This window comes from Diabrotica undecimpunctata, chromosome 1, assembly GCF_040954645.1.
Source record: "Diabrotica undecimpunctata isolate CICGRU chromosome 1, icDiaUnde3, whole genome shotgun sequence".
Lineage (NCBI taxonomy): Eukaryota > Metazoa > Arthropoda > Insecta > Coleoptera > Chrysomelidae > Diabrotica > Diabrotica undecimpunctata.
The window spans coordinates 133,053,533-133,125,621 of NC_092803.1; the positions used below are offsets into that span (position 1 = coordinate 133,053,533).

Sequence of the window (72,089 nt, forward strand, 5' to 3'; positions counted from 1 at the left end):
TTGTAGGTCCTCCTTCATTATTAACTACCGCCTGTAGTCGTCTGGCATTGATTCGACCAACTTTTTAGTGTACTTTGATGAAATTGTGTCCCAGGCTTCAGTAATTTATTTCTATTTGATATTGGAGGACTATTTACTTTATTTTTCAATGTCTACCAACATGTTCAATAACATTCAAATGTGGTGACAGGGCTGGTGTTTTAATGACATTTCGGCAACTATAAAGGAACCAAGTACGAACCCAATATGACGTGTGTTTTGGATCGTTGTCCTGATAAAACCGCTAATTGTTGCCTTTGGTAAACTGATACCTAATTTTTGAGCACTAGCGGCGAGATGCTGTCTTATTATATCCAAATTCATGTATTGGTTCATATTCCCTTCAATAAAATCCATGTTAGCTACTCCTCCAGATGACATACACCCCCACATCATCACTCCACCTCCACCGTGCTTTACCATAACTTTCATATCTTTTAATTTTAGTTCTTCATTCGGCTTTCTCCACACCGATATTTTTCATTTCATTAATTTGGTTTCATTAGCAAATATTACTGAATTCCAAAAGTTCAAATCCTTTTTAGTATGCTACCTGGCGAACAACAATCTTTGACTAATAAAAAAGGTTTATTTCTAACAGTTTGACCATGTAGATTATTCTTTCATACTATCCGTCTAATTATTGTTTCGGGTTTATATCCGTTTTTAAACTGTCTTTCCACCTCAAATCGCAAATTTTATGCAGTTTTTTTAGGATTACTTGCTATTTCCCTGACAATCCGTCATTCCTCTCGTTCGATAAAAATATTATTTACAGATAACCCTGTGCTAAACTATTGCTGCGGATTTATTTATCATTTTGGATGTGTCTCTTTGGCTATGTCCATTTCTATGGTAAGCAGCAATTAAATTTCTTTCACTAATCGTAGTTGGGCGACCCATTCTTAAATAATTTTGATATTTGCCGATTAAATACTTTAAAATGTCAAATCAAACATAAAAATAACTGCAATATAAATTTAATGCAACGCATACTTCGCAAATTTTAAATTGATAAGTTGTGTAATTCTTCATATTAACTGCATCATTTTAGCTGTGACATCAAAATCATACATAAAATAATTAAATATTTATTGTTATTTAACTATGGCATATTTTAAGACCAAAAAATAGCTTATGCTATTTTAGAAGACTTACAGTAATTTAATTTGAGTATGTAAATTTTTGCTATTAAATATTGAGTCACTGACACAAGCTAGTTTTATTGAGTAGCGACTGCATCATTTAAGCTGTGAGCCACTGTATCTATCTATTTACAAGATGCTCAGATACTCAGTGCACAGATTCTAAATGTGCCGGTGGGAGATGGCTTCTATGCGCTGTATTATAGTCGATGTATGAGAGAAAGTTTTCAAAATAATGAAATAACAAATAATAATATAAAATTTGTTATTTCATTATTTCGAAAACTTTTTCTCTCATACACCAACTATAATACAACGCATAGAAGCCATCTCCCACCGGCATGTTTAGAATCTGTGCACTGTATCTATCTATCTATCTATCTATCACTGACAGTCTAACAATCATATATTTTTCTTTACTTTTTTCTTAAAGTTATTTTTCCATTTCATCCTCCAAAATCATTTATTCTTAATTTTACTATAGCAAATAATAGATAATAATAGATTGCAACTTCTAAAAGTGAAGCCCTATTTGAATATAAATTATAATAGTGGAATATTGTTCATAAATTAAATGCCAATTATTTTATAAAACTTTTATTAGGTTTTATTTAAAGCAAATCGCCACACTATTAAAATATATTGGGACATTCATATTTCTTTAATTTTATATAAATATATATTGATCCGATTAGTTTAACTTAAGAACTAAATTCCTAATAAGTATCTTCTAGTATTTCCTCGTTATCTGTAAACTTAATAGGTATCTATAAATCCTCGTACGTTAACGGCGTCTAAAGCTTGTACGCTAAAACAAAATAAAGTATTACTTACATCATAATATTTAAAACATATCATTTAATAGTCGACAACAATTAATAATGCTAGTACAAAGCTAAATATAACAAAACTTTACTGAAAACATTCATAAAAGTGAGATTTCATAATAGAATAATTATATGAGAATGTGAATTGTGGCTAATAGACTATTGATAGATTTCTAAATACTAATAGTACTCTGATCAGAAGCTATCAAATTTTTACCGCCGGGTTGATACAAATTTTATTTAAAAAATTGATTTCGCACACGTATCACATTTAAAGCTACGGCACAGTTTAACCACAAACAGTTAGGACACTCGGAGTCGGCGCCTTTGAAGTATAAAAGTATCCAGACGCCATATTGAAAACAGACCAAATCAGTTACGGACTGGCACAAGTGGTTAGAACAGAGACGTGTTTATATCATAGTATAAAAATAAACTGTGTTTATATTATTTTAAAGTTAGTAAACAAGTTAATTTGAATTAATTACAATCGACAATATATTGTTTCAATTTTAATCCTCAGCTGGTATCGTTATTTTATAAACACACAACTGGTATCGTGGGGTGCGTAAATACTCCAAAATTACAGTGACCAGCATTTATCTCTGCATTGAAAAAAAGAAGACATGTCTCATACAATATTTATTATTAACTAAAAAATACAAAAGTTAAATATTATTATTAAAAATGTTTTATTTATTTTATATAAAAATAAAACTTTTCTACCATAACCAAATAAGAAACTGAAAAACTTCTATTCCTACTAAAGTAAAGACATTGACTATTTGTGCTTTTATAAAGAACATGCATTTTTTCTTGTTATATCTGAAATTACATAAAAGACAGCCAGAGGCCATCTTTTTTATTATAAGTTTTTTACCTGCCTTTTTAAATTGCATTCACTACAGTTTCTAGTAGAATAGTTGTGAATTTAAAATTTTTTTAGTAGCAATGGTGCTTATTTGTTTTTAAAGTATTTCGTACAGTTCTAGCAGTGATACCAGTTTCTGTTGAAATTAGGGTGTTGTTACAAGGAAAATTGATTTCAGTTAGACTACTTTCGGCAGTTTCACGCTGTTCCTGTTCTTGATTAATTGCACGAGCTGGTTAATATATCTCTATCACTATCCGTGCATTTTCTACAATTATTTTTTCACAGTCAGTTTTTTCAAATTTAAAAAAATGTTGCGAATTGCAGATTTTGATGGTACAGGGCCTTCGAATGAAAACGAAAACGTACCGATTATATCGTTGGCACTACTTCCAGAATAATATCATTTAATAATTTGAATTTTATGTTCAGTTGTAAAGGTTACCATTTTCCTAACTGGAAATATCAATTGCATTATTTTTTTTGCGAATAAAACCAGAATTATTATTTATTTATTTATTTATTAACGGGATGACCCCATTTTTTTACAAAATAATTAACAACGTAAAATATCCTAACTATAACACAAATACTAAAACTAAATAATTATTAAATATTGTTAAACAATTATTAAATTACATAAATTAAATTTTTCTGGGAATCGTTTTAAAATGAAATTAATACCCCCAAGTTCTTATAAAAATTATATGAAAACTCCCAAGTTGAAGGTCACTCATCTTCGATCCCTAATATACTCAGTCAAACAGTGCTTGAATCTTACAGATTTTATATACAGCAGATCCGACATCCTGATAAGGTAAAAGGAAGGGGAGAAAGAAAGAAATATCCAGCAGATCATAAGATTGACTAAAGTCATTTCCCAGTATCTGAATTCTGAAATGGGAATTTGGCATAGTTAGTGTGATAGTGTTTTATAGAGAACAAAGACATTTCTTTAAGAATTCTAGTGCTACATCTAAAGTTGGTAGGACCTAATAAATCAGAACAGTCAGTTGTATGATTAAGTAGTTTATAGAGAAAGACTAGATCGCATTTTAGTTCTATAGTTTTCTAAGGAACTGATATTTAGCCTTGACCTTAGTTCAACCAAAGACAAGTTCTTTAAGTTTAATCTATAAGCACAAATCCGGAAAAACTTATTTTGAATTTTTTCGAGGGTGTAAATATGGTTAAAATAGTACAAAACTACAATTCAATCTAATGGGTGTTAAAAATAAGCTCGTATGTCGGTACTAGTTTCATACTATATTCGGCTTCTCTTTGCTAGTAGAACAACCTCATACTGTTCTTTTCGCACTAATTATGCGTGCTATATACAGTTTTCAGATTACCACAACTGTATAGTATTTTTTTGCTACTAACATTTATATATTAGCTTATTTTAATGTAAGCTTAATTTATTCTAAACAAAAAAAATTGAAAGACAAACAATTATAAAAAAACTATTATTTGTAATATTTGGAACATGAACATGTATTTAACCAGACTTGGAACATGGAAATTTGGTTAAAATTATAATTAATTGGGCAATTGTTACAAACCATTATGTATTTCTGCATTTCCTGTAACAGAGTTCTCTGAGGGAATATTTACTTCACTATTGTGAACAGTGTCGGCAAAAGAAGTTAAAGGCATTGTAATACTTTTATTAGAAGTAAATCAACAAATCAAAACAACTACATGGCACTATACTAACACTTATTTTGCATTATTTACCTAGGTAAAAAAGTAAATACTGTTTACCTACAGAGAGAAAATTTACTTCTTGTAGTAATTAAATAAATAATAGTAATTTTTCATGTTAGTAGTAAAAAAATCTATTTATTGATCCAAACGATTCATTTATTTTTTATAGATTTATTTGAAATATTTTATAACTTGATTCTCAAGTTCATTTATTTTTTGGGACAAACGATAATTTTCATTTCTCAATTCCTTTACTTTTGATCTGAGAACTTCCTTCCTTGGAATATGGGAAGATAGAAGTAAAGGTGTTTGAGTGCTCAATGTTGGAAAAAATTCTGACAGTGGTGAAGTTGATTTATCTACATTATCTATAAACAGAAAAAAATGTATTATACATAAGTCAATACTCTTGTAATAATAGAAAAAAGTCCAATTTAGAAATGTTATAATGTATTGTATATTTCTTTTGGAAAAAGAGTGCTAATTCTATCACTTGTTATGAATGAATCCTCTGAATGTTTACTACTAGTATTAAAATTCATATAACTTTCAACAACTTTTATTTTTAACTGTTTTTTAAAAATAGGATTATACATAGAGTGGATCAAACAGACTAAATAACCATGTATAACCTGTAGAGCATTCTTAACTTTGATATATAATAACATAAGGAACACTATTTAAAATTGAAACATAGGTTTCAATAGTTTAGAAACCTCCTTTTAATTTTAATAACGTTTTGCACTTGATGTCTTATAATAAAACATTAATATCTGATATTAAAAATAAATATCTTTTTGGGATAACCAACATATTTAAAACTTCACTGTCCAATGAATCACATATGATTCAAATAGCGTGGTTATATGCTAAATGGATTATATATAATCCATTCATGATTCAAATGTGATTCAAGACAGTGAAGTTTTAAAAATAATAGATAAGTATTTACCAAAAAACACTAATAGAAAATGACTTACCTAAAAGTGAATATGAATGATCACAGTGATTGTCTGAGGATCCCTGCATACATAAAAAAATGGTAGGAACTGCAGTAGGCTTAAGCCTGTTACGGAGATAAATTTAAGAAACAATTGTCATCAAAATGTAGATGACAAAGTTGATAACTTTTATGAAAAGCTGGAAGCTTTACATATAAATCCTCCCATCCAGCAGCTCGTGCCCAGGTTTCTGCCCTGAAACAAATATATTTTAAGAATTTGAAAATTATTGAAAATATATACAAAAGTAAGTACACAAATATTATTTTAATAGTTGTAGAGGTACAGCAAAAAGTAGGGGTCTTCAAAAATGAACCTGTCTTAAATCATTTAAACTTGTAATTTACGTTTATTAGTTACGGATATTGACAAAAGAAATACATACCTTTGAGGATCCTTGGGAAACGTAAAAAACGTACCTCCCGTCTTCGAACGTGAATTTTTGCAAGTGTTCACAGCACAATGGTCTCCAGGCATAATGAAATTACAAATATCTCTTGGAAACCACAAAACTTATATTTACCTACGTATATAATATACGAAGTTGAAATTTGATAATACAATTTAGTTCTAAAAAGAATTATTTTTAGATTTAATTAAACGAAAAATAAAACGACACAGAAGTAAACAAACAAATCACGACAGATGACTACACGTCACATTAATACCAGTCTGATGTCACAAGATTTCGGTCTGTTTTCAATATGGCGATATGGCCTGCGCTAAATGATGCGCGTACTTTTTCCCGCCTGTCGAGTGTCCATACTACTACGGTTTGTTAGAACAGTGCGCAGCGCACGACATACACGTACAGCAGAATCTGTTGTACTCGACTCACGGCATTTTTGGACGAGTCTGTTTGTTAGAGTAGTTCGTATTCATTTATTCTGTCGCGCTCAAAACAATTTTAAAAATTAGTTTTACTTTAACAATTAGTTCTCTTAAAGATGGTACGTTTAAAAAAATGAATTCTTCCAAATTTAACGCAATAATTTACTTACTTCACTAATTACTCGAAGAAGGGCAGGACGAAGAAGAGTTGATAATGTCAAATTTAAATAAAAGAAATAAAAATGTAAACGAAATTTCTAAACTTTTAATACAGAAGGTGCTTTTAAATTAACAGTCGAAAAAGGATTGTTTCAAAACGAAGTAAAAATTTCGAGAATATTTTGGACTTTCCAGGGATTTATTTGGAACTGTCTTACAATTTGTAATACTACACTTCTTCTTCTTCTTAAAGTGCCTATCCGTTCCGGATGTTGGCGATCATCACGGCTATCTTTACTTTATTTATTGCAGCGCGGAACAGTTCAGTGGTAGTCGTGTTATACCACTTTCGTAAATTTTGAAGCCAGGAAATGCGTCTTCTTCCCGGTCCTCTCTTACCATTTACTTTCCCTTGGAGAATCAGCTGGAGAAGGCCGTTACGTTCTTGATTTCTCATTACATGTCCTAGATATTCCAACTTTTTAGTTTTGACGGTCATGAGAATTTCACATTCTTTCCCCATTCTATGCAGGACCTCCACATTAGTAACTCTGTCAACCCAGGATATACGTAAGATGCGCCTATAACACCACATTTCGAAAGCTTCGAGCCGATTCATAGATGCAACAGTCAGTGTCCATGCTTCCATTCCGTAGAGCAGAACTGTGAATATGTAGCAGTTCAATAGACGGCATTTTGTTTTTAATGATATGTCTCGACTGTTGAAAATCGTTCCCATTCTAACGAATGCTGCTGTTGTTTTTATTATTCGCTGTTTAATTTCTGTTGAGTGGTCCCATTGGCTATTTAAATTGGTGCCTAGATATGTATATTGCTCGACTCTTTCGATATTCTGTTGGTTGATTGTAAGTTAAGCGTTTAGTATTGGTTTTTTACTAATTGTCATAAATTTGGTTTTCTTTATGTTAAGAGCTAGTCCGTATCTGTTGCTGACTTCTGTTATGCGATTTGTTAATATCTGTAAGTCATTCAGATTATCGGCAAAAACTATAGTGTCATCTGCATATTTAATGTTATTCAACCATTCACCGTTTATTAGTATTCCTTTCGCACAACCGTCTAAAGCTTCCTTAAATACTCATTCAGAATAAATGTTGAACAACAATGGAGACAAAATACAGCCCTGTCGTACTCCACTTTCTATTACAATTTTATCAGTTAACTGGTCTTCTATTTTGATTTTGGCCGTTTGATTGTAGTAAATGTTTCTGATAATTCTAAGATCTTTGTTGTCAACTACAATACTACACTATACTACACTACACTAGTCTATATACTACACTAGTCTTTCATATTCCTCGGGAGAAAATTTATTAGACATGACTTAATTATTACAATATTAATAACTGTATAAAAATACAATTATAATTTCGGTATAGATGTGTACGCTGTGAGCTCAGCTGAACGTTTGCGTCCAAATCAAATCGCAATTGATTCCAGCGCACACCGTGAACGTACACGGCTATCGCTCTTAAGTGCGCGCAGCTCAGCAGAACCTAACAAACCGTTATCATAGAGAACCATTTCCTTGATTTTGACGAACGTGCGCGGCGTTCGACTGACTGTGAGTTATGCGTCGCTCACTGTTCTAACAAACCATAGCTTTAGCCGATCGCTGCAAGCATTGTTTCTCAGAGTGGTTCATTTTAAAGAAAAAGTGCTAATACACATTTTTGTTCAATGTTATCTTAGCTACACTTCTTGTTTGAAACATGTTTTTCTACATCATACAGATTATTGGTAAGTAAATCGATGAACGTCCCCCCCCCCTCTTAGTGGGAAGCTTGGGGTAGGAGTAGCAAACATTTTTTCTCAGCAAAACATTCTCAGCAAAATTCAGCTTGCTCGTGTAATGTTTATACGTTTAGTGGCATTTTCGTCTCTGACAACTAGGACTGGGGTATTCTTTTCTTGTACATTTAGATACACAGGGTGTCCAGAAACTCTCCTGACAAACAAAAACCGGAGATTCCTTAATGCTTCCTAAGGGAGCTACAGCTTTTTAAAGATGACGCCTTGTAAGTAGTTTTTTTATTAACTTTAAAACGTTTTTAATTTGGAAAAAAAATTGGTATGAGTATTTACTCTCCGAAGTTAAATCGATTCCATTAATTGCAAATTTTTAGTATCGTTGATAGGCGTCCGTTTTCAGTAGGTCAACGGGTATTTTACCGCATTACTTTTTTGTCTGTAACTTTTAAGCATTTGTGATACTAGATTATTAAATTTTCAGATATTCTAGTATTAAAAGGTACTCTTACTCCAAGTCGATAGGATACACCGTTGTCCAGAAAAATCGATTTGAAAATTTTTATTTTCTTAGTCATGAAAGTTTGGACTTTAAGTCTGTAGGATACACCGTTTTCTATAAAAATCTATTTAAAATTTTTTTAAGCAGAAAAATGTCCTTGTAGCAATGCTTGTACCTTAGTAAAATAAAAGGATATAAATTTTCGTTGTGTAAGATATTTCTTGCGGAAGATTTTGAAACTGTGGGATACATGACAGATAGTCTTCGAACGCATATTTCTAAATTTTCCTCAACTTCCATTAAAGTAACATTTTGATGAGCTGTTACATCATTATGTCGCTCTATTCTTTCACAATAAAATAAATGTATATCAGCGTATTCCTTATTAGTAAAAACCTTTTTTGTTGAATTGAAATTATTGTGTTTTAATGCCACAAATTAAAAACTTAAAGAGAAACTTCAAGAACTGACAGGAATTTTTGACAACGAAAAACGTATTTTATATTTCTGTTGACAGTTTCATTGATTATAAACCACCCATGATTTATAATCAATGACAGTTCAAAGCTTACAATCGCAAAAAATATTAATTTAACTTTCATGACGAAAAAACGAAAAATTTTCAAATCAATTTTTCCCGAAAACGGTATATCTTACCGACTTAAAATAAGAGTACCTTTTAGTAATAAACTACCTAAAAATCTAATAATCTATTATTACTAATGCTTAAAAGTTACAGACAAAACAGTTATGCGTTAAAATATCCATTGACCTACCCAAAATGGACGCCTATGAACGGTACTAGAAATTCGTAAATAATGGAAGCGATTCAGCTCTGGAGGATAAATAATCGTACCAGTTTTTATTTTTCTAAATAGAAACATTCTGAAGTTATTAAAAAAAACTACTTACAAGGCGCTATCTTTAAAGAGCTCTAGCTCCCTTAGGAAGCATTTTCAGACTAGATGAATTGGGTAAAATCATCTTAAATTATCTGAGGAGTCTTCGGTTTTCGTTGGTCAGGAGAGTTTCTGGACACCCTGTGCACAAATCGTTGCAAGTATCACAATTTGACGAAACATATCTTGTTTACCGTTAGTTCTAGAATATATTTTACAATAGAATATTTTAAAATACAGAAAACTCTCTTTTTTATTTGGGAATGCATATGCCTAAATGTACAAGAAAAAAGTTATAATGAGAAATTTTAAAAAAGCAGTAAAACTTCATTAGCAAAAAATCGTTAAAAGTAAAAAACCTTGAAGAACCGAATCTATATAAAATTATAATATATTAAATAGTAAGATATAGAACAAAAAGCATAATAACACAGTAAGAATTTATAAATAATTAATGATAATACAAAGAAGTAAATAGACTAATGACAAATAAAATTTAAAAGATAGATCCAAATTTAAAAATTGCGGCCAAGCAGAACTGTTAAGGCCGGTTTTCACGCTACGTCTTATTGTACGTTTTGTTGGATAGGACAAATCCTATACAATAAAACGTGGCATGTAAACAGCAAAACGTACGTCTTGTCGAATCGAAATGAAATCCAAGGTCAGATCGTAGAAATGATGGGAGAAGCATAGTTTTGCGAGAACTGATAGGATAAAACGTTACGTGAAAATACATGTTCAGACAAGTCGTCCGATCTTGACTTATTTGACGACTAGTTCCACTGCAGTTCGCTTCATTTTTCTTAAAAAAACCTAATAATGTCAGATTTGCGGCAATGCATCCACGATTTTCTCGGGGAATTTATTGAATTGTATAAAAGTTTTTAAGTAGTTCTGTTTTAAAACCAAGTAGATTGCATTACAGGTTTCAGGAATTATTTGGCTTAACGCGTGTTTGGATATTATGGTTGTGAACTCTAAGTCCTTGACGCTGCGTCCTGTTGTAAGATATCTGAGAGTTGCTGTGAGTCTTTCATGGAGTGTAATGGCTTTTCTTATGAGGTGTCTTATTTCAATATGTATGGTGTTACCAACTCTAGCAATTGACAATAGGCTGAGGTGTCCATTCGCAAATAATTGCGCCAGTCATCTGGTTCGCCTCTCAGTTCTTTTAGTAACGAGACGTGCGAATACTGGCTTCTTTTTAGAAGCCCACTCTCCTGACCATCTTGTCTTTTCCCTCCCCATCCCCTTTTTCCTCAGTCATAGTATCGTTATGGTTGAAAAAGTAAAAGAAAGCAGCCGTGTTTCGTCCATAATAAAAAAAATCACTAAACAAACTTCATACAACTCAAGACTCTGAATTAGAAATAAGGTAGAAAACGGAAGGAAAAACGTAGTGTGTATACACTGGACACAGCGTACATTTTGTCGTACGTTTTATATGACCCACAAAACGTACAAAAAGACGTAGTGTGAAAACGGGCCTTTACGTTCAAGATAGTTTTTATCTTTCATAAAAAACTTATAAATAACAAGCAACTTCAGGAAAACAAACTTTCTAAAAATCACACAACAAATAGCAAAGAATTATGCAAACTCTAAGAAATATATATACTAGATCATTTTTATGGCGATCTAATTTATACAGGGTATTAATAAATAAGTGGAACAAACTTCAGATGATAATTTGTTATATAAACATATACACACAACCAAACTTATATGGAATCACCCAGTATTTCTTACTAATAATAAGAAATGTATGACAACTTTTTTTGCAGATAAGAGATAAAGGTTTTTGTTGGACATACGATTCATAATTGATCAAATTTGATCAAGTACACATTGAAAAATTTTATTATTTGTGTCAAGTTGTAAAACCGAGACGTCAGAGTAAAGTTAAGTTTGTGTTCAAAAAAGGTAATATGCCCTACTTAGGTTTGTCAGATGTTCAGAGGGGAAGAATTTTTGTTCTTGTTGAGCAGGGAATGTCACAAAGGCAAATTTCAGCTACACTACACGTCTCGCAGAGCGTTGTTTCAAAAACATATGCAATATTTTTAGAATTGGGTACACTCAAGAACAGACCTAGAGAAAGTCGTCGTAGAGTAACTAGTGATCGACAAGGCCTCTTCTCATCCGGAGCTCCAAAGGCAACTTTTGCAGACTGCAGGTATTGACATTTCAGTTGAAACAGTACAAAAGAGACTTCGTTAAAATATTCGAAATATTTTTATTTTTATGCACGATAATGCCCCTCCACATACCAGCCGAGTTGCCACAGACTTTCTAGAAACAGAAGATGTCACTGTTCTGAGCTGGTCTGCCTGTTCACCTAATATTAATCCCGTTGAGCATGTGTGGAACCTCATTAAAAAAGGATAAGAGCTCGAAGGGATAATCCAGCTGATCAGCTCATTCAAGCCGCTCTAGAAGAATGGGCAAAGTTACCTCAAGAACAAGTTAACGATTTGATACGAAGCATTACCTGTCGGATTGAAGCTTGTATTAGAGCTAGAGGTGGCTATGACATAACACTAACTATTAAAATGAACAACAAGACTGTATCTTTCTTTAGTTAACCATTACAATGTTTTCATTTGTTCGTGTTTTTTTTTGCGTTTTTGTTAATTTCAAGCATTTGTAACATTTTCTGATTGTTTTTTTTTGATAGTAATTAAATTGATTTAGTATAAAACAAAGTTCACTTTCCATTAAAAAAATTTAGTAATACTTTATAAAATCGAAAATACGGGGTGATTCCATATAAGTTTGGTTGTGTGTATGTCTGAAAATTAGGTATAGATATTTTTCTTACGCAAACATATGCAAATATATGCTCTAGAGAGCTTTAGAACTTCTGTAAAAGTAGTTCTTATGAGTCGTGTTAAGAAATACGTATAGGCGAATATAGAGAGCCACTATACGTGAAATTAAATCTTAACTGTCTTTATTTGACTTCGATATACTCTTTATGACTACTAGAAACCAATTCACCAAGGATTTTTGCTTAGATGAGAAGATAATAATGTTTTGGAATGCAATTTTTAGATTCCTCATTTTCTTTCTTTACATCTTTAGTATCGTCTGTATTGCCTTGCAATTCTTAGAAGGCACAGATGGAAATCTTCAGATTTCTACTTTCGTGATTTGTTGTAATTTTGTTTATGTACCTCTGAATACATAAATTTATAATAATGATGACCGTAAATTTACATATTCACGACCCTTTTCTCTGCTATCTGCTACCCCTCTGCTATCCTAAAAATTGGGCAAAGCTATATAAAAATGCCAAATTTATATTACAAATTCTTATTAAGGAAATGACCTTTAGAAAAACTAAAATAGTTGATGCATTCGACCGTTACTTGATGGAAATTCATTTTATGTAACAATAAAACACTGAAAACTTTGTTTTTAAAACTTCCACAAAATTTATTTTAAACTCTTATCACTACAGCTGTTTCGGCTGATTGCCTTTCTCAAGTGATCTATTTTTGGCATGTGTTTACACTTTTTAGTCTCTAATGAAATAGGTCGAGGAGAGGAGAACTGTTTGTCTCTAGTTGGTCATTCAGAATTATATCTGTGTTTTTTTATTTGTTAATTTCCCTAGATTCTAACAAAGATAGCTTAACGCCTTTATTTTGAATGTGAAGAATTTTAAATTCGTCACTAAAAGAATGATTATGATCTCGAAGGTGAAGTGCGTATGTAGAATCTGTTTTTCTATTATTGAAAGCCCTTTTATGGTGTGCTATTTGTTTATTAAAATTTCTACAAGTTTGACCGATGTAAGTTTTTGGGCAGTCGCCACATTTAAGTTTGTACACAACACTGTGTATGTGTTTTTTTATTTTGGCTCTTGTTGTTTTTAATATATTTGCCTAGGTTGTTATTTGTTTTGAAAGCTGGTGTTATTCCTTTCTTTTTTATGTGTTTGGCTATTTTTGTTGATATTTCGCCTGTATATGTAATCGATCAGAAGGTACTGGGTTTTTTCTTTGGTGGTGTAAATAATAATTTCAAGGCTTTCTTGTGTAGTTTTTGATTTAACATTTTCTTAACAACGAACAGACAATTATTATTATAATTCTGAATGACCAACTTGAGACAAACAGTTCTCCCCTCCTCAACCTATTTTATTAGAGACTATAAAATGTAAACACATGCCAATAATAGATCACACGAGAGAGGCAATCAGCCGAAACAGCTGCAGTGATAAGAGTTTAAAATAAATTTTGTAGAAGTTTTGAAAACAAAGTTTTCAGTGATTTATTGTTACACAAACTAAAATAGAACTACACAAATAGCACACTACATACAATTCTCAAATATAAAGACGTAAAAACACTAGTTTTTCAGGGCTTTACAAAAACGAAGAAGATAATAAATTGTTCAAAGACTAAGTGTCAGACTTAATATATCTTTGTCTAATGTAAAACAAATAATTAAATACAAGAATACTTAAATAGTGTGAGCATCAAGTACCTGAATAATGGAAGACACCAGTACGAGAAAACCAGTGAACGACAGATGGAAACTGGTTGTATTATCTTTTCTTAAAGATAAGGCCAAACAAATTATCAAAAGAAGTAAAGAAAGCATAAGAGATGAAAACAGATCAATTTTATTACATAAACCCCATAGTTTGTTCATAAATAATGATATACCTAATCATACTGTAAACTTGATATCTAGATTAATTTGTGGATTAATAAAATATTATAAATAATAGTCCGTTAAAAATTTATAACAAAATTAAACATGAATACTTATAATAAATATTATAATAAAACTAAAAAAAAATTTTATTTGCTAGCAATAATTTATATGTTATTGTAAAAACTGCGAGAAAATCTATTATAAATATCAAGCAAACCCAAGCATAAAATACTTACAGGACACTCCTTGGAAAAAATTCTCGTACATTTACCAAATGTTAACTTTTGACACTTTCCACAAGCACGGACATTCTTTTTAATGTTGGTAAGTTCTCCATTTTTTTTTGGTTGCTATAGTTGTAAAAAGAATGTGATATATTTTTGACAGTGCAGTAGAAATTTAATTTTATTAATTTCAAACTCATAAAAATCCTGTTTACCATAATACATAAAATCTATAGAATATCAAATATAATAATATAGAGTTAACCTAATACTTCTAGAAGAAACTAAAAAATATTTCGCCGCGGTTTTCCTTGACGTATCGCAGGTTGTTGATATATTATATCATGAAAAAATTTGAAAAAATATTTTAACCAGAAAGTATTATTAAAAACGGATAATTTTAGATAAAGCTAATAGGATTAATCAGGAAAATATTACTGACAACTAAATAAATGGTTTAAGTGGTACCACAACGTAATGTATTAGGAGCAGTTAATTAAGTATATGAACAATTTTCACCTATAAATATCTGTAGTTGTTTTATTTCTTTTTTTAGAGCACCTTCCTCATTTAATAAAGGGTTCTAACAAAAATAATCTACATATAAAGTGATATAAAGTTGAATGCTCGAATAAATGAACTTTAATCACATGAAGGCAAATATCGAGCACAGTTTATTGATTAAATCTTGCCCAAGTACTTTCGCACCTAGAGCATCTTCAGGGGCATTTCTTCAAATTTGGCCTATCCAACAATATATTGAGAATGTCATAAAAAAAATTATAGATTATTACAACACGACACAAAGACAGTTTAACATTTTTAAAAAATGACGAATTAAAAAAAAATAAAAAAAAGTATTAAAAATAGCCAGTAGAAAACGGAGTATATGTCGTTAGGAAAAACAGAAATGGATGGGGACATCGAATTGCTTGAGGAAAAATTAGAACGAGTTGGAGAATTTATATACCTTGTCTTCTACATAACAAAAAGTGGGACTCTAGTTCGAGATATTGATGACGAGATATATTTCAACTGGAAGCAAATGAGCGGTGTACTGTGTAATTGAAATTCGAGAAAGTACTGAAAGGAAAGATATACAAGAGTGTAGTGAAGCCGACGTTGATATATGGCGATGAAATGTGGCCTGTAAAGAAGGTTCAGAAAAATAAGATGGAGATTGCTGATTTGAAAATATTACGGTGGATGTTTGGTAAAACTAGAAGGTACAAGATCAGGAAGACGTAATTATATAAAGAACTGGGGTAATCACAGTCTCAAAAAAGATCAGAAACAAAGACTGCAATGGTTTGGAAATCTACTAGAATTTGGGATCTTCCATTAACTGTTAAACAAGTCTTTGAGATTTCAGCAAATCTACTTTATGGAAGAAAGGGTCTTTTACAAAGACCCCCAAAAGACTAACTTTCTCAATAGCAACAATAAGTTCTGCTAAAGCTGCTTTACTAATCTGAAGGGTTTGTCCATACGACCTGTAGGGGTTATTTAAAACTTTTTGAGTAAAAGGAAGAGTGCACCTATCCGTCCTTTTTACTTGCCATTTCTTTTCCTTTTCGTATAATTTTATTCCCACAATGAAATGCTGTTAGACACGGCGCAACAGTGTGTACAGTCCCAACTATAGAATTTCACAGAGATCGCCAGTTCTCTGGTTCATTACTGTATAATAATCATCATCATTATTTTGGCTTTACAACCCTAGCCTCCCCAAGAATTTTTTTCCAGTCGTCCCTATCCATCGCCTTCCTCCGCCAAGCACGTATTTCGATATTCCTCATATCTTGATCTATGTTATCTAGGAATCTTGTTCTGGGGCTGTCTCTTCTTCTTTGACAAATAGGTCTATCAAGGAGCGTTTTTCTAGCTGGATTGATTTGCTCCATCCGCATTACATGGCCTACCCACCTCAGACGTCCTATCTTAATGTGTTTTACGATATCTGGTTTCTGGTATATTCTATAGAGTTCGAAGTTGTATCGTCTTCTTCAGACATCATTTTCATTTACCGCTCCATAGATTCGCCTTAGTATTTTTCTTTCGAAATATTCTAACATGTTTTCATTGCTTTTTGTTAAAGTCCAGGTTTCTGAACCATATGTTAGGACTGGGCATATTATTGTTTTGTAGAGTGTTACTTTTGTATGTTTTGATATAACTGTAGATTTAAAAAGGAGATTAAGCCCAAAATAGCATCTATTAGCCGTGCAAATTCTGCGGTTTACCTCTGCGGTAGTGTCATTTTCAGTATTGACGAGCGTTTCCAAGTATACAAATTCGTTAACTGCTTCGATGACGTCGTTTTCTATAACAAGTGGACGTAGTATTTGTGGTTGCGTACCTATTTTCATGTATTTGTTTTATTGGTGTTTATTATTAAACCCATTTTTGTAGCCGCTTCCTTTATTGCTACGTACGCCTCTCGTGCTGCGTTTTCCGTGCTGTATAATAATAGGTGGTATAAAAAATATACATACATGTTTTTCAAATTATGCTAATCAACGCATACTATATCTATAACAATTATAATACAAAAATGTCATTACACGACTTTCGATTTTCGGTGAATGATAGTCTTTTGGGACCAAACCCAAAAATCCTTCAAATCAAGAAAAATTTGACGTTTCATTTGCCATCCCATTGCCCTAAATCAGCTAATGGTATTACAAAACAACGACTGTGTAAGTATTGCTGGCAAACTAAAAAAGAAAGAAAGGACTCATTGTTTTATTGTGCGTTGTGCCCTGAACATCCGGGATTGCGCTTAGAAAATTGTTTTAGACGTTTTCATGAAGAAATTGAAAATTAGGTAATTAGTTTGTTTTCTTGATGTTTCTGCCATTTAATAATAACTTATGTTAGTTATCTAGGTTTATAATTATTATATTTTTTCTTAATCAGATTACTATTTTTTTTTAAGTTCAACCGACAAATTCTCTGCGCTGTGGCCATCAACGCGACTCAGTGAGTTTTTTTTGTGACCAAATTAATTTTTTTGTACTCATATTTATTATAAATGACTTTTTAGAGTGTACCTTAAAAATTAATTAGTTTACACGAATACATCTCAATGGGCCACTCTTTTCCCTTAAAAAAAGGGACGGAGCTGAACGTGTTAAGAAGGGCAGTCAAAATTATAAGATTTTGTCAACAGGAAAACCTAAGGGCCGATTGTTCGAACGCTAATCAAAACTTGATTGTAATTAAATATTTAATTAAAATAAAATATGTCACATTTTGCGGTTATCAATCATCAATAATAATAATCAGCAATAAGCAATAAGCAATCTTTAATAATTTTAACAGCTACTGTGATGTATTTAATTGTAATTAAATATTTGATTACAATCCAGTTTTGATTAGCATTCGAACAATCGGCCTTAAGAGTATTACTGAAAATAATACCCAATATCGTGTAACAATAAATATCTGGTTATTATTATTTAGACACAATATTATTGGACCATTATTCTCTGATGAATTAAGACATTTGGACAGGCTACAGGAAGAGATTTTACCGAGACTTACTCCAGCAAAGTTACTCCAGCTGAAGAAGAAATTTGGTTTGAAATAGATGGGTGCTCTGCACACTATAACCGAAAGGTTAAGTAATTCCTTAAAAATAGTTTTAATAATTGTTTGGTTGGACCCAACTGTAACATTAAGTGGCCTCTAAAATCTGGAGATCTAGCTCCAAGCGATTATTTTTAAGTGGAATTATTTACAAAAAAATTTAAAATCATTTAAATTGTTATATAAGCTACAATTGGGTTATGCGGATATCTTATGCTAAATAAAGATATGGCATTGCTCGCACTATTGCCTAAATAAAAACATTATTGTTGATTTTTCCCCAACCGGAAAAATTTTTATTAACTTTATTGCTTTTTAAATATTAAATTATAAAATAAAAATAATAACAGTTCAAATTGAGACCAAACGCAAACCAATACACATTCTGCATTATGTGTGTCCTAACTTTTAAAACAATACTCTGGTAAATATATACTTTTTCGCAAAATTTTGAAATGTGTTTAACATTTAGATCAATTTTCCTTTTAATACAGATTTCAGTACTCTACTAATAGTTTCTCATGATTTTTGATATAAAATACTTCCTAGGAACGCAGGGAAGCAGTTTAGAATATCCTATTAAGTTTGTTATTTCCTGGCCGTGAATATTAGATTATAAAAATATATAGAAACTTTTTTTTTCTGGGATTTTCGGTCTGATGTAAATAAAACTAACTTTTGCTTAAAGGTTTTCGCAAATTTGCCATTTTCAATATTCACTTTATTTTATTTTATAAACATTACATTTTACAATTAAATTTCATGTTTAGACTTTTTTAAAAATCCATGTTAATCCATGTTTATTCCATGTTAAACTTTTTAAAAAAGTGTAAACATGAAATTTAATTGTAAAATGTAATCTTTATAAAATAAAAAAAGCTTGTTGCTTATTGAAAATGGCTAATTTGCCGAAACGTTTAAGCAATATATATATATATATATATATATATATATATATATATATATATATATATATATATATATATATATTACAAGAGTATACAGAAAAAATATTTACCTGATATAAATTTTGCCTACGCCATGCCTCTACATACACACCAAATATACATACAAATAATAATAATAATATCGGAATCTTCATGTTGTTTAAATGTTTACTCGTTTGTTAATTTCAAAGGTACTGTTAGGTCAACTGAAACTATTTGTATGAATTGGTGTTTAGTTAAATTAATCTTTGTGGAAAGTAATCTTTGGGGAAACTCCCATAAAATAATTTTACCTTTATCGTTACACATCCGTTAAAAGTTGATATTACCTGAACTATCATAATTTGTATTTCTTAAAATAATTTTTATCTAAGTGTGGTTAGCTTAGTATTAGATTAGTAAAAGTTATAATTGAGGTTAAAAATAATTTATTAAAATTAATATTCTTAGAAATCGAGTTGTATCAGTCAGCAAAACAAGTAGGGTTTCGATCAAGCTACGAAAAATATTCCATCTGCAGTGCTATAAAACTAGTTGAAACAGTCGAGAACTCTATTAAAAAAAATAAACCATGCGGTCCATATGTATATATGTATGAAATAAATTCATTTTTAGTGTTATTATGTACTATGTGAAACAAACCTAAAACAGGTCGATTTTTATTCTTAAATTAACAATTTACAGTATTAAAATATGATACCCCTCCAGCACGGCCTTTGAATTTTAAACACTCCCTCGAAAATTTTAAATAACAAAGGGGGTCGTATGGTACCGTGTTAGAAATGGATTTTATTCCTCTGTTCAACAATATAATGCTTTTTAAGTGGTGCAATCTTAACTGAGAAAATTGACTTTTAAGATATAAAATTTTGATAATGTCTCCCTCACAAAACTTTAGGTTGAATCAAGATAATAGCAAATAATATTTAGACTGTATTTTTCAATGTACTTTACAATTAAATTACATGTTCAAAATCGCCACCATTCACTTCTTGATAATAACCGAGGCGATTTTGGAATTCTCTTACAATATTATGTACGAACTCGGGGGTTATCTTGTTAATTTCTTCTGTTATCGCAACTTTTAAATCAGCAATTCTGTTTGGTCTATTAAAATATACTTTAGATTTTAAACAACTCCTTAAGAAGTAATCGAGAGGAGTCACGTCGGGGGATCTAGCCGGCCATTCGATCGATACACGTCTTCCAATCCACCTATGGGGAAAAACCTCGTTTAAATAATTTCTAACTATACGTGCAAAATGTGGTGGAGCTCCGTCTTGTTGTTAGTAAATAGATCGGTCTATCGCATTTGGATGATTAACCTCAGGAAAAAATCTTCGTAATGTAGGCACTAAAAAGTTAATCAAAAAATCTAGATATACCTCTCCATCAACTGTGCCCTCAAAAAATAAGGACCAATAATTTTATTGTTAATGATACCAGACCAACCGTTTACCTTTTTAGGATATTGTGTGTCAGTCTCACACACCCAGTGAGGATTTTCTCTGCTCCAATATCTACCGTTCTGTTTGTTAACCGTTCCGTTTAAATGAAACGTCGCTTCATCAGAAAAAACTATTTTGTTTACGAACTGCAAATCTGCGTTCACTCTGTCCATCATCATTTCACATAATTCTTGCCTTCTACCAGGATCACCTTCATTTAACTCCTGAACCCACTCAACTTTATAAGGGTGGTATTTTTCTTTATGCAAAACTCTCAAAATATATGATTTATTCACATCATTGATGGCGGCAAGTTCTCGAGTTATCTTATGCGAATTTTCCTCAATCTCTAGAAGTACATCTAACCATTTTTCATCAGGAAATTTATCATTTCTACCTGGTTTTTCAATATTTTTTACATGTCCTGTATAACGAAATTTCTTTTCAATTTTGCTAACTGTAGACTGCGAAACTTGTTGACCAGGTTATTTATTATTAAACATTTCACAAAGCTCCTTTTGATTTCTTGTTTTATTACCACAACCAATCATAATTAAAATGTATTCTTTAAGTCTCGGACAAATGAGCCATAATTAAATTTAATACGCGCAGCAATATTATACTAACGTCTTTTAGTAATTTTAAATACCTAAATGACAGCAGCCTACTAGATTCATAACAATTGTTAATCTGGCTTTTTGGCTAATATTTTATTATCTTTAAAGTTTTTTCCGTAATGTTTAATAGAACAGATAGATATCTGATTATTTTTAAAGTATATTTCAATATACCAGGCAATATTGCTAATTTAAAAGTTGGGATAATGGAAGAATTTAACAAAATAACCCCCGAGGTCATACTAAATGTTGTACGAGAGTTCCAAAATCGCCTCGATTATTGTCAAGAAGTGAATAATGATGGTCAAGTTGAACATTTAATTTAATTGTAAAAATCTATTTTTTCAGTTATGATTGTACAAACTCAAAAACTTTATATTGCTAAACATAGCACTAAAATCGCTTTTTAACAAGGTGCCACACGACCCGCGTTGTTGTTTAAAATTTTCGAGGGGGTGCTTATAATTCAAAGGGGGTGCTGAAGGGGGATAATATTTTCATACTGTAAATTGTCAATTTAAGAATAAAAATCGACCTGTTTCAGGCACATAGTACATAATAACGCTAAAAATGAATTTATTCCATACATATTGACAGAGTGGAGCGGCAGGAAGATAAGTTGTTGCCAAACCTATTTATAACAGTGATGAAGTACGAATTCAAACGGTTAGAGTAAGACTCAAAGGGTATTAACAACGATGAAAAGAAACTTAATTATCACCAACATGCCGATGATATTGCTCTCATAACAGACGACTAAGGAGAAGCCATAGTGATGCTGGAACAACTACAGCAATTGCCCCGAGAATCAGTTTAAAAATAAATTATAGAAAAAGTAATATGATGACGAATATCGTCCCCAATGAGTTAATAGAAATTAAGATTGCTCATAGTTGTGGAAAGATATGTGTATTTGGGCCTTGAAATAAGATTAACGTGAGACAACCAAACATGTGACCGACTCACTCAGAAGAATAAGTGTTTAGATTGAGTTGCATTTGAAAAAAGAAAAGACGTGTTTAAAGCAAACATTTCTACTAGTCCTCATATACGGAGCAGAAGCTTTAATTCACACAAAAATATCAACGGAGAAATTAAGAAGTATACAACGGAAAAAATAGAGATTATTGCTTTAAATAAGTTTAAGAAATAACTTGATAAAATCGTCGCCATTTTAAAACCAGGGAAAAGTAATAATTCAACGAAAAACTACCGCCCCATCGTACTCTTAAGTATGGTGTACAAATTGTTCGAAAGACTGTTGTATAATAGAATTAGCAAAACCATATTTCAACACTTACCAGTGGAACAGGCCGGATTTCGGCCAAACCGCAGCTGCACAGACCAGGTACTCGCCCTGACCAATTATGTGGAATCAAACTTACAAAAGCAATTAAAAACAACCGCTGTCTTCATCGATCTATCTGCTGCTTACGACACTGTGTGGCGACAAGGGGCAATATATACATTAATGCGAATAATCCCATGCAGAAAGATCACTGAGGTTATTAACGCCATGCTATCCAACAGATGTTTTAAAGTTATATTGGGAGACAAGACTAGTACCCAAAGAAAACTGAATAATGGACTTCCACAAGGATCCGTGCTGGCTCCCATGCTTTTCAGCCTCTAAATAGCAGACATGCCAGAAACCACATCAAAAAAGTTTGGATACGCAGACGACTGGACGCTTGCCGTAAGTCATAAAGAATTCGAGGTCACTGAACGCATTCTAACAAACGATTTAAATGCCCTAGGGAATTATTTCCGCAAATGGAGATTGCAACTCAATCCAACTAAGACAGAAGTGTCCTGCTTTCATTTGAACAACAAGATGGCCAACTATCAACCTCAAATCCATTTTGAGGATAGACTCCTTAACTATAATAAACACCCAAAATACTTAGGTGTTACACTTGACAGAACGCTAAACTTTCAAGAGCATCTTACTAAGACTGCTGCAAAACTCCGAACTCGTAACAACATCCTGCAAAAGCTCTGCGGCACTACATGGGGCTCCTCAGCACCCACACTTGGATCGACAGCATTAGGAGCTTTGAGTCATATAGCTCCACTACTCATCCGCCGGGAATATGCCCTTGTCAGAGAATTTACAAAAATCAATACTGATCCTGAGCTCCGCTCCCATGTCGGAAGTTCCGCCAGAGACATAAATAGGCTCCGTTCAAGACACCCGCCTCTAAAAACAGCAAAAAGGCTAGTAGATCAAAACATTAATGTAACTGAACGGTGGAGAGAACAATGGGAGAATAACGCTGCACCAGCTAACTGGAACATGCCATGTATTACAAGCAAACCTGAGGGCTTCAACCAACCGAGACGAATTTAACGTATTTAAACAATTTTTATATTGGTGTAATTTCGTAGACGATGTACTGGTATGTTTTACAGAAAGTAACATGTAACTTGACCAATTTTTATCGTATATTAATTCACTCCATATTCATATTGAATTTACAATAAAAACAAAACAAAATCAATGCATAAATTTTTTAGGTTTAAAAATTATCAGACCTAAAAACAAACATGAGTTCTCCGTATTTCATAAACCTACCTATACTGACACGACTATACACAATTCATCATCCCATCACACGTAACCTACTACATAAACTACATAAAAATATTTATATGCGCTGTTCGAGCGATAAATAGGGATTTCCAGGTCAAGAGCCAATGGGAAAATTCGAGGCGGGGCGATGCGCATCGAAATGCGTACTAGTCCACAGACTATCGCATTCGATGACAGTTACATAGATTAACAGAAATTCCAATGTCAAAATATAACTTTGAGACAGAATTATACATCATTAAGCAAATAGCAGTAAACAATGGGTACAACGAACAAACAATTAATTAAATTTTAAATCAAAAACTACACAAGAAAGTCCTGAAATTAGTATTTTTACCACCAGAGAAAAAACCCAGTACCTTCTGCTCGATTACATATACGGGCAAAATATCAACAAAAATAGCCAAACACATAAAAAAGAAAGGAATAACACCAGCTTTTAGAACAAACAACAACTTGGGCAAATATATTAAAAATGTCAAGAGCCAAAATAAATAGCACTTACACAGTGGTGTCTTCTTCTTCTTCTCGTGCCACTCCTAACGGAGATTGGAAATCATCATGGCCACTGCGACTTTGTTAGCAGCGCGCCTAAAAAGTTCAATCGAACTACACCCGAACCATTCACGTAGATTACGAAGCCACGATATTTTTCTTCTTCCCACACTTCTTTTGCCCTTAATTTTGCCCTGCATGATATTTCTTAAAAGTTCGTACTTTTCACCTCTCACAATGTGCCCCAAGTATTCCATCTTTCTAGTTTTTATCTCATTTAGAATTTCGCATCTTTTGTCTAAAGTTTGGAGTACTTGCGTGTTAGTGACGCGGTCCATCCATACACAGTGGTGTATGCAAACTTAAATGTGGCGAGTGTGTAAAAACTTACATCGGTCGAACTGGTAAAACTTTTAACAAACGTATAGCAGAACATAAAAGCTTCAATCCCATATTCTAATATGGGCCGGACATAGGTTTTGTATGTTGCTACCAGGACATCTTGCGTGGCGCCCCACTTTGTTGCTGTGAGACGTTTGAACAGTCGACATCTCTTTGTGGCTTTCTCTGCAATGTTGTCGATTTGAGGTTTCCACGTCATTTTCTTATCTATGTACACCCCCAAGTATTTTGTTACGTCCTGTCTTTCCAGATCAACTCCTTTATACGTCAGCTTGACAGCAGTCTGTTTTGTTGAAAGGCTAAGTACTTGATATACGGTTTTGGTTTTACTGACTGTTAGGCAGTTTTTATCCGCCCATTTTTCTAGATTTTTCAGAGCCTGCTACTTGATGCCCATATTAGGAGGTCATCAGCATACAGGAGCTCTTCCACACCAGGTATCTTTCTAATCATTTCGAGCACATCGTTTATCATTAAATTGATCAACTGACAGCTGATGACAGCTCCTTGTGGCAGTCCTTGTCTTTGCAGTCTGAATTTGGAACAGTGGTTGTGAAATTTGACTCTCTGATACCTTTCCCCGAGAAAGGATTTTATCCAATTGAATAGTTTGCCGTCAACTCCGGACTTCGCTATCTTGTGTAACAGCAAACCTCTCCATACTGTGTCGTATGCAGCTTTGAGGTCTACTAGCACTGCTACTGTTGACATCTTACGGTGGAAAGCATCCTTGACTTTTTGGGCAAAATCGACTACATGGTCCATGGTGTTCCTGTGTTTCCTGAAGCCAGCTTGAGCGTCGTCAATCAGTTCAAGATGGGTTAAGGCTCGGTTTAGTCTGCCCAGAACCATTTTTTCGGCTACTTTGCATAAGGAGCTTGTGAGGGATATTGACCGGTAGCTATCAGTCAGGCTCGGGTCTTTTCCTTTCTTTAAGGTGGGTATGACCTCACTCTTCCTCCACTGCCTTGGGACTCTTGAATTCCATGTTGGGTTAATCAAATTCAGAATGGTGTCTTTGACTGCGGCTCCCAGATATTTAAGCATTTCTGGGTACAACTCGTCAATCCCTGCTGCCTTTTTCGTTTTTGTGTCAGAGAGAGCCGCTTCCAGCTCCAACATCGAGAAATCTTCTGAACAGATGTCGTTTATACTTTTGCTCATCCGCTGGCGAAGGGGATAACGCAATAGTCTTGCTCTCTCCCTCTTATTTATTTTAATATTACTCACTTTAGTGTAGTGCTTACAGAGTTCGTTTGCTATATCGGCATGTGTAGTGAGTTCTCTAGCCATGCCTCTCATTGGCATTTGCTGTTGCTTGTTTCCATCATTGTTTAGTGTAGTAACGAACCTGTGCGTTTTGACGCCGTCTTTTCGGAAATCGAGCTTAGCAAGAAAGGATTTGAAAGCTTCTCTTTTACCTGACTTAATGGCTTGAGTTAGGACCGCTTGCCTCTTTCGAAGCTCTATACAATCGTTCATTTGCCTGGATTTTTCAGCTTTTCCTCTGGCTTTATTTCTAGCAGCTTTCAATTTGGATAGCGTTGGGGACCAGAAAGTCTTATACCCTTTAATTTGACCTCGCGGTATGCACTCTTTTGCACATTTAAGTATGGCCTCACTTACTTTCTTTGTTGCTTCTTCTGGTTCTTGTAGTGTTAGTTGAGTTAGGACTTCATTTGTGCATTCCCTGTACTTTTTCCAATCCGTCTTTTTAAAATTCCAGCGCGGGGCGCGATTTTGGGCTTTCTTGTCCTTTGCCAGTTTGCATGTCACTAGCAGAGCGCGGTGACCACAGCCTGCTGCGTCGTCCAGGAGGGTTACACTGATCTTCCCTGTAATGTGTGGGTGCGTTACGACAAGATCGGGCCTTGTTTGACTTCCTGTAAACGATAAGAACGTAGGTGGGATGTTCACTACATCGAGATAGTTGATATCCAGGAAGTCGTTTCCCAACGTTGGTGGTTCTAGAGTAGCCCCATCTCGTGGATGGACTATTGAAATCTCCAATTATGATGGTACTTGGCTGGATTTGTTGCTCTACCAATTCCAATGCAGGTATATTATCTGGCGGATTGTATAGTAAGAAAAGGGTGATATGTTTTGAGTTTTTCCGGACTTCGACCTTAAACATTTCCAGTTTGTCTCTATCCTGCATTTCGTGCATTATGTTAGCCTTGCATACTAGAGGGGTTTTGATTCCGATGATAATTCCTGACGCTACTTGTCGACTCCTCTTCAGCACATGGCTTGAATAGCCAACTGTAGAGTAGAGATGAGGTGTGTCTGTAGCGGCTCCTGCCTCTACAATGACATATATATCAACGTTCTTTTCGAGAACGCTTCGTTTGAGTTCTAAAAACTTGCTGTTGCTTAGACCTCCAGCGTTCCAGAAGATGACTTTGAGGTCTGCGTCGCTGCCCTGAGAAGGGCCGTTTCGAGTAGGGATTCGTACACTCATGGATCAGCGCGCGTAACGACGAATCGCTGCTGCTCATTTAGCGTTACCCAGGGGACACGTGTGATCGTACCTTGCGATAGAACACGGACGCGAGCAACTCTGTCCCCCCGGATTTAATATCAGATGTCGCTATTGCGTCCATTTCGAAGCTATTTTATCGTTGCTTCCCAAAGACAGAAAAGATTAATTTTCACGTTGAAAACGCCTATGAATAACTGTTCTGATGAGCTTTATTAAAGCGAAATACGTATCAACAGATACATAGACGATTTGTACGTGAAATGAAATCTTGACTGTCTTTTTAATTTTATTTTTATTTGGATCTACTCTGTATGAGTACAAGAAACCAATTCGCTAATGATTTTTGCTTAGTTGAGGAGACATGTCGTGAAATGCAAATTTTAGATTCCTCATGTCCCTTTTAACATCTTTATCAACGTCTGGCTATGTCTTGCAATTTTTAGAAGGCTCCAGATTAAGGCAGTTATCTGAATTGTGTTTCGAAACTATTTTACGGATTTAATATCAGATGTCGCTATTGCGTCCATTTCGAAGCCATTTTATCGCTGCTTCCCAAAGACAGAAAAGATTAATTTTCACGTTGAGAACGCCTATGAATAACTGTTCTGATGAGCTTTATTAAAGCGAAATACGTATCAACAGATACATAGACGATTTGTACGTGAAATGAAATCTTGACTGTCTTTTTAATTTTATTTTTATTCGGATCTACTCTGTATGAGTACAAGAAACCAATTCGCTAATGATTTTTGCTTAGTTGAGGAATGCAAATTTTAGATTCCACATGTCTCTTTTAACATCTTTATCAACGTCTGGCTATGTCTTGCAATTTTTAGAAGGCTCCAGATTAAGGCAGTTATCTGAATTGTGTTTCGAAACTATTTTACGGATTTAATATCAGATGTCGCTATTGCGTCCGTTTCGAAGCCATTTTATCGTTGCTTCCCAAAGACAAAAAAGATTAATTTTCACGTTGAGAACGCCTATGAATAACTGTTCTGATGAGCTTTATTAAAGCGAAATACGTATCAACAGATACATAGACGATTTGTACGTGAAATGAAATCTTGACTGTATTTTTAATTTTATTTTTATTCGGATCTACTCTGTATGAGTACAAGAAACCAATTCGCTAACGATTTCTGCTTAGTTGAGGAGATATGTCGTGGAATGCAAATTTTAGATTCCCCATGTCTCTTTTAACATCTTTATCAACGTCTGGCTATGTCTTGCAATTTTTAGAAGGCTCCAGATTAAGGCAGTTATCTGAATTGTGTTTCGAAACTATTTTACGGATTTACTCTTTTTTAATTACATTAGTCCATTTTTCAGAACAACAGATCTGCTACAAACTACACTCAAAACCATCTTCTTCTAGGCATTTTCCGTGATGTACGATCATTTGTGATGTAAAAGTTTAAATTCTGCGTTTTTGTCATATTTTAACATTGTAAGAAACGGGAAAAATCGTGCAACGTTTATTTATTGAAAACATTTATAGTAACCCACAAAAAAAGATTGTACAAGAAATCTCCGCTCTTTGTCTTTAAACTGCATTTTGATTTTTGTCGATAGCACACTCTAATCAAAGGATATCGAATTTTTACCTTTGACTTGATACAGATTTCATTTAACACTGATTTCGCGCGCCCAACTTACATTCAAAATCGCCGGTCGCCTCAAGCGTTGTTTCTGAGAGAACGGTTTATTCCACAGAAAAAGTGCCAGTTAATCTATTTTTTTTAATTATCTCATCTCCATTTTTTATTTTGAACATTTTTTCTACAACGTACAGGTTCTTGGTGAATCAATTTTTTTGAGTTTTCACCCCTTAACGAGGGGCGTTTTAGGTGGAAGCCCCGGGGGTAAAAGTGGTAAACTTTTTTACATGTTTTTAAGGATCCCAAAATTGATATTCTCGGCAAAATTCAGCTTGCTGGTATGTTTTTCAAGGTTCAAATCTCTGACGACTGGACTATAAATTTTATTACAAAAAGAATTGTATCTGAAACACAACTTTGAATAGTTGCTCTCCACGTGCTTCTCAGCCGAAATCAGTCACAAATATGATCATATGATCCGAAAATGTATATAAAGAAAAATTAATACAGCAAAAGAAGCAGACACAAAAATTTGTAAAATGATGTTATAGTTATATCATATTAATATATACGGTTTAATTTTATTGTGTTGTGAAGTTATATTGTTTTGTAAAGAAAAGAGACTTTTTAAATTTCAGATTTACGGTAAATTTCGGACTTTTATAATTAGAATAGGTATTTAATATTAGTTTAAATAAATAAAATGTTATATTGAAATATCAAATCTATCTGCATTTTTTCAAGGATTAATTTCGGTTAACACGAAACAAGTCATTAAGGTTATTAGTAGAAAGTAGAAAGGCTTTGTCTCATATTTTTGTACACAATTATGGGAATTGTAAAGTGTTGGCGTTTGGAAAATTGAGTCGAGGATGTTGATTGGCCAACAGAAAATTATGGAAGGGATCGAGAGACGAAAATGATTTTTAAAGCAGAAAAAAGTGAGCATCTGCTGTTGGGCGGGAAGTGAGGAAAGTGTGTGTTTTTTTTAACGTTGAAAGAAAAGTATAGATTTTGTGAAAATAGTAGTGTTATTAGGTTTTGAAAACTGATTTGCCGGATGAAAAGGATGCAGAATTTGTAAGTACAAAAAATTATTATTCCCGGATAGATTGGTAGTTAGCAGATAGGGGCAATCCCAAAAGGAGATAGAAACGTGAGTCCGGACTTAATTTTGATCGACAGGACTATTTTTATAAGCAGAATCAGGGAAGGAGTTTTTTCGATAGAGAGTTAATTAAAGTGAATCATTTTCATAAAGTGCACAGAAAAATTTATTGAGACGAGAAAATATATGGGACTAACTTTCCTACTATAATTTTTTATGTGAAAGCTATATGATTTGGGGAAAATTTATTTCTAGGGGATTTCATTAGTTGTATAAACAGTTTTAAAAAGGTTTATTTTGTGGTTGAGACATTGAAATAATGGCGGCCAATCATGACGGTTCGTCATCTTTACCGAAAGAAAATAAAGAAAATGTAGTAATGAAATGCTGTCACAAGTCGTGTGCAGTATATGTCTGCAATAGTATATTACATAACGAGAATTGTAAGAAGCTAATTAAAGGCGAGTAAAAAAGTAATTTTACAAGCATGTAATAAGCTTACAACTCAAGTTGTGTACTATACTTTTTCTACGATTATTTTCATTTATAAAATTAAAAAGTATAACTAGTAACTTTTATTTATTTAACAAAATTCGGGAACAATTTAAATTAAACATTTATTTATAATAATTAATTGTAAAATTTTGTCAATTATTTATAAATATACCCTTATCCGAGTTTGGCGGTTGTTCAGTAATACGTGGTGAATGGTGAGATGACGTAAAGTGGGAAGGTTCTTTTTAAATATTGGTATTTTTAGTGTATCTAAAGGTCTGTAAATTACTTTTAATTGAATTTATAATTCTATTGGCTGTTGACTTCTAATTATTATTTGACTCATCGACATATCCTTCGGCCGTTGTTGAAGATTTCCATCCGCCATGTCGTTTAAGAGCCATTAAATCACCACCGGCATCTACCAAAATAGTGGCAGAAGTTCATCTTAAACAGTGACTTGCGCACATTTTGGGATCTGGTAACTTTAAATATTCGGCTTTTTGCTTAGGAATACCGCGTATTTTGTTTAATCCTACCACCTGTTTCGTACATTTACCTCTTTGAAAATTAAGAAAAAATTTATTTATTTGCGTATCGCTAATCTGTAGTCGAATTTCTATATACTGTTTGCAGATTTTATAGAAATTTTTCAGAAATAACGAAAGATCTACATATTTTAACATGGTACTGAAATCATCAATGTCACAAATTTTAAAATTTTTTAACTCTTGTTTCCTACAAGCTCCACATATTCCAATAATTGCAATAATCTTAAAATAAAAGTATTATAAGTAGGCACGTTTATGTTATACTTTTAAATAACATACCTTTATTAACAAGTACTGTACATCAGGAGCTCCATTAAAAAAAAGTTTTATTTCATCAGGATGTAAAATTTTAGATTTTTTGTTTTTAAAACCTTCTGATTGCCTTTTTAGATAAGCTCACAATTTCGGGTAATTTTCAATATTAACATTATTTTTTAAAGTTATAACACTTAGCATAGAATATATTGCCCATAATGAGGATGGTTTAAATTTCTTAGCGATTTCTCCAAAATAAGCCAAGAGTACGTTCTCAGAAAATAAATTTACATTATTTGTTGTACGCCAATCCATAAACTGCTGATATACCTTTTCATATCTTCCTCTAGATTTTTCTTGTAATAGGTTCTCGGTAGTGTTCGCAGCTAACTGCATAATATTGGGTGGTGCTACTAAATTCATCTTCACTATTCGATGAACTTATTTTATTTACCTGTATTTAAATTACGACTATATTTACACTATATTTACGATAGATTAATAATTTTTAATCTGTCAAAATAACGTCTGTTAATTCGTTTCCATGGTAACTCGACCAACTGACTTGCAAGGCTTATGTGATATTACACATTTTTATAGAACTAAAGCCTAATTTTTTTTATTACGTGCTAGTCATTACGTGTCAGTATCTGTTTTGATGTATTTACTTAGCATCCAAATAGTAGGTAATATACAATTTACTAGTAAGAGAGTAGAAAAAATGTTTTTTTTTATTTATCATAAAAGTTGTGCTGAACGCGCAAAAGGCAAAATTATCGTAGAAAATGGAAATAACATCATTTGCTGTAAAAGTGAGGTTAGGTTACCACGAAAAGGTGAAGTAATAGACAAAAATAATGTGTTACATATAAATAATCAATTATTGCTAGACAAAAAACTATGGAAAAAAATGAAACTGTAAACAAAGGAGTGGATACTGACACAATGGCCGGAATTGTAAGTGCAAACTCAAAAGAGTCTTTAACTGTTGTAAATGCTACAGATAATATATAGGCAAATGATAGTTACAAAGCTAAGTTAGTACAACAACCTAAAACCTTACCATCCTCGTCTTCCTCTTCCTCTTTCTCTCATAAAGAACATAAACATAACCCTCAAAATAAAGTTTTCAGTCATCAAGAAGTAAACAGTGCAGTTTTACAGGCACAGATTACAAATAACATGCAAAATATCGACCAATTAGGGGATCAGGTACGCACACCTAATAAAAATAATGAGTGGCAAGTAGTCAAACGTAGAATCCGTTGTTTTGAGGTGGACCGAAATAAAAATAATTCCCAGGTTCAAGCAGTTCCAAAATTTATATCACTTCATGTCACTAGGCTTACTCCAGGAACTAAACCTGAGCAACTGAAGGCCTTTTTGGAGCCAAATTTCCCAGGCGTAAAATGTGAAGAGCATTCATCATCCCACCTGGAACATTATGCCTCAATGAAAGTTATCATCAGACAAGACGATTGTAGAGAAGCATGGAAATGAGAGGCTTGGCCAAATGGAGCAGTAGTCTCGAGGTTTTTTTATGAAAAAGGGGATGCCACCAATATAGGAGGTTCATCAGTTGTAAAGAGCAGTATCATCCATCAAAATGCCCAATCAGTGGGAAATTGCATGCATACAATCCAAGATTTGAGGAGTTAAACAAAAGATAGAGCAGACTTTCTATTTCTTTTTATTTATTACGAACATTTTATATATTGCCATAAGTTTCTGAATATACTCGCATGTAGAGCTACAAAGACGTGCATTAATAACAATTTTACAAACTGTGAATTTTATGTAGCAGAAGTATTAGATACTTATTTTTCTGATCATCTTGGTCAAAAAACAACTTTCAGTATTAATGTAAACAAAAAGAAAATATAAAAATTAGGAAAAGAATTTTTGATTCCCACGGTAAAGAAAATTTTAGGCAAATGCTGCAAGATGAAGACTGCGAGGAACTTTTTTCAGTACCAAATTGGGATATAGAAAAGCAATGGGTTGTATTTATGAAAATCATTTCATTGTTATTTGACCAATGCTTTCCAGAAAAAAATATAAATATACATAAAAAACGTATCAAATACTATAATACAAATGAAATAAATCAATATAAAAGTCGCTTAGACATTTTACTAATGTTAAGTAGAGAAGATGACTATTACAAAGATGAGTAGAAACAAACAAAACGTCAGTATAATAAAATGCTTGTTGATTCACAAAAAATGCAGTATGGGTAATAAATATATAATAGTCAAAATAAGTCAAAAAGTCTATGGAAAATCGTTAAAGAAATCTTCTTCAAAACTCCCTTTGTGAGTCTTGGCCTGCTTAACAATGTTCTTCCATTCTGCCCTGTCGGATACTTTCCTTCGCCACTGCCTGATGTTCATCGTTAAAGAAATCACACAGGTAAATTATATCGATAATAATGTAGCAATAATAGGAGATCCAGTCATGGTAAGTAATAATTTTAATGAATATTTTTTAAATGCTGCTGCACATCTTTTAGAAAAAATATCAAAAATAGAATTCAGCACCAAAATACAGTTTAACAAAAATAATTTGTTCTAACGCCAGTAACTATAAATGAAGTAATTACATTAATTACAAAATTGAAAAATAAACTCACTTCAGGTTATGATGGGATACCTACAAATATAATAAAACGGTGTGCATATGAGCTAGCTATAACATTATGTCATATAATAAACAATACTTTCATAAATGGGATATTTCCAGACAACTTAAAAATAGCTGTAGTAAAACTAGTGTATAAAAAAGGTGATTCCACTTTACTAGAAAATTATCGTCCGATAAGCCTGTTACCATCATTCTCTAAGGTTTTCCTTAATGGGGGACTGTTATGCCATGTACAATATGAGTACCTTAAGGGAAAATCTATAGAGACTGCCATTTATGATTTTATAACATAGATAAATAAGGGTTATGAAAACAAAGATATATCCATGGCCATATTTTTAGATTTATCAAAGGCATTTGATACTTTAAATCATAAAATACTAATGGAAAAGCTTTACAGATATGGCATTAGAGGATTATGTTATAATTGAATAAAATCGTACCTATCAAACAGAAAACAGAAAGTAAAATTTGAGTACGAGGGAAGAAATTCCATTGTTCTCACTTGTATATTCAAAAATAATTTTAAATTATATACGTGTTTTATATACATTGTTTTATATACAAATTATATACAGTTTTGTTTGAAAAGATTTTTATATACTCCATAGTTTAGCCACAATCATAGAAAGCTAGAGGTTTGGCGCACCCTGTATTTTCTCTGTTGTACATTTTACTTATGATAGAATGGCTTTTGCAATCGATTTTGCTTCTGCTGTTGGATCCTTGTGATTAAAAACCTACACTATTTTACCATCCGACAAAACAAAAACATGATTAGAAAATCAAGGAGATCAAGAGATTCCATGTGGGGACTGTGACAAATCGTCCATCGGACAGACCAACCGAAGAATAAATGTTAGAGAAGAACATCGAAATGCCATCGAAAAAAGAAAAAAAAATGTCGTCCCTTGCGCAACATGTCTCAAACACAGGACATACAATAAACCTGTACCAAACGGCGATCAGAGAAATAGAGAATATGTAACAATTAATAATGCTTTCCACGTTGCTGGGAGACAGTTGTTTTAATATATAATTCCTCATAAGAGACTGAAAGGGGAAACTGAACAATTACTGGGCTGGAGATAGGGTAAGCAAATAAATTTAAAAGTTTGCGAACGGCTACTCGTGTTTTGGTTAGAGAGCTAGGTCGTGGATAACGGTTTCTTTATTTGAGGGACTGGGAGGGCTAACCACAAAAAAAAATACTTACAGCGATTTCCTGGGCAACAATACACAAAAAGATTACTAAACTATTGAAAATTGACGTCGTTTAAAATAATTCTCTTGCTGGTAGAAAGAAAGGCTTTCTTTCCTAAAAATTTTAATTTTAACGTTGAAAATATTTGTAAAAGAAATAATTTTAATCTCCTGGTTTAAAGAGAAACATTACAAATTTATTATTATTTCACATAAATAGTTATTACAACTAAAATTATTTAAATTTATTAACAATCCTTACATTGAGATTAACCTTTTAACAAAACAGAATTTAAAATATTGGTTATGTACCAAATGACCCAAAAAGGAAAATACTGACTGTCTTATGTCAAAATAAAATGTCAAACTTAATTTAAAAGAAAACTAAAATGTCACAATTTTTAAAAAATTAGTTAAGAATTTAATATAAAAAAACACACTCTTTTGAGATTAAATTCACCTCTTTCTATTTGAAGATCTCTGAACTTGAAATTGAGACTTCAATAAATGTACTTTAACCTTTTTTTGTGTTTTTTAATCTATTCTTCAACTAAAAGTACGAATAAAATATTGCATATTATGTCTATGGTTGCCGTAAATAAATTAAACCGGGTTAATTTTTCTATGCACATCAGACGAAATATCACTGAACAGCACTGCAGAGTGAACATTCTGATTGTTTATTATTCTGTGACACGGTTCAATAAAGACAAAACAAGAAGAATTTAGAAGAATAGTCAACCATGAAATAACAAATATAACCGAAGAAGAAGTCATTTATTAATACACAAAGACTGATATGGTTTGGACACATCAAAAGAAGAGAAAAAGGCGGCACTTATTAGAAAGACAACTAACCGGAAACCAGTAATAAACAGACCAGAAGGAAGACATGGTTACATGTTTTAAATAACATTTTCGACGTTAGACCAATTACCTAAATGTAATTCCCACTAAGATATTAAATAATACCGGATCATTAAATTTGTAACTGTCAACAAAAATATAATATATGATGACAAGTATGAATTTGATGGTAATACGATCTTTACAGATATCGTCACCGCAGTACAAAAACATTTCTTTGTCGATAACAGTGTTTAGATAACCTTAATCATTTTTCAATAATATGCGTAGATGGAACTTTATTTCTCTAATAACAGTATTATGTTCTAAAAAAGGTATTGTTTTGATTATTTGATAAACCTTAATTACACGTCACACAAAATTAAACAAAAATCAATAAAACATTTTTGTTAATAAATTCACTGTATGACTATTATATATAATATTCCCAGTTTAATGAAATAAATAGAGAACTTGTTGAGCAGGGCTGATTGTCAGAGTAGAGCAGTAGAATTTTATACGTAAAGATATTATAAGATATATGATCGCTTACTTGGTCTACTAGTAATAAAGTTATCTTTACTTACATTCTTTAGATATTTGATAAAATTACTTTAATAACACTATTTTGTAATAGTACTAATGTACTATTTTTGTAATAGTACTAATGTACTATAATTGTACTACTTTTTTAATTGTACTAATTTGTAATAATACTGTAATAATGTACTGTATTAAATTTCCAATCAATTTTTCTTCTAATATTACATCCGTTTCTTTAATGTCACCAAATAAATTAATAATCAGTGCGGTATTACCAGCGTCAAAATGTTCTCAAATCGAGTTTCAAAATCTGAATAGATGGCATTCAAATTTTGGACATAGATGGAAACATCGTCTTCCTAGCCTATTACCTGGAACAACTTAAATGACTGAGAAAATTCGTACAGTCCAATGTTTTGCTTCATCAGTTTAATTTTGGCAAAAACCGCTGAAATGATCAACCTTGTTTTTATCAAATTCAAACTGCCACCTTGCAACCGCAAGTTCGCCGTATTAGATTTATTAAATAAATCTTTTAAATAAGCAATGTCTATTTTTCCCGTTAATAAATTTTCTTTCAAACTTTTATCTTTACTATCTAGAAACTCTAAAACAGTTTTAAATAGTGTAAAAATTTTGTCAAGCTTAAGCCTTTTGACAGTCAACGTACATTAGTGTAAACAAGTAATTGGTGGAAGTTATCGCTATTTTCTTTACACAACTGCTCAAACAACCGCGTATTCAACGCATTGTTTTGAATTCGGTTTACTGCATCAAAGACAAATTGGAGAGATTCATGCAATCTTAAATTCAAATTTTTAGTAACTACATGTTGTCTCTGGATGACGCAGTGCAGAAAATGATCATATGCCAATAATAAAACTTTATTGTCAGGTAAAATTAAGTCGTCCAGCTGTATAGAGAAATGGGTCGTTTGCAAATAATTACACAAGCTTTCAATATCATAACTCATTTCATTAATACATCTTTAAACTGTATTGTTAGCTTAAAAAATTATTGATATCAGATGCAGGTTTGTGTAGAACAATTCTTAAAACCACTTCAATGGCTGGCAAAATTAACTGTTCTCTGACAGTATACGGTTTTTCAGATGTTGCTATTCGCTCCGTGCGTGACCATTGTAGGGGTACCTTGAAACGATGCCAGCGTGCGTAGCGGCGAAATATGACACAATTGGAATCATGGAATCTTTTTACGCATAAATTTTATCAAAAATTTGTGCAAATACATGTTGCGTATTTAATTGTGCTAATAATAGCAAAAATAGTAAGTGTAGTTTTTATAGATTCTCAAATATTACATATAAAATAGAGAAAAGAAAAAGATGGATCCGTGCTATTAATAGAAAAAAGTAAATATCACATAACCTCATTTTTATGCAATTGAAATAGGAAATATTTAAATAATTTACCTTAAATGAATTTTATAAGGCTTCAAGCTAACTGTAGAGTGCCTGATGACTTTAGCTTTTATATCATACCTTTTACTATTACTGTTTTTAATTATATGCTCTTTCACGTGAAAAACTTGATTTGCCAGTACTATATTTTTACCTTCCTTTTCCGTTTGGGGTTAAAAAGATATCATCATCATCATCATAAGTGGCTCGACAATCCGTTGTGGATCTTGGCCTGCTCACAAAGAAGTCGCCACTCCTGTCGATTCCTGGCAACTTCCCTCCATCTTCTAACCCCTAGAATCTGTAGGTCTTCTTCCACATCATCAATCCATCTCATTCGTGGTCGTCCTCTGCTTCTTGTGCCCTCTGGTTTTGAAAATGTTAATCTCTTCGTGTATTCGTGATCTGACATCCTAGCAATGTGTCCAGCCCATCTAAGTCTCTGCACTTTAACGAATTTCACAATATCTGGATCGGTGTATAACTGATACAGTTCAAAGTTGTATCTTCGACGCCATAGCCCATTTTCATTTACGGCCCCAAAAATCTTTCTAAGAATTTTTCTCTCAAAAATACCAAGAAGTCTTTTATCATTTTGAGATAAGATCCACGTTTCAGCCCCATATATTAAAACTGGTCTTATTAAGGTCCTGTATATATTAAGCTTTAGTGCACGTTTTATATTTTTATTTTTAAAAAAAGTAAATATCACATAACCTCATTTTTATGCAATTGCTTCAAGCTAACTGCAGAGTGCCTGATGACTTTAGCTTTTATATCATACCTTTTAATATTACTGTTTTTAATTATATGCTCTTTCACGTGAAAAACTTGATTTGCCAGTACTTAATTTTTCCCTTTCTTTTCCGTTTGGGGTTAAAAAGATATATTATGATGAATTTTGAGAAACCCAGTTTTTAATACTACATTCATTTTGTACATAAACTGAAAAAATATAATTAAAAAGTTAATTATTAATAATTGTCAATTTCGCCTGTATTTAACAATGTCAAACATATGTCATATGTTTAACCTGAAAATTGGTAGGTCCAAAACAGTCAGATGAAGGCGGTAGGTGTCACGTCAGTCACGTACGGAGCGAATAAGCAACAAGATATTGTAAGACGCTCGCAAACGGTCATCATTTCTTTGTGACGTTGAAGCAAAGATTTTGTCCAGCGTGGGTCTCTTCTGAAGTTTCTCTTTAAGCTTTTAAAAATATTTTTGTTTTATCACGATAACATATTCTCAAATGATCTTTCAGCTTAGATGGCTTCATAGCGTTATTGCTAAAAACTTCTTTACATAAAAGGCACAAAGGTATTTGCTTGTAAGACAATCTCTGATGATTGATATTTCCTGCTATTGGCCCACATGTTCATTTTGTAGACCCTTAATTTTTTTTGCTAACCTAGACCACTTGCAGGTTTTCATCGGCCCCTGGAGGTCGATATAGACAACTTTGGGAATCATTGGTCTACACAATTGGGCAACTCATCTAAGATGGAACGATAGAAAACTAATGATTAAAGTGCTATACTATTCGGTTTGTCATCGCCCGTGGCCTGATTCTCCGATGTTGCCATTGATGGCAAGAAACGGTCATGTCCTGGAGTTGACCGATTTTTGCAACTCAGTACTCGTATTTATTGATGCAGTCAACTCCTTAGTCCATGTATTTACCTTAAGATATATTGAAGATGGCTGATTCTTGCACCAGAAGATGTGCAAACGTTGACTGGTTTTTGCACTGAACCCTTCAATTTATTTTAGGGTTTCTAAATATTACAAAGTAAAAATGTATAAATCTACAATTAAGTTGAAAATTTTTCTACAGCAGCATGCCACAGTAGAGCCATCTCGATATTCAGAAACAAATTAATCAAGGGTGCAGATCAACCTTAAGGTTATTTTTCCATTCGATCCTCCAGATTTATTTATTTTCAATCTATTGCAACTCGTACTTTCTTTTATTATTATGTTTTTTAAAAAATAATACATAATAATAGATAACTTTTGAAAGTAAAGCACTATTAGAATAAAAATTATAATATATATATAGTGAAAAATTGTTTACAAATTAAACGCCAGGTATTTTATAAAACTTTTATTATATTTTATCTAAAGCAAATCTATACTATTAAAACATATTGTAAGATCTACATTTTTTTAATTATATATATATATATATATATATATATATATATATATATATATATATATATATATATATATATATATATATATATATATATATATATATATTGTTATGATATGTAAAATCGAGAAAAATATTGGTTTGTTTAAAAATATTTCAAAATTCAATAACATCAAAATAATTCAGATAAGTAGGATAATATCCAACAAACATTTCGAAGAAGGAGAGTTATTAATTTCTTGAATTACCTGTACTAAACAAAATGTAAGCTTTACATCAATCATTTCTTTGTTATACTTGAGTGACCTGCATAAGTTTAAGTGAAAGCCAAAGAATTGAACGGGGTTTTTTCAAAATCCATTAATGCAGTGATTAAAGACAATAGAAGGGATTATAGAAAGAGGTTTTTGTTAGTTTTTAAGATTTATAGAAAAATATTATTTGTAAATAAGTTTTAGGAAATTTATAATTATAGGTAAAAATTTGTTTGTTATCGAAATGAAAAAATGGGGAATTGTGACGAGTTTTGATTGGCGGAGATTGAAAAAGGTGGGATAAGTATGTAGGAGGGAGTTTAGCGAGATTGGGGGAGAGAAAAGATAGTGAGTTGGTTTTCCAAATCTGTAAGAGGAACAAGGATTGTTCTCTGGCGGTTCCTGAGAAGTAGCAAGCAGTAGTGTTGAATGTTAGTGAGTTTTTGTGGAGTTAGTGTATCTGACAGAAGCTGGAGCAGCAAAATATTGTAAGTCATATTTTCCTACTTATATTCCAAGAGTCACTGTTCAGGCCAACGAGAGATTCAGTTTATCGTAAAGAGAAGATATTCCAAGAGTCATTTTTCACTCGGGCCAACGAGAGATTCAGTTTATCGAGAGGAGAAAGGCTATCATAATTTGAATGATTTGTGCTTTTGAAGGAGATCATTAAGGACGATATACTTGCAACAATCTGTTGTACGATTGCTGATTACATAGGGAGCGGTTGAGAGGAGATAATATAGTCTACAAGGAACAAGGATTTGGACCACTCATCATCAGAGAGAGATATTTTGTTTCTGCAGTTTTTTTTTCTTTTAGTGATAACACAATTTTTACACGTAATTTGGAAAGGATATAAATATTTTGATTAGGAGAGTTAGAATAGTTTGGGATTTTGAGATTTCAATTAATATTGTTTGTACCATTAATTTTGATTGTTCACGTACGGAGAACAAAATTTTGAGAATCCTTATATGAGATTTGTTTATTGAAAACTTTTGAGTGTGAATTATTTCATTATTTTTATTTCAATATATAGTGTTAGATCATATGTGTTTTTTATTATTCCGGTATTCTCTGGACCTTACCTTTCAAATGTAATAGCATAGATATTGAAGCACGAATTTAACCCTGAGATAAAAGAATTAAAATTGTGATAGAGTAATAATCATACCATTTAAATAATTTTAATTAATCAAAAAAAATTAATTAGCTAATTATTGCTTGGCGCACCAAGACTTTAAATATCACAATAACTGGCTTCCAAAACGTGGGGCTTGAAAATATCGCAGCTTTACATTTGAAGGAAGGGAAAGAGATCTGGAATAAGTACAGGTAATCCAGAGATAAAAACATATAACATTGAGGGAATTTGAATTTGAAAGTATTTTGACAATTTTTCCAGGGAATATAAATTTGTTTTATTGATTGATCGTAGTTAGTGGATATTTACTGCTATTGAATTATTTGATTTTATTTTCTTTACCAATCGTACATTTGATATTTATTTTGAATTATTTGAATTTTACTGATTGCATATTTGATATTTGTCGTGAAAATTTAATACATTTGGGGAGAAATATTGTCTTGTTCTGAAACATATAGAGTGTTGTAAAATTTCACATTTGGCGGGGACAAAAACAATAACAAAAAGTAACAACATGTCTGTCACAAGGAGACAAAGTAAAATGCAGGAAAGGAAGGAGGATAACAGAGAAGAGGAAACAATTATTGATGAAGGATCGGATAATGAAGGAAATGCCACAATAATGGAGGAAAGAAAAGAAACAGGAATGCTGGAAAAATTATTAGCAATGATGCAAATACAGACACAAACAATAGAGAGAAACCAACAAGAAACATCACAAAAAATGGATGAAACGAAACAAACAATGGAAGAAAACCAACGGGAAACAAGGCAAGCAATAGAACTAAATAACAGGAATATAGAGAAGCGTTTGGAAAACTATGAACAAGAAATTAAAGGATGTGTTGAGGGGATAAAGAAAGAATTGATACAACAGATAGAAGAAATAACCATCAAGAATGCAAAACAAGAGACAGAGATTAAAGATATCCAAAATACAATGAAGGAGATACAAAATTGCCAGAAAAAGGAATTAGAACAGTTAGAAGAAAAATTTGAAATGGCGCTACAAGAAGACAGGAAGGAAATAGAAAGAAGATTAAAGCAAAATGAAAAACAAATGGCAGAAATTGAACTAAGAGGGGTAGAGAGAAAAGAAGTTATCATCCATGGAACAAGCGAGTCGAAAATACAATTTGGCGGGGATATTCGGAAAACACACCCAGTACCGTTTGTTAAAAATTTGAAAACCAAATTACAACATATTAGATATTTTGACGATTGCAAAGAAACAATTAGAAACCATTTGAAAGAAGGAGCAGCGTTATGGTATGAAAGCAAGGAAGATGAGTTTGAAAATTGGACAGATTTTGAAAATAAATTTCTCAACTATTTCTGGGGGAAAAATAAACAGAGAGAAATCAACCAAGAGCTACAGAATGGAAAATATCACGAAAAAATGGGAATATCTGAAGAAAGATATGCTTTGCAGATATATAACAATTCAAAATATCTAGAATACAAATATTCTACCGAACAGCTGGTAGAAATGATCAGCAGACATTTTGAGGAAACGTTGGAAGATCACGTGATTTTGAGAAACTATCAAGATATTGATAGTTTGTGCCAATTCCTTCAATTAAAAGAAGCGAAAAGAAAAGAAATGAGAAATAGAAGACAACATGACCAATATAATGGACCGGAAAGAAGGTATTCATCAAATTATGACCAGAGAAACCGACATCCCAGATCAACAAACGAATATAGGCCGAGAAATTACAATAATTACAATAGACAACAAAATTACGATAACCGGAATGATACACAAAATAGAACAAATGAAAATCACAACAGGAATAGAGATGCACAAAATCCTCCGAATAGGAATACGAACGAACAAAGGGACGATAGAAATAATCAGAGATTCCAACGACAAAACAGAAGAGAGATGAATCATGTAGCAATAGAAAAAGAGGAAGAAGAAGTATTCAATGAATCCAGACAGGATTTTCAATAAGGCATCCACTAAACAAAAGTAAAAAACTCTCCGGTATATTTTGTCACCCGAGAGAGTTTATACAGTTGGCGGGAAACGAAAAACAAAATTCTAATTCCAGTCTAATTTTTTTAGATGCATTTATAAAACATAAAGCGATTAAAATTCTGATTGATTCTGGATCGGAAATTTCGTTAATCAATAAAAAACTCGTAAAAGAATTAAATATGGACAGATTTGTGTATAAGATTCCGAGGGTGGCTTTAGTGGGTGCAAATAATAAAAAATTGACGACAGTAAACGAAGGTTTAGGAGTACGGATCAGAGTGGGAGACCAATTCTATATTATGCAATGTGTGGTGATCGAAGATCTAAATCATGATATGATAGCGGGAATTGATGAATTGAGTGAAAAACATATCACCATCAATTTTTCGGAAAATCAACTGGAAATCAGAGCAGAACCAGACAACATAGAAGAAGAAAAGGAAACAGACAGGAGAAAATTTTCTGAAAGGATAAATGGACAAAAAAAACATAAAGAAATCAATATGACGGTAGAGGATAAATCGAAAGCTCAAGAAAAAAATCAATCCGAAGAGGAAAAGAGAATAAAAAAAAAGAAGAAGAGTTCGAAAAGAAAGCAGGAAAAAAAGGAAGTTATAAGCAGAAAAATGGAAGGAGCCGAAAAATGGTGCTCGGAATACCAGATAGAAATTAAAGATAAAGAAAAAATAGAAGAAGAAATAACGGAAGAGGACAGAGAAGAAATGGCAATTATGGACAAAAATCCAGAATTTTGTGAAGAAGTAATACGGACAGTGAACACATGTGAACAAACTGAGGATGAAAGAAAAATAATATGTGGAGAAAACATGGAGAAGGAAATAGAGAAGATTTTAGAAAATTATGGAGATCTTATTAATGAAGAAAGCCGAGTGGCTAAAAATTATGAACATTCTTTTAAAGTTAAAAACTTAGAAAATTTTAAATCGAAAACATATCCAATCCCGTATAAATACAGGCAAAGCGTCGGACAGGAAATTGAAAATATGATCAAAGACAAGGTGATCGAAAGATGTGACTCTCCATATATCAACCCGATAGTATGCGTAAAAAAATCAAATGGTGATTTGCGATTATGTTTAGATGCAAGAAACATTAATTCGCACACAATCGCGCAATACGAAGCGCCTTTGAACATAGAAGCCATTTTTGGACGAATCACAGGATCACACATTTTCTCCAAAATCGATTTGAAACACAGTTTTTGGTTAATACCTTTGGCAGAAAAGTGTCGAAATTATACCGCTTTTTCTATCGACGGAGTGGTGTACCGATTTAGGGTAGTACCATTTGGACTACAAAGTGCATGCGCTGCTTTGGTTCGCGCATTACACACAATTTTAAATAGGCATGGAGAATTTGTTGTACATTACATAGATGATTTATTAATTTTCTCACCGGATATAACAAGCCATCTACGACATATTCATACTGTTCTCGAAGAACTTGATCAAGCCGGATTAAAATTAAATATTCAAAAGTGTCAGTTTTTCCAAAAAGAGGTATTGTATTTAGGATTCAAATTAGACACAAAAGGGATTTGTCTTGCAGAAGATAGAATTGAAGTCATAAACAACTACCCTAGGCCAACCAATTTAAAAACTTTGCGGGGATTTTTAGGAATGGTAAACTATTTCAAAAAGCTGATACCAGACCTCAGTACAAAAGAAATACCGCTAATAGCATTACTTAAGAAAAATGTCAGATGGAAATGGGGAACGGAACAAGAAATCGCTTTCAAAAATTTAAAAGGAGCGTTTTCCACAGCTGTAAGAGTGCACCACCCAAGATATGAGCAACCTTTCATTCTCAGGACCGATGCTTCCATAAAAAAATTTGCAGGGGTGTTATCACAGATACAAGACGATATAGAGGTGCCAATATGTTTTGTTTCCCGTGTAACCAAAACGTATGAGAGAAAATACAGCGTTACTGAATTAGAGTTTGCCAGTGTGTTATTTTGTGTAAACAAATTACGTTTTTACCTACTTGGGGCAAGATTCACCATTGAAACGGACCACGCAGCGTTGATACACATAATGAAAAATAGGTTGGTAAATAATAGAATTCATAGGGGCATTCTTTTACTCCAAGAATATGATTTTGAATTTAAATATATCAAAGGAACGGACAATATTTTGGCTGATGCGTTGACGAGAGATGAACAATTCCGCAAAGAGGATCACAAAACTCTCCACGTAGGCATGAACATAATGAGAGAAGAAGCAGGCTTATTTTCGTTGGCCAAAATCAGGGAAAATCAGGAAGAATTGAATGAAAGAGAAAAGCAAAGGGCTGAACAAGAAAATAACCTATATTTTAAGAGGGTCGATGGTAAAGAACTCTATGTAATCACGGAGCAAATGGCAAAAGAAGTTTTTTTAAAGTTACACTGTGACAACGGACATATTGGAAGTAGAAAGGTGTGGCTTATGTTCAGGGAGAACTACATTTGTCGACAGGACTATACAATAGCCAAAGAGGTGACTCGAAATTGTGTGACATGCCAAAAGTGTAAAAGTAGGAACTTTAAAAATGAAAACGTCACAAAAAACGTCGTAGCTCGGAAGAAACTGGATATTGTTGCTATTGATATGTTAAGCGATTTGATACCAACAACTCAAAGGAATAAACACATATTAGTTATGGTGGATCTTTTCTCAAAATATGTTAAATTGTACGCATGCAGAACCACAAAAGGAATTGAAATACTTAGGAAGATAAACAATTTTATAGAAACGGTGGGAAGACCAGACAATATTTTATTGGACAATGCGACATATTTTAGGAACGAACGTTTTAAAAGGGAATTAAAAGAGAGGGGCATCGATACAAAATTTATAAGCATCCGTCATCCACAGAGCAACCCATCGGAGCGTTTTATACAAGAAGTCACAAAATTTCTACGAATTGCCGCGGAAGAACATCATCGACATTGGGATAGAAAAGTGTTTGAGATCGAGACCTATTTGAATTGTGCTCCAAATACGGTTACCAAAGAGACGCCTTTATATATAATGAAAGGAACAATGCCTACAAGACCGTGGGAAGACACCGCCCCCAGACAATACGAAGAAGTGATCGAGTTGGTTCAAAGAAGATTGAGACGAAGTGGAGAGAAATATCTCCAAAGACAAGAAAGAACCCGAAGAAGAAGGCCGATCAAATTCCAGAAAGGAGATAAAGTCTTAGTGAAGGCACTGAGGGTGTCGAATTTACAAAATGGTATTTGTGCTAAATTGATGCCGATATTTGAAGGTCCATATAGGGTCAATACGGAAAATGGGGTAAATAGTTATGAATTAGCGCACATAGAGACAGGAAATATACGGGGTATTTTTAACATTCACGACATCTATCAATATCATGAATAGATTTTAATAACATAGTGAAATAATTTGATCCTAGAAAACTTTTGTCATTTTTAAAATTTAACAAAGAGTTTTCGGCAGATCAAATGGCGGGGATTTGTTATGATATGTAAAATCGAGAAAAATATTGGTTTGTTTAAAAATATTTCAAAATTCAATAACATCAAAATAATTCAGATAAGTAGGATAATATCCAACAAACATTTCGAAGAAGGAGAGTTATTAATTTCTTGAATTACCTGTACTAAACAAAATGTAAGCTTTACATCAATCATTTCTTTGTTATACTTGAGTGACCCGCATAAGTTTAAGTGCAAGCCAAAGAATTGAACGGGGTTTTTTCAAAATCCATTAATGCAGTGATTAAAGACAATAGAAGGGATTATAGAAAGAGGTTTTTGTTAGTTTTTAAGATTTATAGAAAAATATTATTTGTAAATAAGTTTTAGGAAATTTATAATTATAGGTAAAAATTTGTTTGTTATCGAAATGAAAAAATGGGGAATTGTGACGAGTTTTGATTGGCGGAGATTGAAAAAGGTGGGATAAGTATGTAGGAGGGAGTTTAGCGAGATTGGGGGAGAGAAAAGATAGTGAGTTGGTTTTCCAAATCTGTAAGAGGAACAAGGATTGTTCTCTGGCGGTTCCTGAGAAGTAGCAAGCAGTAGTGTTGAATGTTAGTGAGTTTTTGTGGAGTTAGTGTATCTGACAGAAGCTGGAGCAGCAAAATATTGTAAGTCATATTTTCCTACTTATATTCCAAGAGTCACTGTTCAGGCCAACGAGAGATTCAGTTTATCGTAAAGAGAAGATATTCCAAGAGTCATTTTTCACTCGGGCCAACGAGAGATTCAGTTTATCGAGAGGAGAAAGGCTATCATAATTTGAATGATTTGTGCTTTTGAAGGAGATCATTAAGGACGATATACTTGCAACAATCTGTTGTACGATTGCTGATTACATAGGGAGCGGTTGAGAGGAGATAATATAGTCTACAAGGAACAAGGATTTGGACCACTCATCATCAGAGAGAGATATTTTGTTTCTGCAGTTTTTTTTTCTTTTATTGATAACACAATTTTTACACGTAATTTGGAAAGGATATAAATATTTTGATTAGGAGAGTTAGAATAGTTTGTGATTTTGAGATTTCAATTAATATTGTTTGTACCATTAATTTTGATTGTTCACGTACGGAGAACAAAATTTTGAGAATCCTTATATGAGATTTGTTTATTGAAAACTTTTGAGTGTGAATTATTTCATTATTTTTATTTCAATATATAGTGTTAGATCATATGTGTTTTTTATTATTCCGGTATTCTCTGGACCTTACCTTTCAAATGTAATAGCATAGATATTGAAGCACGAATTTAACCCTGAGATAAAAGAATTAAAATTGTGATAGAGTAATAATCATACCATTTAAATAATTTTAATTAATCAAAAAAAATTAATTAGCTAATTATTGCTTGGCGCACCAAGACTTTAAATATCACAATAATATATATATATATATATATATATATATATATATATATATATATATATATATATATATATATATATATATTGATTTGATTAGTTTAACTTAAGAACTAAATTCCTAAGAGCTATTCATTAGTATTTCCTCGTTATCTGTAAACTTAATAGGTATCAATAAATCCTCGTACGTTAATGTCTTCTAAATGATCGACGCTAAAACAAAATAAAGTATTACTTATGTGATAATTTTAAAAATGTATTATGTAATAGTCGATAACAATAATGCAAGGCTGGTATAAACCTAAATATATCAAAACTTTACTGAAAACGTTCATTTTAACAGCAAGATTACGTAATAGAAATTATATATATGAATGTGAATTCTAGTTTATAGGCTATCGATTATGTATATAGAAATGACCTATAATACAACGTTTATTTATATGGTCAATAAAACCCCAAGTATGAAAAAACCGCGGAGTGGTACTATTTAAAGGGGTACGTTTTTTAAAAAAGTGGTGAATTTGTCCCCATGCACTAGGGTGCATCTAGGAGAATGCTATGCAATTTTCGTATATATACATCTACAGAAAAGTTTTTTAAGATTAAATTTCCCATTAAAATGTTACTTTTTAAAGTTAAAATAAATAAAGTGTAAAAATATTTTAATTTTACAAAAATATATTATTCATTTGACTCTCGATCTGTAAACATCGATACGAATTAGGCGAAAGTTTATAGTGGTGATTAAAAACGGGCTCCGGTCGCGTTTTTACCGTCATTAGGTATCGTGTATCAAGTGAATATACTATTTATAAACTATTTAAAAATTAGAGTATACAGTTTTAACAACTAAAATGAGTGCTCCACCAGATTTATCGGTGAGTGTTCCTTTTTATACTACTACTGTTAATGGTCAAATAATAAATACTCAATATGAGCAACAGCAAATTCAACCAGAATGCCCAAATGTCTTTTTTCCACAAAATTTACAACCAAATTCAGCACAAATTTTAAACAACCCACCAACAACAATATATTATGTTCCTAAACAAGTGCTATCACAATCTTCCTCAAACTGTCAATACAATCCTAAAATAAATCCCACATTATCTACACCTCAAAATGAAGCTTATGATATGATTGAGATGACACGTACATTACAAAGTGAAGAATCTTCAGGGGAAATCAGCGACATTGAGTCATCGGACATCCATGAATGGCAAACTATAAAACATAGTAACAAAAAACCAGCAATAAATTTCAGATTCTACAAAATGAAAACGAAAACGACAACAGTACAGAAAATATCAACGAAACTCCAGCAATCTCTAAACCCCCACCAATTTTTATATATGGTGTTACTGAATACAATAAAATGGTTAATAACCTATCGGAAGTAACAAAAACAGAGACATTCTATTGTACAGCATTAAAAAACAACACAATAAAAATAAATTCCCGGGACTCAGAAACATACCGAAAACTGGTAAGACATTTAAACAGCAAAAAAATTGTGCATCATACGTACCAAATGAAAGAGGATAGAGCATACAGAGTTGTTACTTGTAATCTACATCATACAGTGTCTATTAATATAATAAAAAGCAAAATAGAAAAACATGGGCATTTAGTACGCAATATTGTAAATATAAAACACAGAGTAACTAAGGACCCTCTAATGATGTTCTACGTCAAGTTATTGAGACACCGTATAAAAAGAATAATATTATCCAGTGTACCAGATGCCAATGGTATGGACACTCTGAGACATACTGTAATAGACCTTATTACTGTGTCAAATGTGGAGGCAACCATATGTCAGCCGATTGTAAAAACCTAGGGACACACCTGCTATATGTGTTCTCTGCAATGGAGCACACACCGCAAATTACAAAGGATGCATGGTATATAAAGAGTTAATTAGCAGTAGAAACAGAGCAAGAGGAGTATCATCGCACACTCCAGCGAACAATCAACTGCAATATAACAAAAATACAGTACAGAGTAATCCGAAATTAAGCAATCAAGGACGACAACAAGAAGCATGGGAAGACCTCAAAAAAGATGGGTAGATGACATAAGAACAGTGGCAGGCAAACAGTGGATGAGATTGGCGCAAGATAGAGAAAGATGGAAGCAATTGGGAGAGACCTACATTCAGGAGTGGATGGAAAATGGTTGACAAAGAAGAAGAAGAAGCAATCAAAATCACGCGACTTACACACAAGCAACGGGTGGAACAAATGTAAATAATGTCCATAAAAATACAAACTCATACAACCAAAATCATGCAACTTACGCTCAAATAACAAGTGGAACACATGTAAGTAATACAAACAGTGACATTGGAGAGATGATGAAGAGTTTCCTTAACGAATTCAAAGCTATGTTTTCACAACTAATAAATCAAAATAGCGTGATCTCAAATATGCTTTCCACAGCAATAAATAAATTCAGTAATGGAACTTAAGTCACTACGAATTGCACAATGGAATGCCAATGGCCTAGGCAACCATAACACAAAAGTTACTAACTGTCTTAAACATAACAAAATTGATGATCTACTCATATCAGAAACCCATTTCACTGACAGAACGATGTTCAAGATCCCTCATTATTCTATTTACAACACCAACCATCCTGATGAAACAGCACACGGTGGCGCTGCTATTATTGTACGTAACACTATACCACACTATGAGGAAATAATGTATTAAACGGAAAAAATACAAGCTGCAGTAATCTGTATCAGTTCTCAACCATGGTCTTTTGACATTGCGGCAATGTACAGCCCTCCAAGGCATAATATCACCACAGCAGAATATGAAGACTTCTTCAAACATCTATCAAACAAATTAGTAATTGGAGGTGACTGGAATGCCAAGCATACAGACTGGGGGTCGAGACTATGGACGACAAAGGGAAAAAATCTCAGACAAGCCATAGCTAACACAAACAGCTCTTATTTATCTACAGGGCAACCCACCTACTGGCCATCAGATCCAAACAAAATCCCAGATCTACTCGACTTCTTTATCCTTCATAGCATGGCCTTAAATTATTTTGACATACAAGCATCCTGGGATCTGTCCACCGACCATACTCCCATAATTGTCACACTATCTACGCAAATTATAAAACGTCCGAATATCCTTAAGTGGACAACATCAAAGACCAACTGGAATGTATTCGAGTCTTACATAAATGAAAATTTAAATTTAAATATAAGATTAAAACAATCAGACGATATCGATAATGCTGTGCTTCTTCTCTCCCAAACTATACATGCAGCCGCTGAAATAGCTACACCCCATCAGACTGACAAAGAACCAAGTGATACCAACATACCCGTATATATGAAACATCTTGGTGCACAAAAAAGAAGAGCCAGGCGGATATGGCAAAGAAGTCGCAATCCTATAGATAAAAATGAATACAATAGATTAACACGGCAACTTAAAACTGCTCTACAAGACGCGAGGAATGATACATTTGAACTATTCATCAACAGCCTGTCAAAAGAAGATCACAGCATCTGGAAATCATTCAAGAGACCTACACAGCACATACCACCTCTAAGGAAAGCCGATGGAAGCTGGGGAAAAACTAAACAAGAAAAGGCATCAATCTTTGCTGAACATCTCTCACACGTTTTTGGTGCACCTGAACTTAATAACAATAATAACGAAGAACAAGTTAAAAACTTCTTAGACACTTCATGCCCAATGATGCTACCAATCAAATGCTTTACTCCTAATAATGTGAAAGAACAAATTTCTAGATGCAATAACTACAAAGCACCAGGCTTCGACATGATCACTGGGCTAATATTTAAAAAAATACCGAGAAAAACAATTGTCCTACTAACAATGATATATAATAGTATCATAAAATTAGCCTACTACCCGATTAATTGGAAGTTCGCACAACTAATTATGATTAGTAAATCAAATAAACCACCAAATATTACTACTTCATATAGACCAATCAGCTTACTTCCAATAATGTTAAAAATCTTAGAAAGACTTCTGCTCCAAAGATTCTCAGAAGACATCGAAATTAATTCAGTGATCCCAATAAACCAGTTTGGTTTCCGCGAAGCCCATTCAACTCTACAATAGTGTCATAGAATTGTTAAAAACATTAATGTATGCCTCGAAGAGAAAAAAAATTGCACTGCTGCCTTCCTGGATATAGAACAAGCCTTCGACCGTGTTTGGCATGACGGTCTCCTGTATAAACTTAAGTCATCCTTTTCCACTCCTCACTATCTACTCTTAAAATCATACCTCACAGAATGTCACTTTCAAGTCAGATTCCTTACAGAAACCTCTCATTACTATCCCATAAAATCCGGTGTCCCTCAAGAAAGTGTCCTGGGTCCCCTCCTGTACCTCATATACACTGCTGATATCCCAACAATAAATACGACCACAGTAGCCATGTTCGCAGATGACACCGCCATAATATCCATCGATGATTACCCCCAAGTAGCATCAGGCAACCTTTAAATACACATGAACCTACTACAAGACTGGATGAATAGATGGAAAATCAAAGTTAACCATACTAAGTCTAATAAAATTACATTCACCAACAGGAACATCATATGTCCGAGTATCAGACTGAACAACATATTACTACCAGTAAAAACAGAAGTCAAATACCTGGGAATGACACTTGATCAAAAGCTCACTTGGAAAGCACACATCTTGGCAAAAAAAAAATCCAAATCAACAGATAATCACATCTACACAATCTACAGACAATAAACTTCTCTTAAGTGCATAATAAAGCCTATATGGACATATGGAGTGCAACTATGGGGCTGTGCAAAGCCTTCTAATGCCAAAATCATTCAGAGGATCCAATCCGAAATACTCAGAATTATTTTCAACGCGCCGTGGTACGTTAGTAATAAAACACTGCATGATGACTCTGGTATACTGTTCGTTGAAGACGAAATCAGCAGACTAACAAGAAATTATTTAGAACATCTACCAGCCCACCCCAAAGAAGCAAGACAACTACACCTACAACCAGAAGTCAGACGAAGATTGAAGAGACAGTGGCCAACAGACTTTATTTAGTAATTTTAATTTTAATTTTCATTTCAATTTTAGTTTCAAATTATAATCCTACATTAATTCTATTTGTTAGTGTTAGTATTGGGAGTGTTATCAGTGGATAATTTTTCCTCTCATATATTTGCAATACTCACATTTACTAATAGCTTGTAATAGCAGATTCTAAATTTGCAAATTTAATAAACAAAAAATGTATTAAAAAAAATGCAAAAAAATAGGAAACACGTCATTTTTCTTTTTTTTTCATCACTTTGTTAAGCAAGCTACGGTTCTTCAAAGTTTTCTATTATTAGCGATTTTTACTATTTACGGCAAAATATAAAAATTTTGTACGAGAGTTGCACTCTTGATCTTTAAAAACCACTTTAATTTTTGTATATACTCGTAGGACACTCTGATTAAAAGCTATCGAATTTTTATCGTTGAGCTGATACAAATTGTATTTAAAAAATTGATTTCCCACGCGTATCACATTTAAAATAGCCGGTCGCTCCCAGCGTTGTTTCTGTAGTTCATTCTAAATAAAAAGTGCTACTAAACATTTTTATTTAACGTTAACTAAGCTAAATTTCTTGTTTAAAACATTTTTTTACGGCGTACAGATTCTTGGTAAATCGATGTTTTTCGTCCCGCCCCTTCGAGGGTTTCGGTTTTAGGGGAAAGCCCGAGACGATCTTTTTTGTGGACTTAAAATTGACATTTTTAGCAAAATTTAACTTGTTTGTAAGATGTTTAGAGGTTCAGTGGCATTTTCGTCTCTGACGACTGCGACTGAAGTGTTCTTTCCTTGTACATTTATGTATAAACAAATCGTTGCAACTATCACAATTTGACGAACCATATCTCGGTTACCTTTAGTTCTAGAATTATTTACAATAGAATAGTTTAAAGTACAAAAAATAAGCTTTCTTTTTTTTAAGTGATGCGTATACTAAACTGTAAAAGGAAACAAGTAATAATGAGAAATGTAAAAATGGTAAAGTAGAAAACTAGTAGTAAAATTAGCCCTGGAACCTTGTACTATTGACCATTTTAAAGGTTATTAATTTTTCTCTTAACTAAATGTATCACTATATTATCACTACCTAAAACTGCTTAGAAAAAAGTTATAGAACAATGTTTGCGACAAAAATAGGGAAAATGGCAAAAAATGGTGTGAGTAGCGAACTTACGAATGACATACTAAGAAATTTAATGAGTTAGACCAAAATTTAAAAATTGGGACGAAGCAGAACTGTTATGTTCAAGACATGAGTTTTAGCTTCCAAAATAACAAGCACATTCAGGAAAATAAACTTTCCAAATATCACGAAATGATTAATACCATAATAAATAACAAAGAACTGTGCAAAATCTAAGAAATATCTGTACTAGATAATTTCTATGGTGATTTAATTTATACAGGGTGTAAGTAAATAAGTGAGACAAACTTCAGATGATAATTTGTTTTATAAACATATATTTGCAAAGGTTCAGGGTTCAGGTTCAATTTTCAGGGTTGTATTATTTGTATTTTCGTTTCCACAAACATAAATTAAAATTATTGTTTTTTAACGTAATTGACCAAAAGTGCCCACTCGAAACAAGAGATGAAAAGTAGGGAAAATGATTTTAATTAAATAAATAGTATTTACAAAAGATAATTTTATTTTATATTATTTTAATTATAGTAACAAAACTTTGTTTTTCAGTGAGAATACCATATGCTATGAATCATAGAAATCGGTAGAAAATTTTGCTTAGCTAAATCATGCATTTTGCCGGCTATTAAAGATAAGCAAGAAACGGACCTCTTTGTGTAGCACGGTTGTCCAGCTATCCGTTGAAATGCGTGTATCTAATTACTAATTGCAACCTAAAATAATAGAGTTTGCCTATGTCAGCGATTTTATGTCGTTCTCTGACTACATAATCATAATAAGGCTTTGTGGTTCTTTAGTAGTTATTCTGGAATGTAAGGAATAGTGATGCGCAATACATAGCCTCTCCTATTCAATTGTCAACCTCACCTGCCCGTGAGATAATCTAGATCATGATCATTCGGTACATTATTCTAGATAACAAACGAGTCTCTGGCGAGTGTTTGCCTGTATAAGCAATCCCCCACTTACTGATCAACAGCTTCGGGTGGAAGAGTCGGTAAGTGGAAGGGCACCTTCTTGTCCTAGAACTGGAAAATCATTTCTAAAGGCGGACGAACCAGACATAATCAACGGCGTGGAGATGCATAAGGCAACGGGAAACCAATGCATTAAAGGCTCATAGAGCACCCCTAGTTAATCATCATGACTAACAATACAACCAAACACTCTAGTGATCATAAAACTCGGAAAACAAGATCCGGCAGAAGAGGAAACTCACAATACTGCAAGGCCTCCCCGGTCATTAACATACATGCGAAAACCTTGCAAAGTAGCGACTTGCAATGTTAGAAGTCTACATCAAGCTGGAAAAGTGCATAGTGCCGTTAAAGAAATAGAAAGGCTGAATATAGATATTTTAGGAATCAGCGATGTCCAATGGCCAGACTCAGGAAAGATAAAAAATCAACAATAAAACAATATATTATTCATGAAGTCAAGACGGTTGAGACAGATATGGTGTCGGGATAATATTAACCAAAAACAATAATGAAGCTGTAATAAATTTTACTCCATACTTCAACAGAATTATACTCTTACAATTAAACCAGAACAAACCCAAAATAAACATCCTACAAGTTTATGCTTCAACTGCGGACAAACCAGAGAGCGATATTGAAACTTTCTACGAAGACCTAGACAACATTTTACAATCCTTTAAAACGCTAGATGTAACAATTATAGTGGGAGACTTTAACGCAAAGTTTGGGGAAGAAAAAGTAGAAGAATGTACAGGAGGATATGGACTGGGCAACAGAAACGAAAGAAGTGACAGGCTTATCGAATTTTGCCAAAACAATAATTTTGTTATAGGTAGCTAATACATTATTCAAAATGTCGAAGAGAAAACTATATACCTGGAAGTCACTAGCAGATCAAGAAGAGAGAATTTTGAGAAACCAAATAGACTATATATTAGTTAGACAAAGATACAGGAACGCAATTATATCCGCACAAACCTATCCAAGTGCCGACATAGGATCAGATCACAACCCAGTAGTGACCAAAATTAGGCTCAAAATGAAAATAATAAAACGCAGAATACCACATGCAAAAATCGATACAAGTTAATTAAGGAATCCACACATAAGGCAACACCTGGCAGATGAAATCAACAACGGATTAATGAATGTTAAAGAACAAATTCTACAAAATACTGAGACCGATAAAAAATGGTTATTAATCAAGACAAAATAGATAAACGTCAAAAAGAAATTCTAATACCAGATATAAAAAGAAGCAATGGATGACGGAAAAAATTTTAGATTTAGTGGAAGAAAGACGTCACTATAAAAACAAAGATAATCAGATGTACAAAAAAGTGGATAAACAAATAAAACACAGAATTAAGAAAGTAAAAGAACAAAAAATTAAGGAATTAACTCACAACAATAGAACAAGAAAACCGGGAATACTGAAAGATGCAGACAGAATACATCAATGAACTGTTCAAAGACAATAGAACAAAACAGATGGAGATAGAAGTAGAATAGGATATGATTTTAAGGATATTAAAAGAGGAAATTAAAATGGCATTAAAAAACAGCAAAAATGGTAAAGCAGTATGTCCAGACCAAATCCCTATAGAAATCTTAAAATGCATAAATGATGAAACCTTTGACATTATATTAGACTTATTTAACTCAGTATACAAAACAGGACATATACCGAAACAATGGTTAGTCTCCACCTTTTGTGCTATTCCTAAAAATATATATATATTTAGGGATTCTACAGTATTCACTGCCTTCCCTCGCTCAACCGTTTCCATCTCTCTCTGTTGTTCCATTCTCCATCGTTTAGTCCTCTCTTACTCATGGCGTCGTCTACTTCGTTCCTCCAGGATTTTCGGGATCGTCCTCTTTTCCTCCTTCCTATGGGGCTCCATTCGGTTATTCTCTTTATCCATCTGCTGTCGCTAGCTCTTCTTACATCGCACCCTTAGTATTAAAAGGGCACATCTCGAAAATCGTTACTTTTGGGAAAACGAGATTAAAGATTAAGCAACTTCATCATTTTCATTTACTCACCTATAACATTTTTATTTGAAAAGATAGATAAATAAAAATCTAGGTATACAATTTACAGTATTTGTACTCTATAATGGATAATCGAAATATTACAAAAAAAAATAATTTATTTAAAAAAAAACGTTTCAAAAAATCTCTCCCAAGATAGGCCCCTCTCCCACTAATTTTCTTTAAATTTTGAAGGCATCTTACGAATTAAGCCTTTTAATGATTAAATATACACTATGTTTTTAAGTTACAAATCTAAATATGGCTGTGTAATAATAATGTTTAACTACTTTCAATGATAAAAGTGCCTCTTGTAAAGGAATTAATAAAACATTAAATCGTAAAAGATTAACAAAAAATAACTTTATTCTCAAAAACCAAAAAGTAATAGGCATATAGCATACAAATCCAATAACAAAAACTATAACACTCTTTTTGGGACAGTCATATAAAAAAAAAACCAGAATTGTTTTAACGCTTATAATGTAACACAAAACTAAAATAGTTCTCACAAAAAATTACTGAATTTACTAGACAAAAAAATTAACAAATTTTCTCAGCATAAAATCATACTTCTTTTGTGCGAACGCTTAAGATCTATCATATTCACTTTTTACAATCAGTCGTGTTTGAATAGAATAGAATACCTAGCTAACGACTAGAATAGTAGCTAAAGAACTATGAAATATAAAATAGCCAGCAGGCTTAAGTTTTAAGTAATAGTCATAAAACATTTCAAAAATAAAACAAAGTATTAAAAATTACAATTAGAAAACAGTTACCTACATTAACATATTATTATAGTAACAGGCATGATAAGGGTCAATAAGTCTCTTAGAAATTAATTCTTTGAGATCCTGTTTCTTATTTAAACTTAACTCAAATGGCGCACTATAAACTGTTTTGATAGATATTTCTTCATTATCCAACATTTTCTTTCTTTTGTTTCTAACATTTATTTGTTTAAACGCGTCTTTGTATGATGTCTTATATTGAAAAGAGAATGGGTTCCCTTTCGTAAATTTCATAACTTTGATGTGATTTCATACGATGGTATTCTTCTCTTCGTCAACGTTGAAATTATATCCCCACTTGACTTGTAAATCTTTCAAGTCGTAAAAGAAATCATGATTCAAAGTATGAACGATAAAAGGTTTCCCCGTTTTCCTAGCTCTCTGAATTGCGGTGGTGTATTGAAGTGGTGTAAAGATTGAACCAGCTTTTAAATCTCTTGATATTTGTTTCTGTATCAGCATGTGTACATTGTCGGCTTCATTTTGCGTATGACCTTTTATAAGGAATTTGTGAGTTATGCCCTTTAAGTTTTTTATAGTAGTGACTGCAAACATGTATAAAGAAGCTATGTATTTATTTTTGTTTTGGCCACAACAATTATCTGTTACAAATGTTACGTTAACTTCATGTTCACCTGCATCCTCATAAACCTTCTTTAAAAAGTCTAAAACGCAACTTCCAATCTCCACTCCACCTCTTTTTCCTTGGGTCTCATCCCAGAAATAGCATTGCACGTCACCATAGCTTTTAAAATCGTCTTCATTCTCTGGTAATTTATTTAACACAGTCAAAGTACAGTTGTAGCTATTTAATTTGGATTTATAATAAAACGATGATGTTTCTCCATTGGGACTTTGCATTATCGCTTGAACATCGTAGCAAACGCATAAATTATATTTGTCAAGAGTCATTCTCTCATTCTTTTTTTCTGCTCGGCTTAATTCCTTTTCTTCTAGGTGAGTATCATATTTGACTTTGAGAGCAAACCTCTGATCAGCAGAAGAGTTTTTATACTGTAAACAAAGATTGCATTGATCTTTCTTGGGTTAAAAAAAACCCAAATTAAAATGGGTAGTAAAAATCTCATAAAACAAATGAAACTTTCCAGGATCTCGGGAATTATTTTTCTGTTTTTCTTGAAAGTCTCTAAACAAGTCAGTAATACTTTTCGATCCACTTATGAACTCTCTTGAGGTCGACGCTCTTAAATAATGCGATTCAATTCGTGGTATTAGATTGATAAATCTAATGATATCTTCTTTCAGATTGTCATCCACGCGTCTATGACTATTATGTTTGCCTCTTCTATCTTCTTCAACAGAATTGCAATTGTTAGTCTTATATCTTACTGTGCGAATCATTTTACTTGTTATTCCCAACGTATAGATAAAAAATGTTTTGCACACTCTGATTTTGGCTTTATCATCGTACAAGTAGAAAGTAGAATTTGGTGCTCTGGGATGTTGAGCGTTTGAATACTTATATTTAGGTTCAACTATAGCCATTTTTGCTTTTATAAACATACGCTGTAACTGCAAATCTCCTAGTGCCCAAAAACATTTGAAATGTTGAAGTCTTTTAGCCTCACCAAAATTTTCGCTGCATTTCAATCTTCATTTCTGATTGCATGGACTCTTCATTTGACGCGCAGGAACAACGTTTTTAGTCTTAGTAGAAAATGTATTGTTCTCCTGCATTTCGTTTTATCTTTTGGTTATTTTGCTTCCATTTAGTAGGATCAGCTTTACGTTTCTTCAATCTCCTGGGCGATGTTGCAACTACTTCAGAAGTACCATCATCAGAGGAACTTGAAGATGAGCTTGGCTAACGTTTTCTACCTTGATGTTCATTATAAGTGGGATCATTGTCACTAATATCAGCATCACTCTCTTCTGAATTCATTGGCGATATACGGTAATGTACAGCTGGAGTTCGTGGTGTTAAAATTACGGATTCTAGTATTAAAGGTGAAGTAGTTCTAGATAATAAAGACTGAGGCTGGGCTTCAATTTCTTTACCTTTTAGGATATGGGAAACAAATTGTCCTTGTTCCAGTGAATAACATCGAGAGGAAGAGCTGCTGCTAGAAGATAACGAACTGCTACTGTTGGAACTTAAAGGGATGTTAAGAAGGTTCATAATTCTTCACGATCGTAATGACATATTTTTTCAATTTTTTTGCAATTTATCTGTAAGAGGTTCAGATATAGTTACTCTCTTATTTAATACTTGTTAGTACATAAAATAATAACAATAATTAAGGCGTTAGTACCAAAAAACTTTGTAGTTTATGGACACAACTAAGAAACTCGTTGAATTATTTTAGTATTACAAGGATTTAACTTTCAATGATATTGTAAATCAAACAGACATTTTTGTAATAACAAGAATCCTTTAGATATAGTTCCAAAAATCATACAATAATTTTAGTAATATAAAGAACTTTTTTTAAATAAACCCATAAATTTTCGGAAGTTTTAGTAATATACAGCATTTAATCTTAATGTGCCTTTATAAAACAAAAAATATAAAACAACACGTACCTCAAGTTTTGTAATAGAAGGGCTCAACTCGTAATAAGAGCGCTCACTAACACACCTGGCTCGACAGACATCGGCACCTTACTGAATGGGTCTATCTCGCGGGAAGATGTGTTTGCGGAGAGGGGAGTACGAAAGGGTCACATTATATCGGGACTTGCTTTATATTCTCCGTTTTCAATTTCTGTCAAGGCCAAGTTGTAGTACTAGTAGTTTTGTGCCCATTTATGCCAAAAACTCAGAAACCCTAATTTTCGAGATGTGCCCTTTTAATACTAAGGGTGCGACATGTCCATACCACTTTAGTCTTTTTTGTTCTATATATGTTAGTATGTCTGTTTCTATTGATGTTCTTTGCTTTATTTCGTCATTACTTCTCCTATCCATTCTTGTTATTCTGCAGCATCTTCGCAGGCATTCCATCTCTGTTGCTATTATCTTACTGCTGTTTTTCTTGTTTATGATCCAATTTTCGGCCCCATATGTCATAATACTTCGCACTAATGTTTTATAAATCTGCGTTTTTGTCTTCATATTTAGGTGTCTATCCCACCATACTGAGTTAAGTTGTCGGATTGCTGTTCTTGTTTTTTTTTTTTTTTTATTTTTTTTTTTTTTATTATATTAACGCATCAACCACGCAGGGTCATTAGCGTATTTAGATTAATACAATATAGATACAATAAGTAAAATATACATTAGTTTACAATAATAATAATAATAATATCTTTGTATGTTACAATGTTCATTTTAGATCTTTTGAAGGAGTTGGCAGTCTTTAAGATAGGAAAATATTTTTCGGGTGTCTGTATTTTCTTCTAGGGCATCTCTTAGGGAGTTGGGTATGTTATATTTTAGTCGTTCACTATTATATTTGGGACACTGTATTAAAAAATGTTTAACCGTTAGAGCACTGTTGCACACTTCACACACTGGTTTATTTTTGCGCTGGAATAAATAGTCATGAGTAAGTCGTGTATGGCCGATACGGAGACGGGTAAGTATCACTTGCTCTCTCCTGTCTTTTATTTTTGGTTTCCAAAGATGTGAATGTTTGTTGACTTCGTATAGCCTTGATGGAGTGTTGTTCCAAGATTCTTGCCATTTTTGAATTATTTTTTGTTTAAGGTATGGTTTTAAATCGTTTTGTACCAATATATTACTTTCTTCGGACATCGGGTTAGTTGGTGCGTTCTTAGCTAGTTTATCTACAACTTCGTTACCTTCAATTCCTATATGAGAAGGCACCCATAAAAAGTGAACTTGGATGTTCTTATTTGCAATGTTTTTAAGTTCTTTTTTAATTAGAAGTAGAAGGGGGTTGTCACAGTACAATTGAGTCAGTGAGGATAATGAACTTAAAGAATCTGTGATTATTATATATTTTTCTTTGTTTTTGTTTTGTATTAACAATAGTGCTTTTAGGATTGCAAATAATTCAGCCGAAAAGATGGTTGTAATTGATGGCAATTTGAAACTAACTGAGGAGTCTTCCGAATAAATTGCTGCTCCAACTCTGTCTTCATTTTTTGACGCATCCGTGTATACGTTGTAGGTATTGCCATATCTGTTTAATAGTGTATAAAACTTTTGTTTAATGACGGTTGATGATATCTCTGATTTTCTTAGGCTTGTTAGACTGATGTCGATATCAGGAATAGATATTGTCCATGGTGCTGGGTTGTGGATTGAAGAGGTATCATAGGTTTTTGGAAATTGAAAATTTAATTTGGATAAGTATGATTTTATACGAAAGTAAAAAGGATGATCAATTTGATGTGTTTGTTGAAATTTATTTGTAAATCGATCAGCAAAAACGTTATGCAGTACTGGATTATTTCGGTTTGATGACACTGCCGCTGCATATGTTAGGCTTAGATATTGTCTTCTGAAAGAAAGAGGAAGTTCTCCACTTTCCCAATAAAGACTTTGAATGGGACTTGTGTAGTGAGCACCTAAAGAAATACGTAGACATCTATTTTGGATAATGTCTAGTGACTTCAAATGTGTTTTTTTGGAGGAGTTGTAGACGATGGCTCCATAGTCAAGTTTTGATCGAATTATGGATTTGTAAATAAGTATTAAACTTGAATAATCGGCACCCCAGTTTTTAAAGGCAAGGGATCGTAGTAAATTTATACCAGGTAGACAGGATTTTTTCAGCTGTTGAATATGTGTCTTCCAAGTTAATTTTTTATCAAACGTCATACCCAAAAATCGGATTTCTTCTACATAATCTAGTTTTTGTTCGTGTAGATATAATTCTTTTGTTTGGATTTGATTTCTCTTTGAGAAACATATTGCTTTCGTTTTTGTAGTGTTAAACTGAAGTCCACTTGTAGCTGACCATTTCTCAATGTGTGTTAACGCTTTTTGAATGTGATTGTGAATCGTTGCTATGTTTTTTCCTCTACAGAAAATAACTAGGTCGTCAGCGTATAATCTAGCTTTGACGGGGTTTTCAATTTGTGTTAATATCGAATTTATTGCTACTAAGAATAAAGTTGTGCTTAAATTTGATCCTTGTGGTATACCATTTTGTTGAATTTTTGTTTGAGAATATGTTCCGTCAACTCGAACTTGAAATTGTCTGTTTTCAAGAAAATTTGAAATGTATTTTAATATGTTACCCCTTATTAACCAGCTGCTGAGTGTTTTAATGATTGAATATTTCCAAACTGTATCATATGCTTTGCTTATATCAAAAAATATTCCAACACAATGCTGTTTTATTGCAAATGCTTCGTGGATTTCTGATTCTAAGTCAACGAGATTGTCTAAAGTTGAGCGATGTTTTCGGAAACCACATTGTTCTGGAATAATTAATTTGTTTGCTTCTAAATACCACATAAGCCTATTGTTTATTATCTTTTCTAATATTTTACCTATGCTACATGTGAGTGATATCGGTCGATATGTTTGTGGATCTGATTTTGGTTTAGTTGGTTTTTGAATAGGTATTATGATTGAATTTTTCCATGATTTAGGAAATACGTTTCTGGATAAGATTATATTGTAGATTTTGAGTAGGTGTTCTTTAGATTGAGAGCCTAAATTTTTAAGAAATATAAACGGTATATTGTCGGGTCCAGGACAAGTGTTCTTACAATTCTGAAATACATTTTCTAATTCTTCCTTTGTTATTTGTATATTGAGATCGTTATTGTTTTGATCGTAATATTCTATAGGATTTTTTTCTTCTTTTATTTTGATTTTTAAGAAATTGGAAGTATAATTTAAGTTACTTGAGTTATATTCATAAGTAGATGCTAGTATATTGGATATTTCTTCTGGGCTTTTATAAATAGTGTTATTTTGAGTTAAAAAGTTTATTGATTTATGGGGTTTGGAACAAGACATTTTGTTGACTTTTTTCCATATAGCTGTTATAGGAGTTGAACTATGTATTGTGGTGACATATTCTCTCCAAGAGTCACGTTTGGCTTTTTTAATGGTATACCTAGCGACTGCCCTTAATTTTTTGAATTCTATAGAATTTTCTTGAGTTTTTTGTCGTTTGAATTTATTAAAAGCTTGTTTCGATTGTTTTAATGCTTCTTTGCAGTCATGATTCCACCAAGGTACCGACTGATGTTTGTGATCGTACTTAATTATTCCAACGTACTTTTTTGCTGATTCTGTGATTACGTTTGTCAGAGAGTATATTGTTTTGTCTATATCTACATTGTCATTTAGGTTTTGCAGGTTGTTTTCAACGTAATTTTGAAATTCTGTCCAATTTGCGCCTTTTAAATTCCATTTTAGTTGTTGCGGGGTAGTTGATTGTAGTTCATTGCTTATTATGATAGGGTAGTGATCACTATCATATAGATCTGGTAACACATCCCACGTAAGAGTATGTGTAATTGATGGTTCGCAAATACATAGATCTATACAAGAGCCTTCACCTGTTCTTGTGTCAAAGCGCGTATGTTGTCCGTCGTTAAGAATATTTAGGTTGACTTCTTCTATTATTTTTTCTATTTTTCGACCTAGAGATGTTAGTTTTGCTGAACCCCATAACGGATTATGTGCATTGAAATCTCCAATTATTATCCTTGGAGCAGGTAGTTGATTTAATAAGTTTGAAATTTCTTTTGGATCGGGTTCTTTATTGGGGGGAATGTAAATATTGCAAATTGAAAAAGAAATTGTGTCTGTGACTCTAATTCCAATTGCTTCAATAGTTGTTGTGAGTTTTATCAGTTTAGCGTCAAAGCTATCTTTTATGTAGATTGCTACCCCTCCGCTTGCAATTTTCGAATTTTCTCGATTTCTAAAAAAACAATTGAAATTCTTCAAGTCATGAGCTTTGTTGTTTTTGAAGTGGGTTTCTTGTAAACATATCAGACTAGGTTTATGTTTTGAAATTAGTAATTTTAACATTTCTAAATGGGTGTAATACCCATTTATGTTCCATTGAATTAGAGAGTTGAAGATGATGTGTTATTAATTTTCTATTGATGCGTCGCTTTCTAAGTCTGTTTGAAGGTCTAAGTTGATTTGCTTTAATATTTTATTTTTTATTCGAGTGCATTTGACTTTAATTTTTCGGTCCTTTAGGTAAGGGTATATATTAGTTAATAGATCTGTGACCTCTGCTGTTTCTTCTGTATACATTTTGGTGACACTTAACGGGTCTGGTGAGTTCTCACAGTTTTCAAAAAAGTCTAATAACTGTTTGTAAGTTATAGGGTAGTTGGAATTTGGGTTCTCAAATAAAGGTTTACAGTATCTTAGCATTTCTTCTAGTGTTTTTTGTGGTTTGACATTTTGATCTGATTTTACTTTCTTCTCTTTATTTTTTGGTGTAATAAAAGTAGGTTCCTCTGTAGATGTAGTAGCTGGTGGAGAGACTTGGGAGATTGTGCGTTTGTTTTGTGCTTTCCCTGTGTTTATATGCGTTGCCTTATTTTCTATATCTATTTTTGGGTAGTTTGTTGTTTCTGAATCTTCTTTGGTTAGCTGCATGTGTGGTTTTTCTTGTTGGCTATTTTGTGGTTGGGTTTCTTGTTGTGTGCTTTCTTCTTTTGATTGTTGTTGTTTAGTGTTTGTCTGGGTTTTTTGAGTTGATAGATTAGTTGTATTTTCAATTGGGTTTATATTTGGAACTGGATTATTTGATGTTGAATTATCTGTTGTAATCGCAGTAGACATTGGACAATTTTTTGTTAAGTGGTTGGTTTGTTTACATGTTTGACAAGCTTGGTTATCTAATGAAAGGAAAATTCTGTATGTCGTTTCCTCATATGTGATAAGAAAAGAATCAGGTAAGGGCTGGTTATTTAGTGGAGATATGTATGTTTGGCGTCTGAAACTCAAAATATGTTGGAATTGTGGTGTTGATGTGCCTATTCTTAGGAATGTTATAGGTGACAGAAGATTTAATCCATGTGATTTTAATGCGGATATTAGGACTGAGTGTGGGATTGAGGGACAGACATTGGACAATACTAATCGCTGACTGGGGCTAATTAGTCTACGAGCTTGTAGGAGTTGATGGTTTATTTGAATTTTTTCATTTCTGTTTATGAAATCCTCAGCTAGTTTTTCGTTTGCTAAATAAATACATACTCTATTATTTGATAATTTTGAACAGAAGGATATCTGGGTTGGTTGTATCAGATGACTCAAAGCGGACAAGTAATCATCTAGTTTGGTATTTTCAATTGAATCAAAAATAATTGCTTGTTTTCTTGATGGAAATATATTGGATTGTTGTGTTTGATTGGTTACGGAAGAATATGTAGGTGATCCATTAAATTGATATGATGAGGAGCTGTTTGGTGTATTGTTAGTTGTAGGAATTTCAGATTGAATAGAACTATCCATTTTTAATTATCATTTGTAACTGGAGTACGGTCCTGGCAAACAACCTTCTTAGTCTGCAGTGGAACAGGTTTGGTATAAATACCTGTCCTAAATTTTGTAGGTTATCCAAAATAATATTTGATAATAGTAAAAACTGTTATGTTTAAAGTAACTTACTATCTCTGTTGTGTTTATTTTTGTTATTTCACTGCTGGGTCACTAATTAACGAAAATATTTTTAGTATTTCACTAGTTTTTAAATTAATTATCGCTGTTCTTGTTTGTCCTAATCTTTGTGTAATTTCTTTCTCTGTTGTTGCCTTTTTCGTGATTATAAACCCCAGGTATTTGAATTTATCCTTTCCTTTGATTGTTACGTTGTCATCAATCTGTAGATCTTCTATGTCTTCTTCACTTGTAGATAGGTACTCTGTTTTCGCGAGGTTAATATCTAGGCCAGCCTTGGTATATTCTTCTTGTAGTTTCTTCATCATGTAGCTGAGGTCGTCTTGGTCTTGTGCAATCACTACTTGATCTTCTGCAAAACTTAACGTATATAGGTATTCGTTCCGTACCGGTACTCCCATGCCTTCGCATTTTCTTTTCCATGTAGTCAAGGCTTTCTCTCAAGTATATTTTGAATAGGGTTGGAGATGTGGAACAACCCTGCAGGAGCCCTTTTGTTGTGGTGAAGTCTCCTATGATTCTTGTTCCCATTTTAATGGATACTTTATTTTCTTTATACAGAGCTTTTGTAGCTTCTATGAGTTCCGTCTGTATTTCTAATTTGTACATTGCCTCCCATAGTTCTGACCTTGGTACAGAGTCATACGCCTTTCTCAGATCCACAAATGCCAAGTGTATATCTCTATTTTTTGCTTTTTTCTTTTCCAACAGTTGTTCCAGTGTGTATATGTGGTCTATGCATGATCTTCCTGCCGTGAAGCCTGCCTGATCCTCCCCGATTTTGCCTTTTATCGCTTGCTCTATCTTTTCTCGCAGTATCTTCCCATATAATCTTCCTATTGATGATATTACGCTTATTCCTCTGTAGTTTTCGCATCGTTTTCTATCTCCTTTCTTAAATATACATGTCATATATGCCGCCGTCCATTCCTTTGGGAGCTGTTCTCCATTTATGGCTTTCTGAAATATCCATTGTATCATCCGGTGTAATTTTTTTGATCCGTATTTTATAAGCTCAGGTGAGATGCCTCCAGGTCCCGGTGCTTTATTATTTTTGATTGCTTTTATGGCCGTTCTCATTTCCCTATCTGTTATTTCTATTTCTTGTTGTGGGAATCTGCTTCGTCTTCGCCTGTTTTCTTTTCCAATGAATTGTGGTCTTTGTTCTGTTAATAGTTCCTTGTAGTAGTCCTTCCATTCTTTGTCCTGTATATTTCCCAATTTAATTTTTTCTTTTGAGTTTTGTTTCAATCCTCTCAGTACTTTCCATGACTCCGAAGTTCTTGTACCTTCTATATATGTTTCAATATTTAAGCAGATTCTTTCCCATTCTTCATTCTTTTGCTGTGTTATTTGTTTTTTCACTTCTCTATCTTTTTCTCTATATTCTTTATAAACTTCATCGTTGTTTGTAGTCAGCCATTTTCTGTATGGTTGCTTTTTTTCTTCAATTATTCTTTTTGTTGGTTCATTTATTTCATTATAGTGCTGTTTATTTGTTATATGTTCTTTTTCCCCAAGGACTTCGAATGCTGCTTGCTTTATACCCGCCTTTATATGCTCGTATATTTCTTCGATGTTGCCGTATCTAAATTCTATTAATTTTTGGTCTAGACGTTGTTGGTATAGTTCTCTTATTGATTGTTCTTGGAGTAGTTCTATATTGTATTGTTTTTCTCTTATAGTGTTCAACGGTTCTTCTGTGGAGGGGGTCTTGTTATGTTTCCAATTAATGCCCATTTTTGCTGTCAGTAGTCTATGGGCCGTTCCACATTCTGCTCCTCTTTTGACTCGCACATATTTGATCTTTATTGTGGTATCTTGTTTGATTATTATGTAGTCTTTTATCGATTTCAGCTTTCGTGTTTCTTGCGTCCATGTATATTTATGAATATTTTTATGTCTGAAGAATCCGTTGGTGATTTTTAGGTTGTTTAATTCGCATAATTGAATCAGACGTTCTCCGTTATCGTTTTGTTCATCCTATCCAAATCTCCCCACTACTTTATCGTTTTCTTTCCTTCCGGTTCTGCCGTTAAGGTCTCCTGTTATAATTATCTCCACGTTCTTTTTAATTAGCTCTATTTGATTTTGGAGTTGTTCCGTGAAATGTTCTTTTTCTACTCTCGGAGAATCGTCTGTTGGTGCATATACTCCGAGTATCACTGTCTCTTTACCGTATATGTCTATATGCATTTTAATTATTCTCTCGTTGATTGGTTCCCATGTTCTAACCCTGTTCTTCCACTTATTTTTGATTAGTATTCCTACTCCTGCCTTTGCTCTACATTCTTTATTAACTCCGCTCCAGCAGTGGATATGGTCTTCTATTGTTTCCGTTCCATTTCCTTTCTTTTTGGTTTCTGTTGTTACTAGTATGTCGATGTTGCTTTCTTTAAACTCTTTGATCACTTCCGTCGCCTTTTTGTTCCATCCTTGTATATTCCATGTTGCACATATGAATGTTCTATCTTTTCTTCGTTTCGATTTTTGGTTGAGCTTTGATAAGACTGGGTCTTCCGAACTCTTCGCAACATTGCCCCTCCCGTATCCGATGGGGCTCCCTCTATCAGAGGTGTGGATTTCCACCCGGGGATGTGTTTCCGTATTTGGCTTTTTCATCTTGCGATTTTCGTTCTTCTTACCCTTACGTTATTCTGTGTGTTAGGTTGCTAATTCCTAACGCCACAACCCCCGTTTGGAGGACCTTTTCTTCAGCCGCCCATTCTGGATCAGACGCTGTTGGTTCTTCCGCCCTCTTGACCATTGTGACTTTTCCAGCCATCCTCTGCTCTCGAGACCGTTGACCGGTTTTCACCTGTACCCAAGCAGGGACCCTCACAGGGTGCTATCAGCCGGGTCAGCTGAACCCTGGTTTTTCTTAGAGGTGTTACTCCTCTATCCCTCCTCTTTTATCCGGGCTTGGGACCGGCTGCATCGGTTATAGAGCTACTCAATTCACCCCACGCCAATTCAGGCAGAGTTTCCTAAAAATACAAACGCTAAATATTGCAGTGAATACAGAACAATGTCACTAATAAATCACATTCTCAAATTATTCCTGAAAATAATACATAGTCGTATAAATAAAAAACTGGAAGAAGGAATAGATGATAGTCAGTTTGGGTTCAGAAACGGACTAGAAACCAGAGAAGCGTTATTTGTTTTTAATGTGTTAGCTCAAAGATGCATGGATATGAATGTTGATGTGCATGTTTGTTACCCTGATTTTGAAAAAGCATTTGACTAAGTAAGACATGAAAAATTAGTCCAAATTCTAAAGACAAAAAACATAGACCATGGGGACTTACGAATAATAACAAACCTTTACTGGAATCAAAGAGCACAAATCGTAATAGATAACGAACCCAGTCTAGAAATTGAAATCAGGAGAAGTTAGGCAGGGATGTATTATGTCCCCATTACTATTTAATGTATATAGTGAAGCCATTTTTCAAGAAGCCTTACTATCTCAAAGTAAAGGAATAATAATTAACGGAAGATCTATTAACAATATAAGATATGCAGATGACACCGTGATTATGGCAAGCTCTGCTTAACAACTCCAATTACTGCTAAACAAAACAAACAGTTGCTGTGAAAAATATGGACTAAAAAAGAATATGCGAAATACCAAAAACACGATAATAACAAAGAAAACAAATATACCAACAACCATACATTTGGGAAATGTGCCGATAGAATGGTTTGATAAATATAAATACCTAGGAACCTGGATTTTAGACAATAATGATCAAACAACCGAAATAAGAGCCAGGATAGAAATAGCAAGAAGTGCGTTTGTAAAAATGATAACAATTCTCTGCAACAAAGACCTTAGATAAGAACTGAGAATAAGAGCACTGAGATGCTACGTGTTTTCGATACTGCAATATGGACTTGAAAGCTGGACATTAAAGCAAAAACACATAAATGCGTTACAGTCCTTTGAAATGTGGTGTTACAGGAGGATGCTTAGAATAGCATGGACCCAGAAGAAAACTAACACGGAAGTATTGCGAGAAATGGGCAAAGAATGCGAAATAATAAACACAATAAAAATAAGAAAGTTACAATATCTGAGACACCTAATCATGGGACAGCGATATGAACTGCTAAGGCTTATAATACAGGGAAAGATAAGAGAAGGAAGGAGTATAGGAAGAGGAAGAAGGAGAGTGTCATGGTTAAAAAATTTTAGGGACTGGTTTAAATGCAGTTCTATAGAACTCTTCAGAGCAGCAGTAGATAGATTAAAGATAGTGATGATGATATCCCACCTCCGATCGGTAGACGACACTTAAAAAAGAAGTAGTTATTCTGACTTTACAGTTAAATGTTATTTGAAAATGAAAATTTAAAAATTAAGCCAAGGAAATATCTTTGACATCCGTGCAAAATAAATTATTTTAAATGTATTTAATTATCATCTAAATTTAAGAAGTGGTGAAAGTGTTAGAAGTTTAACCGATAAAGTAAGTGCTATGACGGAAATAAGTTTTAGTACTATTTCTAAAATACGCAAAGAAGCTGCGGAAGAAGGACTAAGGCCCATAAAAAACAAACAAGAAAACGTAGCAAAAGTAGAGTGAACAGAAGAAAGTTCACTTACGATGCAGTAGTTCATACGCGGCTACGTGCCATCGTGCATATATTTTTTTTTAATTTACCGCCGACATTAAACTAGTTAAAAGACGTTTTTGCACTAGTTAAAAAAGACAAATATTTAGCAAACATGTCACTTACAACAATGTGAAGAATACTCCATGAAATGAACTTTGTTTTATGCAAACGAGGAGTAAAGTCAAGCATGATTGAACGGCCGAATTCGCTCTCGTTCTCAAGGATACACCGTCGTTTATTTGGACAAAACTTGGGTAAATGTTGGACATAATGTTTCCAAAAATGGTAGGACCCCTCAGTCACTTCAACCAGGGATGCGTTTGTTAAGGGGTTGTCAACAGACCTAAAACAGCCGACACAATGAGGCCCCCGATTTGTTATCGTACATACGGGTAGCGAATTGGGCTTTGTAGAAAGTGCTGATTTTTGGTTTTTAGCTTAAAAAACTCAGCGGAATATTTTGATGAGATGGATGGTCCTATATTTGAATAATGGCTTAAGGAAAAGGTGCTTCCTATTCTTCCAGAGAGAACTGTTGTGATGATGGACAACGCTTCGTACCATTCGAGGAGAGAAGAA

The 72,089-nt window shown here is 33.1% G+C and overlaps 1 protein-coding gene and 2 long non-coding RNA genes across 3 annotated transcripts; all 3 read right to left on the reverse strand.

The window, feature by feature from the left end:
- Positions 1-1,765: 1,765 nt before the first annotated feature.
- On the reverse strand, positions 1,766-19,439 carry LOC140440273 (uncharacterized). Its single transcript, XR_011950803.1, has 3 exons — positions 19,256-19,439; positions 14,659-14,772; positions 1,766-1,992 (listed from the first exon to the last, which is right to left on the reverse strand). It is a non-coding gene; the product is annotated as an uncharacterized lncRNA (long non-coding RNA).
- Positions 4,897-6,586, reverse strand: LOC140440269 (uncharacterized). Its single transcript, XR_011950802.1, has 3 exons — positions 5,976-6,586; positions 5,570-5,785; positions 4,897-4,957 (listed from the first exon to the last, which is right to left on the reverse strand). It is a non-coding gene; the product is annotated as an uncharacterized lncRNA (long non-coding RNA).
- A 5,672-nt stretch (positions 19,440-25,111) lies between the features above and the next one.
- LOC140435198 (uncharacterized) lies at positions 25,112-27,200 on the reverse strand. The gene is made up of 2 exons (XM_072523982.1): positions 26,762-27,200; positions 25,112-26,622 (listed from the first exon to the last, which is right to left on the reverse strand). The coding sequence occupies exons 1-2, from the start codon at positions 27,198-27,200 to the stop codon at positions 25,112-25,114; spliced, it is 1,950 nt and encodes a 649-aa protein (XP_072380083.1).
- Between the last annotated feature and the right edge of the window lie 44,889 nt (positions 27,201-72,089).

What these genes read in the sequence shown, in the direction of transcription:
- LOC140435198 (XM_072523982.1), bottom strand. Translation starts at nt 27,200, where the DNA reads ATGAGTGTACGAATCCCTACTCGAAACGGCCCTTCTCAGGGCAGCGAC. An exon ending in AGAGCAACAAATCCAGCCAA is followed by an intron (nt 26,623 to 26,761) that starts GTACCATCATAA and finishes TATCGTTTACAG; the next exon opens with GAAGTCAAACAAGGCCCGAT.